At 44.9% G+C, this 72,089-nt stretch overlaps 1 protein-coding gene across 1 annotated transcript; it reads right to left on the reverse strand.

The window, feature by feature from the left end:
* Positions 1 to 3,732: 3,732 nt before the first annotated feature.
* On the reverse strand, positions 3,733 to 27,636 carry LOC126278167 (uncharacterized). The gene is made up of 4 exons (XM_049978062.1): positions 27,529 to 27,636; positions 10,076 to 10,162; positions 9,086 to 9,144; positions 3,733 to 3,954 (listed from the first exon to the last, which is right to left on the reverse strand). Exons 1-4 carry the CDS (start codon positions 27,572 to 27,574, stop codon positions 3,832 to 3,834), a joined length of 315 nt encoding a protein of 104 aa, XP_049834019.1. The 5' UTR covers positions 27,575 to 27,636; the 3' UTR covers positions 3,733 to 3,831.
* Between the last annotated feature and the right edge of the window lie 44,453 nt (positions 27,637 to 72,089).

The following is a 72,089-nucleotide window of genomic DNA, read 5'->3' on the forward strand; positions in this document are numbered from 1 at the left end:
GCAACTAGTCATAATCCAGCTAAATCTACTGAGACGAGATAAATTATCGGCAGTTCCAACAGCACACAGCTCTAATAGACCAACCACCTGCTCCATCCATTTACCTGAGAGGCCTTCCGTCAAATTCAACACATTTCATGAATGTAAACTTGCTCTGTTAAAACTAATTATCACTGTATATACTTCAACAGAAACTGTTAGAGGATCGTTAAAATCACACAGATCTTAGAGAAATCCTTCTGAACACTTCACTGAAACATAAATTTGATCAATTTGCTGAGCGAAAATTGTAAACATCTGTGTTAAATGTGATCTTGCATAACCATGTTATCAAAGCAAATTATGAATGTGTAACGAATGAAATTATTACTATCATAACTGGAAGAAACGTTATCGCTCAGTAAAAAAAAATCTGTAAATCTACATATCTTCGTCGATAAAAGTCCAAACTGTAAAATATTCCTGCAATGTACAAGTTTGGTTATTGTGTAAAAGCAGGTCAAAATTCTCTGATTTCTGTATGTTGTCTTTATAATAAATGCACTAACTTGCCCTGTGTAATCTAACAATTGGTGACGCATTGTAGCGACTCAGAGATATTTTTTTTGGTCTCATATCGACTGATATTGAAAGGTGGCTACACTACGTCACACCGAAGGTGGCTACACTGCGTCACAGCGCCAAAGATTATTATTCCGCCGCCTCCACTGGTGCAGTAGTAGTTCAGAGGATGTCGAGTGCAGTTGTTGTTATGTTGGGCAAGAGAGTAGATGCTGTTTGGTTGATGTAGTATATAGATGGAAGATGTTGCAATTATCACAGTGTATTTGAGAAAGGAGATAGGCTATGGTTTATGATGCTGGTGTAATGGAAAATTTTCGTCAATATATAATGAGGTAAAAAGGTATTACAGATTTCTTTAATGGTTCAAATGGCTCTGAGCACAATGGGACTCAACACCTTAGGTCATAAGTCCCCTAGAACTTAGAACTACTTAAACCTAACTAACCTAAGGACATCACACACACCCATGCCCGAGGCAGGATTCGAACCTGCGACCGTAGCAGTCCAGCGGTTCCGGACTGCAGCGCCTAGAACCGCACGGCCACCGCGGCCAGCATTTCTTTAATGACAATGCCTCTTGGTCACAGGTACAGTCAACAAAGAATCTGGCTCGTGTTCATGTATTAGACTTGTAATTCTGATTTCTATGTGCAATTATACACTCCTGGAAATTGAAATAAGAACACTGTGAATTCATTGTCCCAGGAAGGGGAAACTTTATTGACACATTCCTGGGGTCAGATACATCACATGATCACACTGACAGAACCACAGGCACATAGACACAGGCAACAGAGCATGCACAATGTCGGCACTAGTACAGTGTATATCCACCTTTCGCAGCAATGCAGGCTGCTATTCTCCCATGGAGACGATCGTAGAGATGCTGGATGTAGTCCTGTGGAACGGCTTGCCATGCCATTTCCACCTGGCGCCTCAGTTGGACCAGCGTTCGTGCTGGACGTGCAGACCGCGTGAGACGACGCTTCATCCAGTCCCAAACATGCTCAATGGGGGACAGATCTGGAGATCTTGCTGGCCAGGGTAGTTGACTTACACCTTCTAGAGCACGTTGGGTGGCACGGGATACATGCGGACGTGCATTGTCCTGTTGGAACAGCAAGTTCCCTTGCCGGTCTAGGAATGGTAGAACGATGGGTTCGATGGCGGTTTGGATGTACCGTGCACTATTCAGTGTCCCCTCGACGATCACCAGAGGTGTACGGCCAGTGTAGGAGATCGCTCCCCACACCATGATGCCGGGTGTTGGCCCTGTGTGCCTCGGTAGTATGCAGTCCTGATTGTGGCGCTCACCTGCACGGCGCCAAACACGCATACGACCATCATTGGCACCAAGGCAGAAGCGACTCTCATCGCTGAAGACGACACGTTTCCATTCGTCCCTCCATTCACGCCTGTCGCGACACCACTGGAGGCGGGCTGCACGATGTTGGGGCGTGAGCGGAAGACGGCCTAACGGTGTGCGGGACCGTAGCCCAGCTTCATGGAGACGGTTGCGAATGGTCCTCGCCGATACCCCAGGAGCAACAGTGTCCCTAATTTGCTGGGAAGTGGCGGTGCGGTCCCCTACGGCACTGCGTAGCATCCTACGGTCTTGGCGTGCATCCGTGCGTCGCTGCGGTCCGGTCCCAGGTCGACGGGCACGTGCACCTTCCGCCGACCACTGGCGACAACATCGATGTACCGTGGAGACCTCACGCCCCACGTGTTGAGCAATTCGGCGGTACGTCCACCCGGCCTCCCGCATGCCCACTATACGCCCTCGCTCAAAGTCCGTCAACTGCACATACGGTTCACGTCCACGCTGTCGCGGCATGCTACCAGTGTTATAGACTGCGATGGAGCTCCGTATGCCACGGCAAACTGGCTGACACTGACGGCGGCGGTGCACAAATGCTGCGCAGCTAGTGCCATTCGACGGCCAACACCGCGGTTCCTGGTGTGTCCGCTGTGCCGTGCGTGTGATCATTGCTTGTACAGCCCTCTCGCAGTGTCCGGAGCAAGTATGGTGGGTCTGACACACCGGTGTCAATGTGTTCTTTTTTCCATTTCCAGGAGTGTAGTATTTCTGATTTTTCAGGTAGTTCATTGTAAAAGGTGTTTAAAATATTTTGTCGTTTTGAGAACGAACCGAGCCAGATACATGTACGTTGAGTCACACTACCACACACAGAACAGTTACACTTGTGCTTTGTTGTTTCGTAGTTTTTATAGATGCAGGGGACTTAATTAACAATTCTGTTAATGGAAATTCCTTGTCATTCTTTATTTTTATTTTATGCAGTCAGATTGCGTGCTAATACTAGTCAGGACCAACCGGTTACGAGAGTTCGTAACCGGACACACAGCTACTAAAATTATTGCATCTTATTCATTTAATTAAGCCCCCATGCAATATATTAATTTTTTGATAATTTTATTTTTGTTGTTTAGGATCGAACGCTGTTGTGATACATGTACTTTGCTTTTGTAGTAACGAAGCAATTTCTTCCTGCTTCACACGTTACAGCCATAGTGACAAACAGAACTTATTTTCGCAGCACTTTTTATATACCTGCTACAGAACACTACCACGAGATGTCAGACGCTTCCAGAGCTGATAAACATATCCCTATGAACGTTTTAAAACCACTAAGTTGATGGCAGATATGCTTCCGAAAGTCCAAATAAGAAACATTAACTTCATGGTGTCTCATAGAGAAACTACAGTGGTCATAGTCATATCCCCAAAACGTCTTAAAAACAACGTGTTTTTGCCCGAGAAGCTATATTTCACAACAAACAGAAATTACAGCTGGTGCCACAGTCTACTAGCAGATGTCAGGAGCTTACAGAAGTGGTGCAGCCTACTCGCATGAACGCCGTAAATAAATTCAGTCTCTAGTAAGTATACTTCCCAGTCAGTGAAAGGGTACACTAATAGCAGATAACTAGTGTTGTTGTTATAGAAAAAAAGTTCTCTGTCCATTGTGACTGAACTTATGTCAAAGCGGCAATATTTTGCTGTTGAAGAAATTGTACTTGTTACGGCTAATGTGGCTGTAAATAAATATGTGAAAGGAGCAGCTCCTTCAGTGAAATTACTTTTCTGAAATCAAATAGCATAAATCAATACATCGTGAGGAAAGGAAATAGTTAATTTACAAGTAATTTGTGGAAGTTCTTTAATTGTTGTGTAGATTATTTCCGTATATGGTGCTGATATCACTCAAGGTATAGAAACATCATACAAGCCACTTCTGCCTCTTAGTGGTGAATACTGCGGTGGTGCAGAGCAGCAAGTTTGGAATGACGTGCAGCCAATTTACGCGACTGGGATCGCGCGTTGATGCGAGTCGATCCGCCTTCCTCTGTTGAAGCAGACGTAGACTGGAGAGCAGGAGAAGAAATAACTGTTTGGTTACGTTGATTCAATCAAATTTGGTACCAACATAATATTTCACGATTAACATCACACTACTGCTAATGTACCATACAAATTGTAGATAATAAACCACCTTGAATTCATGCTATTACGATATGTTTGTGACAGTGTGCGATTTGTGCTTTTACCAGTGGTGGGGATGTCTTATGGGGTTAGTATAATTATATATGTTACTAGCTTCGACCGTGGCGTTACCAATGGTTAAACAGTTATTTATAAATAGATGTTAATGCCGAAACTCACTATTCACGCGTATGCACTATCAGAAAAGCCATCCCTTGTTGTATCTTTAAAAGTACATTATAGGTAAAGCTTATTTACAAAATCATCTACATACAGGTATACGAGGGGAATTCAAAAAGTAAAGGCACATTTGTGAAAAACTGTACTTATTCTGATGACAGAAAACTGAAACATGCGTTATTTTTCTACGTAACCTCCCTGGACTTCAATGCAGTTTTCCCGACGTTTTACAAGTATTTTTATTTCAAAAAGTAAAGGCACATTTGTGAAAAACTGTACTTATTCTGATGACAGAAAACTGAAACATGCGTTATTTTTCTACGTAACCTCCCTGGACTTCAATGCAGTTTTCCCGACGTTTTACAAGTATTTTTATTTCATCAGAAAATACGTTTATCGGTTGCATCTGTAACCAATTTTGCACCGCAGCAATGACGTCTTCATCACTTTCAAATCTTCTTCCCTGTAGTGCTTCCGATAAGGATCCAAACATGTGAAAATCGCTTGGAGCCAGGTCTGGACTGTTTGGTGGATGTTCCAGCACCTCGAATCTCAACTCCTTTATTGCGCCGGCTGTCCGTTTGGCAGAATGTGGGTGACCGTTATCTTGGTGCAGGATGACACCTCTTCACAGTTTTCCACGACGTTTGGATATGATTGCAGGTTTTAGTTTCTTACGCAACACATCACATCCACCATACAATACAGACCTGGCTGTAAAGCCTCGTTTACGCTGGGGCGACGTCTTGCAACATTGTGGCATGCTATGGAAATGTGGCTTCCGTTGTCCTGCCATTTAGTTCTAAATTTTTACCGAGCGAGGTGGCGCAGTGGTTAGCACACTGGACTCGCATTCGGGAGGACGACGGTTCAATCCCGTCTCCGGCCATCGTCATTTAGGTTTTCCATGATTTCCCTAAATCGCTTCAGGCAAATTCCCGAAGGGTTCCTTTGAAAGGGCACGGCCGATTTCCTTCCCCATCCTTCCCTCACCCGAGCTTGCGCTCCGTCTCTAATGACCTCGTTGTCGACGGGACGTTAAACACTAATCTCCTCCTCCTCCTCTAAATGTTTTGAAATGCTTAACTACAACATAACTCTTTTTCAAAATTAATAAGCAAACATAATAATATTATTAATAGTAAACTTTACTCCACAAATTTAAATTATATGTAAAGTCTAACTCCAGTGCGCGGGAAATAAACATCCCAGGTTGGGATGCATAAACTAAAACCAGAGGAGGGGATGGTCTAATTTAGAGGGGGGGGGGGGGTGGATCCCCCCATCCCCCCTGCAAATGACGCACTAGTTTGTGAAGTCGACAGAGAGTACGTTGTAAGATTTGACAGTTGCTGTGCATACCTGTCACAGGGTCTAGTCACATTAATGTGACCACCGCCTGTGTTCGGCGCCAACGTGCAGTTATCACTCACAGATGGCAGATGGCAGCACGAGTGGGTGGTATATAAAGCTCGTCGGAGGGACGCGGAAAACAGTGCAGTCGTTGTCATAATGTAGAAACGGAGTGATTTATCAGACGGCCAGAAGGTCATGCTCATTGGCTTTCTCGCTAAGAGCGGAAGCGTATCAGAAACGGCTAAGTTTGCAATCTGTTCTCGTGCCTTGGTTGAAGTACACCGTGCATGGGAAAACTGCACTATCCAAATGACACGCCGAGGCAACTGTGGTACGCCACGGGACATAGATGGCAGGACTGGAGATATGTATGGGCGAATAGACGTGCAAACTGTTGAGCAACTGACCGTCCAGATGAACCATTGGCTTAATAGCAGTGTCTTCTCCATGACTATTCAATGAACGTTGCTGCATATTTGCCTTCCCAGTGGGCACATTGTTCATGCACCCATGCTGACAGCTGTTCATAGGCGACGAGGGCTAAAACTTGCGCGGCAATACCACAGCTGGACGTCACACTGAGAGGCGACAGGTGGCGTTTTAGGACGAATCACGTTTTATGCTCCATCAAAAAGAGAGCCGCGCTGCGGCTCGCGTTGGTGCTGTTTGTAGGTTTCCGCCCTCCGCCCTCCGCCCTCCGCCCTCCGCCCTCCGCCAGACCGTATCCTTTAGTTGGCACGGTTGCTGTTGTTTGCTTCTCCTTTTGACTGGCGCCACTCGTTTCGCAAGCGTTTCCTGTCCGCTAGTCGCAGCAGCGGCGGTTATCGCTATTTAGTAACGTTGCCCTCTCTTCAGGGCAACTTCGTTGTTTTTCTGAATCGTGTGAGTGCGCCAGTTCAGTTGGGGGGACTCATGAGGAGCCAGGTCCGTGCAGTGCGAGAACACGCCGGGACCGCTGGTGGCGCTCATGGACTGCCAGATGGAAGGGCTGGGTCACGAGGGTGCACGACCTCGTCGTAAACCTGATCCAGCAAGCTTTACTATGAGTGCATTTCAGTCCAAGTAGAGCAGAGTCAGTCACCTGTGTGGGCCTTGTAGTACGTATGTGATGTTGTGACAGCTTATCATTGTGATGTCATGTTCAGTTTGGTGGATCTGCGTACCGCTTAGTACTTGAAGACCCTACTGCGTTGAAAACACTCGGCTCAGTGATTAGACGGTGTGGTTGCACAACTATTATTTAATAAAGCAGTGAAGAGATTTGTCTCATTCTGCCAACCATCGTCAGAGTTGCCACAGTGAGTTCAGTGTGCATTTGTGTACCTACTAAATTTGATGTCACTCTTTCGGTTCAAGACAGCACGTTAAATAAGAGTAGCTTGTTGCACGTGAATAACATTTACTGCTCCCCCAAAAAAGTTAAGAAATTGGCAAGACCCTTCTTGGTTCATGTTACGACACAATAATAATATAGTAGTCCTAATTACGGACAAAATATTGAATAGTCCAAACCTTAAACTAAGACACAGTGCACCGAGAGATAGCTGAAATACTGAAAATCATGAGAAATGACGAGACCAGCCCAGACAGGGGCAGATGAAATTGTTTTTAAGGAAACAAAATACGATTCTCTCAGACGCTTCAGTCCGGAACTGCGCTGCTGCTATGGTCGCAGGTGCGAATCCTGCCTCGAGTATGGCTGTGTGTGATGTCCTTAGGTTACTTTAAGTAATTCTAAGTCTAGGGGACTGATGACATCAGACGTTAAGTCCCATAGTGCTTAGAGCCATTTGAACCATTTGAATTACCGATTAGCACACGGAACCTGATTTCTGACCATACTGTATAGTGTTGCGCGATCAATGGCCGATACCAATGTACCTAGATGCACATTTGTGCATAATGGCGGACGATGGTCGTGAACTTGCACTTAATAAGAACTGGCTTCGACTGGCTTGTCGTGAGAGCCTCCTGTCACTTCCGTGTCCCAAGACCCAACGACCGTGTCTGCCTCCGCCGACAGGAAGAGGGTCTCCGTGATCTAACAGCTCGTTAGACACCCTGAAGGCGGTGTCGGCGTGGGACACCTGAAACAGAGGGTCCTCCCCAAAAACGACGGAGAGGTCTGTTCCTCCGCCGCCGATGATACAGACCTAGTGAACACCATAGTGTAACAGTTCGTTGCTCACTGTGGTGAAAACTACTGCTCAAATTGTTGCTGTAGATGCAGTACGATGCCCCAGAGCCATACGCCGAACATTCTATCAGCAGTCGTTTACAGTGGCTACATTCCTGCCAAGTCTTTCTGCAGTGTAACTGAAGCAACATCTCGTAGCCTTGTTGCATGTCCTCATTAAAATTCGGTGAGGGGTTAACAAGGATGTCTTTGTCGCCTGAATGGCATTCCTAACATCAGTTCGCCACGTCCAATGTCAAAGGTAACTAACTCTCACGACCACTGCAGCGTGTATTTAAAGCAAACCTGATTTGCATCGTCATAGTGGCACTGCTGTTATGCAACTGGTGAGTAGTTTCAACAGACGTCATCTTTCAAATGTAGAAACACGCCTACAACCTTTAGTTCGTGTCGCGCAACTCGTTCTTGGTGTTGCGATTCAGTGTTCTATCGTTTGGTGTTTGAACTGCACAGTTCAAACACTGTGCTCTAAGGTCAAACGCTAATATTGCGAAGAGCACATTTATTTTGACCGATTGTTTCTTTGTGAATGGAATTTGTATTGACTGATTGATTCAGTTAAGTGAATTTTGTGTAATAATTATTATACGTTATTTTGCTGTTCAAGAACTTTACCTGTGACGAAACTTTTTTTAACTTAAATTTTTATTTCATTCGTCAGTTGGGCTCCGAGTTTGAATTTTATATTATAAGGGGTTTGTAACATATATTACAAAACGTTGTGCATGTAATCTACCCAGTCCTACCACTCTCGTGCTGCTCCACAACAAAGATTTGTTTCGTCTTTGTTGATCCATTATGGAATTTGGGACAACGGCTGGCATGTATTTCTTGATGCAATAATTTATCAACAGCCTGCCCACTAAGAGCTGTTGCATAACGATTTGATTCACGGATCCAGTTATATGGCTCCTTCCGTGTATAGCGATTTTACGACTATGACGTGTGGGGCCTCAAGACGGCATCAATGTAATGCCGAAGCTGGTAGCACAAAAGAAGTTCATAAAAAGCCGGCCAGTGTGGCCGTGCGGTTCTAGGCGCTTCAGTCTGGAACGGCGTGACCGCTACGGTCGCAGGTTCGAATCCTGCCTCGGGCATGGGTGTGTATGATGTCCTTAGGTTAGTTAGGTTTAAGTAGTTCTACGTTCTAGGGGACTGATGACCACAGATGTTAAGTCCCATATTGCTCAGAGCCATTTGAATCAACTTCTACAATACATACGGTTGTTGGTAAATTATTGCATCAAGAAACATTTATTTCGTCCGTTTCTTAATCTTACCTGATACAGCAGGCACCGGTCGTCGCAGCCAGCGTTCATATATTCAGTAACTATGTCACCTGTCCAAGAAAAACAAAACGTTTTACAAGATATTTGGCTGAGGCCAGTTATATGGTGCGTAGGTAAGAATACTAAAAGTAATTTCAGACGTGAAGCATAATTAATCCAACAAAAGCAAGTATGGCAGTGAGAAGTGTCTAAAATATTCCATCCAGCTATCTAGTGCCGAATGCCCCACATGTTCAAATATTAAAATACAAAATTGTTTCTATTAATTCCTACTACAAACAATACTACCCACGAAGGGACCAAAAGCTGCCTACCATCGCAGTGTAAATGACAGAACGCAGTGAAACATCGGACACTAAAATGACAGTGAGTGTACATAACATGTTGATACTTCATCATGGAGATTGGTTTTAAAGTTTCTTGACCACATTAAATGACTGGAATACATGTGTAGATATATGTTGTTGCGCTTATTTTATTTTCATTAAACTTATTTTATTTTCATTAAATTTTTTCCTGTCGATAGCCGAAGTTCTTAAGTATTCCTTTCGTACGAGTCAATACTTTCCTCTTTTGCAAAATATGTATCTCATCAGTTTATAAGAATACTTTCAAGGGCATTTTTTGCGTTTCAGTAATTGTGAATGTGTTCTTTAATTAACTATTGTATTCCAAGTGTGCAGACTTACATAACCATCAATCAAAAATAGAACCGAAACTTAAAATAAAGTAAACATTTATACTTTTTCATTCTAAGAAAGGTAAATCAAAAGCACTTTCAAAACCTAACACCAAATTTTTGATACTTTTGTAACAATCAACAAATTCAGATGCTCTTAATGATAAATGCATGAGTGATCAAGAAGTGAAAAGATTATGGCCATCAAAAATCGTGAACCACTTAGAATGCTATTATTCGCAATTCACTGAAAACATTTCGCTCATCAGGTGTTCAGATAAATGTAAGAGTAATATACAAACCACACGTTAAGGGGTCTCGTTCATAATTACCCTGTTTTGCCAGCTCTAGGCACTCATCAGAACATGTCACCTCTGCAGAGCTGGCTCCTGCAAAAAGATACAACGTTATAGTGTAAATGTGAGTTATATATGTATTCTATATGTTATTCATCTTACACGACAGAGCCGCGCGGTGTAAGGCGCCTTGCCACGGTTCACGCGACTCCCCCAGTCGGAGCTTCGACTCCTCCCTCAGGCATGAGTGTGTCTGTTGCCCTTAGCGTAAATCAGTTTAAGTTAGATGACCTCAGCAGTTTGGTCCCATAAGTACTTAACGATAAATTTCCAAATTTACATCACAGAAAAAGAGACTTAGTTTGTCTGAAAGACCTAAAGGACAGTACAGTTTTCACTGTCCGATTGAAAAGGTTCATGATGCGACAACTCGGTGACGTACCTGTACTTACCATTATCACATGACCTTCCAGCTAAGTGAATATAGTTCCGTCAGCTGCAAAACGTTAGCGCATTAACATTATACCTATAGAAATTACATTCACTCGCGTGTAATACGAGTACATCGATGTAAATGTGACACACTTTGTACACAAGAAGAAGATTATTCACTTTCACCAAAACGATCGTTCTTCCATTACACCTCACACACCTCACTGCATACCATCACATTCATATACATATAAATACACTAGAGGAGATAAGCAGTGTGTGAGATATCGGTAAAACTTGAGCTCCAGACTTCTCATTGGACGTCGCAACATCCATGGTCCATTCCTTCCAGCCCTCAGAGCTCAAATTGCGTCACACAGCTTGTAGGAACGTTAATCATGTTAACCGTCTCTCTCTAAAGTAAAGTCTCTAGTCACCGAGTGGTGTCAAATAATCAGTGAATCAACAATGGAATCAAAATTCAGAAACTTGTTGATAAGCTCAGTATGCTCAACAACAACATATTCCTACACGAACAGCGCAAAATACAGAATTACGTGAAACATTGAACAACAGGTATGTCAAGTCAAACACGGTCACTGAACGCAACGAAGAATTCAGAAACCTGTGGAAACGGGGAAGCCGGCCGTTGTGGCCGAGTGATTCTAGGCGCTTCAGTCTGGAACCGCGCAACCGCTGTGGTCGCAGATTCGAATCCTGCCTCGGGCATGGATGTGTGTGATGTCCTTAGATTAGTTAGGTTTAAGTAGTTCTAAGTTCTAGGGGGCTGATGATCTCAGATGTTAAGTCCCATAGTGCTCATAGCCATTTGAACCTTTGAAACGGGGAAGGGCAAAACGTTTGCAATGCCTAAATGAGGCATTCCCGTTCCATTGTATTCAGCTATACAAGATGGGCGCAGTTCTGCAGCTCGGGTGAAGGAAAAACAGAATCAGATGAAGAGAATGATTTTTTTTTTCAGCTCTAGTCAGCCACCACGCTGAGGAGAATCGTCACCTGCAAGAAGACCGCAATTAAATAATTCTTATACAAGGCCTATACGGAAAATAAGGTCCGATCGGTAGCGAAATGAAAACCACGGTGAAAATAAAAAAAATAGCAACAGTTAGCCACACCTTCCAGCTACCTCTCTAAATAGTCGCCGTTCCGACTTAGAACCGAGCGAGTTGGCGCAGTGGCTAGCGCACTGGACTCGCATTCGGGAGGACGACGGTTCAATTCCGCGTCCGGCCATCCTGATTTAGGTTTTCCGTGATTTCCCTTAACCTCTCCAGGCAAATGCCGAGATGGTTCCCTTGAAAGGGCACGGCCGACTTCCTTCCCCGTCCTTCCCTAATCCGATGAGACCGGTGACCTCGCTGTTTGGTCTCTTCCCCCAAAACAACAACATCCGACTTAGACATTTGTCGTGACGTTGTACAAACTTACCGGTAGGCTCGTCACAGAAATCTGCCAACTGTGCTTTTCGCCAATTCTCTAAGATAGTCTGTCTTTCATTGTTTATGCCAAAATATCTTCGTAGGCGTCTGTTCATAAGTGCAGAGATGACGAACGGAAGGAGCCAATTAAGGGCTGTATTGTGGGTGATCAAACACTTCCCACTGAAAATGCTGCCGGAGCGTCTTCATTGCCGCTGCAGAATGGAGCTGAAAATCGTCTTCAAGAAAGAAACGCATACATTTATATTACGTGGGCTGCATAGCTTCAGACGAAATCTCTCACCAGATCCACATACTTGGCTCGAGACACCTGTTTCAGGCATTTTTACGTGATCATTTTGCGCTCTGAACTGAAAAGGGTGACGGGAAGCGATCGACAGGTACACTAGAGACACTGCCCAACACATCTGTGCAAAGTTCCATCGGATTTTCACAGTGGCTTCCATTTCGCAGCCTAATCGGACCTTACTTTCCGAATACGCCTCGTATTACCACATAGCTACGTTACAATAAACACAATAAGGAAAGCAATAATGATAATCTCTTCTGAAGAGACGGGCAACGACGATATTAGCATTATCACATTCACGAACGTCCCTGATGGCAATCTTGATAAGCATATTTCATATTTCTCTCGTGGATGGGTTCACCCTGTGGTATCGCCGGAGTTCGCAGTGCCATACCAAAGTCGGCAACGCGAATCGATACCACAGACACAGACCGCAGAGGGCTCGCTGCCATCCGCAACAACCAATGGAAGGCAGACCAAAGACATGCCCCCCTCCTCAGTACAGTAGCGCCCTTGCGTTGTCTTTTATAGTATCGACCCAGTTTGAGGCCTACGCTGCAGCAGTCAGTGTACGTATACTACAGCGACATTTCTAATGAAATGCACGTTCGTAAATGTTGCATTTTGAACTGCAAGACAACAGTTTGTTAATCCGTGCATCAAATGATTCTTTCACAGTCAGTGACCATTGTAAATTTCAAGCAATTCTGTGGCAGAGAACTGTGTCAAGGTTAAATAAATCTTTTATTCATTTACGTAATAAAGTGAACTAATGTTTCATGTGTTTTAGAGAACTGTGTCAAGGCTAAATAAATCTTTTATGCATTTACGTAATAAAGTGAACTAATGTTTCATGTGTTTTAGTCTTATAAGCCTCTCTGCCAGAGCAATCACAGAATCCACAATTATGGCCGGACAAAAGTAGTTTCGTCAGGTCACAACTTATCCCTTTCAGTAAAAAAAAGGAGTATAGTCCGTCATATTCATAAAAATCGATAACCCTCAATCATCTAGTCATAAACCGATCACCTGCTGTGCCCAAATTATTCGGCCTGCGTAGATGAGCTGCCAGCGCCGCTGATTTTTATGCAGGAGACCTGTGTTCGATCTCCTGTCAGATCGGAGATTTTATCCCCTCAGGGACTTGGTGCTGTGTTGTCCTAACCATCACTTTACCATCATTGACACGTAACTCACCGAAGTGGCGTCAAATAAAAAGTCTTGCTCTAGGCGGCCGAACAACCCCAGAGTAGGTCACCCGCCCAAAAATGGCATACGATCATTTCGTTTTACGCAAATTCAGCACTTATCTTAAAGATGAGTGCGGTTATCGTAAAAACCATAGAACAAAATCTGCGCAAATTGCGGTAACTGAGCCAGCCGTTGTGGCCGAGCGGTTCTAGGCGCTACAGTCTGGAACCGCGCCACCGCTACGGTTGCAGGTTCGAATCCTGCCTCGGGCATGGATGCATGTGATGTCCTTAGGTTAGTTAGGTTTAAGTAGTTCTAAGTTCTAGGGGACTGATGACCTCAGAAGTTAAGTCCCATAGTGCTCAGAGCCATTTGAACCATTTTTTAAGTTACTGATGAGCTGAATTAAGTGCGCATAGCTACGCGGGCACAGTGTTCATACTATTGAACATCAGCAGTGCATTTCATACCATCAAAATTGGTATATTGCCGAGGCAGTTAAAATATTTATATAATGTGATTGTGAATTAAAAGGTACCTGAGAACCAGAGAGCAGCGTGTGGTCTGTGGTGAAAAGCCTTGCTGGAAACATTGATTGATCAGCTAGAACATTGTGACCACCGAACTACTATCGATATAAACCCGTCCACGTGGTAGCAGCGTCACCTGGCGAGGAATGACCGCTAGCCAGACACACACACGGTGCATGTAGTATCAGTGAGAGTGCTGCCCGTGTGTAGAATGGAGAAGGCGCGATCTATCTGAGTTTGATCAAGGGTGGACCGTGGTGGTATAGCATTGCATGGTATGACGAATCCCGCTATCTTCTTCATCATGTCGATGGGAGGACGCGAATCCGTCATCTTCCAGGGAAACAACTCCTTGACACCTGTACTGTTTGACGGAGACAAGCTGGCGGTGAGTCCATTATGCTATGATTAATATTCACGTGGGCATCCGTAGGTCCAGTGGAGCTCGCTCAAGGCACCGTGATGGCCAAAGAGTATCGTACTCTGGTTGCAGACCACGTACACCCCTCCATGGCGATGGTGTTTCCCGACGGTAATGGCATTTTTCAAAAAGATAATGCATCTTCTCATAAGGCCAGGAGTGTAATGGAGTGGTTCGAGGAACACAGTGGCGAGTTCCAATTGATGTGCTGGCCCCCAACTCGCCAGATCTGAACTCGATTGAACACATCCGGGATTTGATTGAACGTGGCGTAACAGGTCATCGCCCCCCTCCCGTGAAACTGATATTTTTGTGAATGTAATGTACGCCTTCAACAAGGAGGCTAATAGTTACAGCATCTTAACAATCATCTGACCAATGGCTACATCAAAACGATACGTAATGTAAGAACCAAGTATTAAGTTAGAGAGGTGGAAAAATATGTTCGCGCGTCATAGGTCAAGCAATAATGTACGAGTGGCATTCAGTAAGTAATGCAACACATTTTCTTTCTCGGCCAATATCGATTGTAAAAATGCGAGGACATCGTGAAATACTCCTGCTTAAAACCCTATAGTTTCATGAAGTCCCAATAGATGGCAGCGCTATACGTAGCCTTCAAAATGGTGTCTGTAGGGTGTGAGTTTCTTTTGGTAGAAAACCGGAGCACCGCAGCTATTCTTACGCGCTTGCAGATTGTCTATGGAGGTGTGGAAGTGAACAAAAGAACGGCGAGTCGTTGGGCGAGGCGTCTGTCAGCATCGCAACAAGTTCGCGTGCCGCCCGGCCGCATGCACCTGCGACTCCTGCAGTGTTGTAACGGGCGTATTCATGGCCAAGAAAACGCAAGCAAACTTCTCCATGACAACGCAAAGCCTCACGTAAGTCTACGCACGCGAGAGGACCTCACAAAGCCTCATTGGACTGTTCTCCCTCATCCACTCTACAGCGCTGATCTCGCGCATCCCGACTTCTGTTTGGCCCGATGAAGGATGCACTGCGATATAAGCAGTACGCGGATAATAGGGAGATTATTGACTCAAAAAGACGTTGGCTCTGACGTCGACCAATAGAGTAGTACCAAGTGGGCATACAGGCCCTCTCAGTAAGGTGGCGTAAGGCCGTCACATTGAACAGAAATTATGTTGAAAAATAGAGTTTTGTAGCCAAAAGAGTGGGGAATAATATGGTGTGTTGAAATACTGAACAAACCAACCTACCTTCATAAAAATTTTGTCTCGAATTACTTATTCTCTCGCAGAATCCCAGCTATGTACACCCATAAAACAGAAACATTCGTAAAGTCATTCTCTGTTGTTGTTGTTGTCTGCCTCTTCAACAAGCTGCACTACACACGGGGCACAGTTCAGTGACCTCCAGTCTTTACGAAAAAAAAAAACGAATCAGTTCCTTCAGCACACCCAATAACATTATCCTAAAAAATTAACAAATACATCCAATTTCTTGCTGTGAATCAATAAGCTAATGTTGCCATCTTCTCCCAGTTATGTTTTCTTTTTTTCCGTTTGTTAATCAATCACACAACATTTTCCCGTCCTCTCTTTAACATTAGTCTGTATCACGTTTAGTCAGGCACTTCATTAATATTTAATGTATAAATTAAAACTTTGTAAATTAGTATGTGTATACTTTTTTACCTTAAAATTAATTTGTTTAATTTCGTAATAAATTTCGTATAATTTTATATATACGAAATGTACTACAAAATAAAACAAATTTCGATATGTATATACGAATTTATTACAAAATTAAACAAATCAATTTTAACTTCCAGAAAAGTAGACACATACTAATTTAAAAAAAACTTTCAATTTGTACATTAAATATTGATGAAGTGCCTGACTTAATGTGCTCCCAGTTCTCGAAAGTAAAATTACGTGTAATGTTTTTGTGCTCTGCTCTCCGTTAACAAATACTGCTGTAGTCTTCATTCCGAAGACTGGTTTGAAACAGCCGGCCGGTGTGGCCGTGCGGTTCTAGGCGCGTCAAGTCTGGAACCGCGTGACCGCTACGGTCGCAGGTTCGAATCCTGCCTCAGTCATGGATGTGTGTGATGTCCTTAGGTTAGTTAGATTTAAGTAGTTCTAAGTTCTAGGGGACTGATGACCTCAGATGTTTAGTCCCATAGTGCTCAGAGCCATTTGAACCAACTGGTTTGAAACACCTCTCTGAGCTAGTGTATCAGTCGCTTCATCTTCATTTAAGGTCAGCCTGATCTATCCACGACCAGGTCTCTGGCTACAATTTTAAACACCCAACACTACCCTCCATTACCATATTAAATATTCTCTGACGCTTCAGTATGTGTCCTATTGACTTATCCCACGTTTTAGTCGAGCTGCGTTTCTCTTCGATGCACCTCGTCATTAGTTATCCGCTCTACTATAGACTGCGGGAAGAAAGTTAGCGCACCTGGAAAGATGTTGTTGACTTTCCTCCGATGACAGCAGATGCCATCTGGGTGACGGCAGATGTACTGATAATGGAACGAAAGTCTTCTGGCAACAGATAGTGCAGTGGCATAGCTACAAGAGCTTAATCTGTGTCTGCGCTTTAACAGGGAATTCTCGCGGCCAGAAGGCTCAGTGCGGTGGAAACGTGTGAAGCAAGTAGGCAACCGCTTCCTATAGCCAACTGATCGAGTTTGAAAGGCGTCAAATTGCGGCCTTCAGAGTGGTCGGATGGTCCTTTCGGAGAATTGCTACACAAATTAGACGTGCTGCGTCATTTGTGCGACGACGGTGGTATCAGTGGTCACGTGGACATTCTCACGCCCTTAGAAGAGGTTCTAGACTTCATTGCTTAGACACCCGCCAGAATCGTCGTATCGTAAGGGCAGCAGTGGCAGATCGTAAAGCTACTAAAGCACAGATAAGAGGGCTGGTGAGCCACACGTGCAGACAAAAATTGGGACTAGGGGCACACCGTCAGAGGATCACTTGGAAGATGGAACGGAGAGCCGTGGTCCTCTGTGTTGAAAGAAGATTCTGCCTGCACTCAAGTGATGGTCGTTTGGATGTTGACGTAGACCTGGTGAGCGCTGTTTCGTAGAGTTCGTACGTCCAAAAACACTGGTCCCACCACAGGCCTTACACACTACTGGCCGTTAAAATTGCTACACCACGAAGATGATGTGCTACAGACGCGAAATGTAACCGGCAGGAAGAAGAGGCTGTGATATGCAAATGATTAGCTTTTCAGAGCATTAACACAGGGTTGGTGCCGGTGGCGACACCTGCAACGTGCTGACATGAGGAAAGTTTCCAACCGATTTCTCATACACAAACAGCAGTTGACCGGGGTTGCCTGGTGAAACGTTGTTGTGATGCCTCGTGTAAGGACGAGAAATGCGTACCATCACGTTTCCGACTTTGATAAAGGTCGGCTTGTAGCCTGTAACGATTGCGGTTTATCATATCGCGACATTGCTGATCGCGTTGGTCGAGATCCAATGACTGTTAGCAGAATATGGAATCGGTTCAGGAGGGTAATACGGAACGCCGTGCTGGATCCCAACTGCCTCGTATCACCAGCAGTCGAGATGACAGGCATCTTATCCGCATGGCTGTAACGGATCGTACAGCCATGTCTCGATCCCTGAGTCAACAGATGGGGACTGCAAGACAACAACCATCTGCACGAACAGTTCGACGACGTTTGCAGCAGCATGGACTATCAGCTCGGAGATGATGGCTGCGGTTATCCTTGACGCTCCATCACAGACAGGAGCGCCTGCAATGGTGTACTCAACGACGAACCTGGGTGCACGAATGGCAAAACGTCATTTTTTCGGATGAATGCAGGTTATGTTTATAGCATCATGATGGTCGCATTCGTGTTTGGCGACATCGCGGTGAACGCAGATTGGAAGCGTGTATTCGTCATCGACCCATACTGGCGTATCACCCGGCGTGATGGTACAGGTTTACACTTCTCGGTCACCTCTTGTTCGGATTAACGGCACTTTGAACAGTGGACGTTTCAGTTCAGATGTGTTACGACCAGTGGCTCTACCATTCATTCAAACCCTGCGAAACTGTACATTTCAACAGGATAATGCACGACCGCATGTTGCAGGACCTGTACAGGCCTTTCTGGATACAGAAAATGTTTGACTGCTTCCCTGGCCAGCACATTCTCCAGATCTCTCACCAATTGAAAACGTCGGGTCAATGGTGGCCGAGCAACCGGCTCGAAATACGCCAGTCACTACTCTTGATGAACTGTGGTATCGTTTTGAACCTGTACACGCACTGTTTGACTCAATGACCAGGCGTATCAAGGCCGTTACTACGGCCAGAGTTGGTTGTTCTGGGTACTGACTTCTCAGGATCTATGCACCTAAATTGCGTGAAAATGTAATCACTTGACATTTCAAGTATAATATATTTGTTCAATGAATACCCGTTTTTCTTCTGCATTTCTTCTTGGTGTAGCAGTTGCAATGGCCAGTAGTGTAGTCTGGGTTGCGATAAGCTACAACTGTCGTTCACCTTTGGTGTTCCTGGAGGTGACGCTAACCAGCGGTCGGTACGTGCTGAATGTTGTTAGACCCATTCTTTCATCATCCTTGCAATAAAAAGGAGGCAGAATGCGGGCGGGCCTTATCGTGGAGTAGCATCACTTCACGCAGTGTTCTAAGCGTTGTTCTTGGACTGCGTCTACAAGACGTCTCAGTTGTTGACAATGAATGCCAGCAGTGATGGTCACCCGTCGGAAAAGTAATTCGTAGTACATGACACCGTACCTGCTCCGCCGGATGCATGACATTATCTTTTGCGGATGTCTTTGTACGGCAAGTTGCTCATTTTTTGGGCTGAAACATTCCTTTCATTTCCTTTTGTCAGCGTAAAGAAATCAGTTCTAGTCACCAGTAACAATACAGGATAGGAACGGTAGGTGTTCTTCATGAGCAAATTGATGACAAGCAAGCAGAGATGCACATTTTGCCGCCCGCTGATTTGTGTAATTTTGCCTTAGAGCATGTAATATCTCTACACCAGAGTTTCGAACATTCCCCATCGCATGCAAACGTCGGACGATGGAATGACCACAGTTCATAAATTTGCCATTTCACGAGTACACTGACGAGGATTAAAGTGTTTACACGATCTTCATCAACCACCGAAGGTCTTACTGAACGTGGAGAGTCACTAATGCCAAAACGCTTTTCCTCAAACGAGAAAACTAGGTTTTTGCCGAGTCGTGCCGAATGATGGTACCCTCTACACGGCGGAAATGTTTCTAACTGCCTCTGCTGGTGCCACCACTGTACTGAACTCCAAATGTCGGAAATGTTCCGACTTCTCCACTTGGCACTCCATTTTCTAGCTCCCGCAGCTCCATTCACTACCTCTAAATGAAAAAAGACAATGTGTAAACTCGAATAGCAGCAGTGAACTACAAATAAAAAAATGAGAACCGATAAACAAACCCACAGCAACCGAAATACCAACATGTAAAACGAAAACGCTACGATTTCATGGTATAACATTTCAGCTCCTCAACACCAAATTAAAACGTTGCATTAGGAGGTGTCTGCTTCGTGCAAAAGGTCTTGAGTTCATATTGACGACAACAAGTAATTCTTCATTACAGATGTTTATTTACAAACCGAACTGACAGACTTCACAGACTCAACAACTGACTCTCCGAGCTAACCGCACTGCATATCCGAACTGGCAACTGACCACTCCTAGGTGTATTAATATCTTTCCAAACAATGAGAGTCTTTGACAATGTTTTGTTTACAATACGATAGCAATTCACGACCCAAAACTAAATTAGACATTACAGAACTTTAGTACAGATTAAAGTAAGTAAAAGGATCAGTATATATAAATTCTTACATGCATAATTTCCAAATAGATTTTATAACATTTTTCTAACAGCTTCTGGATAACCTTCACCAGATTTGTACCGATGTTTCCAGAAATATCTTGACATTTGATTCTGGATATTTCTTGAGTGATTTAGAACAACTATTTATATGTAAAATGATTTAAATCGTGTTTCAAAACGTAAATAAATCTTTTTAGCAATATTTCTTGATACAAATCGTCTTTCGAAATTAGGTTATGAAACAGTTTTCACAAGTTTTCGTATTTTTGCGATCATAATATAGAATTTCTCCATAGAAAGTTCCAGAAGTGTGCATTAAACGATCATTCACAGACTTTCTCTTTAGCTGGTGAGTTTTTAAAAGTATCTTGTCCATATTATACGAAATAATTTAGCTCAAAACTGATAATTTATACAATTAATCAGAGCTACAGCAAACAGTGAGTCTTTCTTTTACAAAATGAAATATAATTACAAAATTGAATGAAAATAGGTTACTAACCATAATATATATTTACATTAATTCTATTTTTGTTCTTTCTGTGCGAAATGTCCTAATATTGACACAGTACAATATTTAAACATCACCAAAGTTTCCCTTTACATTTTGCATATCTGTATCGACATCCCCTAAAAGTCTACAGTATCGAATACTTCAATATGTCCCAGTATGTCCTGTAATGTTACAATGGGCAATGTTAATATGTCCTCCATACGGAATACTGTGCGATGGTATGTTTGTTTCTCCTGCGTGAACCATTCCTTAAATACGATATTTAAAACTTCGGTCTCCCTTTATCTGTGCTCAGTTACCAGACCAGATACAAACAATCATCGTCTTTGAACTGTTTGTCTACTTTACGCAGCACACGTGCTGTAAAATGTTGCTATATCCTTCAGCTTTCAGCGTTTTCCAAATCGCAATATGTGGACCATCTACATCTACGTCTACATACATACTCCGTAGTCCACCATACGGTGCGTGGCGGAGGGTACCTCGTACCACAACTAGCATCTTCTCTCCCTGTTCCACTCCCAAACACAACGAGGGAAAAATGACTGCGTATATGCCTCTGTACGAGCTCTAATCTCTCTTATCTTATCTTTGTGGTCTTTCAGCAAAAAAAAAGCTGGCGGCAGTAAAACTGTACTGCAGTCAGCCTCAAATGCTGTTTCTCTAAATTTCCTCAATAGCGATTCACGAAAAGAATGTCTCCTTTCCTTCAGAGGCTCCCACCCGAGTTCCTGAAGCATTACCGTAACACTCGCGTGATGATCAAACCTACCAGTAACAAATCTAGCAACCCGCCTCTGAATTGCTTCTATGTCCTCCCTCAATCCGAAATGATAGGGATCCCAAACACTCATGCAGTACTCAATAATAGGTCGTATTAGTGTTTTATAAGCGGTCTCCTTTACAGATGAATCACATCTTCCCAAAATTCTACCAATGAACCGAAGACGACTATCCGCCTTCCCCACAACTTCCATTATATGATTGTCCCACTTCATATGGCTCTGCAATGTTACGCCCAAATATTTAATCGACGTCACTGTGTCAAGCGCTACACTACTAATGGAGTATTCAAACATTACGGGATTCTTTTCCCTATTCATCTACATTAATTTACATTTATCTATATTGAGAGTTAGCTACCATTCTTTACACCAGTCACAAATACTGTCCAAGTCATCTTGTATCTTCCTACAGTCTCTCAACGACGACACCTTCCCGTACACCACAGCATCATCAGCAAATAGCCGCACTTTGCTATCCACCCTATCCAAAAGATCATTTATGTAGATAGAAAACAACAGCGAACCTACCACACTTCCCTGGGACACTCCAGATGATACCGTCACCTCCGATGAACACTCACCATCGAGGACAACGTACAGGGTTCTATTACTTAAGAAGTCTTCGAGACACTCACACATTTGGGAACCAATCCCAAATGCTCGTACCTTAGTTAGTAGTCTGCAGTGGGGCACCGAGTCAAACGCTTTCCGAAAGTCAAGGAATATGACATGGCATCCGTCTGATACCCTTCATCCATGGTTCGCAAGATATGTGAAAAAAGGGCGAGTTGCGTTTCGCAGCAGCGATGCTTTCTAAAGCAGTGCTGATACTTGGACAGCAACTTCTGTGTCTCAAGGAAATTCATTATATTGGAACTGAGAATATGTTCGAGAATCCTGCAGCAAACCGATGTTAAGGATATTGGTCTGTATCTTTGAGGATCCGTCCATCTGACATTCTTATATATCTACATCTACATCTACATCTACATCCGTACTCCGCAAGCCACCTGACGGTGTGTGGCGGAGGGTACCCTGAGTACCTCTATCGGTTCTCCCTTCTATTCCAGTCTCGTATTGTACGTGGAAAGAAGGACTGTCGGTATGCTTCTGTGTGGGCTCTAATCTCTCTGATTTTATCCTCATGGTCTCTTCGCGAGATATACGTAGGAGGGAGCAATATACTGCTTGACTCTTCGGTGAAGGTATGTTCTCGAAACTTCAACAAAAGCCCGTACCGAGCTACTGAGCGTCTCTCCTGCAGAGTCTTCCACTGGAGTTTATCTATCATCTCCGTAACACTTTCGCAATTACTAAATGATCCTGTAACGAAGCGCGCTGCTCTCCGTTGGATCTTCTCTATCTCTTCTATCAACCCTACCTGGTGCGGATCCCACACTGCTGAGCAGTATTCAAGCATTGGGCGAACAAGCGTACTGTAACCTACTTCCTTTGTTGTCGGATTGCATTTCCTTAGGATTCTTCCAATGAATCTCAGTCTGGCATCTGCTTTACCGACGATCAACTTTATATGATCATTCCATTTTAAATCACTCCTAATGCGTACTCCCAGATAATTTATGGAATTAACTGCTTCCAGTTGCTGACCTGCTATTTTGTAGCTAAATGATAAGGGACCTATCTTTCTATGTATTCGCATCACATTACACTTCGCTACATTGAGATTCAATTGCCATTCCGTGCACCATGCGTCAATTCGCTGCAGATCCTCCTGCATTTCAGTACAATTTTCCATTGTTGCCACCTCTCGATACACCACAGCATCATCTGCAAAAAGCCTCAGTGAACTTCCGATGTCATCCACCAGGTCATTTATGTATATTGTGAATAGCAACGGTCCTATGACACTCCCCTGCGGCACACCTGAAATCACTCTTACTTCGGAAGACTTCTCTCCATTGAGAATGACGTGCTGCGTTCTGTTATCTAGGAACTCCTCAATCCAATCACACAATTGATCTGATAGTCCGTATGCTCTTACTTTGTTCATTGAACGACTATGGGGAACTGTGTCAAACGCCTTGCGGAAGTCAAGAAACACGGCATCTACCTGTGAACCCGTGTCTAAGGCCCTCTGAGTCTCGTGGACGAATAGCGCGAGCTGGGTTTCACACGATCGTCTTTTTCGAAACCCATGCTGATTCCTACAGAGTAGATTTCTAGTCTCCAGAAAAGACATTATACTCGAACATAATACGTGTTCCAAAATTCTACAACTGATCGACGTTAGAGATATAGGTCTATAGTTCTGCACATCTGTTCGACGTCCCTTCTTGAGAACGGGGATGACCTGTGCCCTTTTCCTATCCTTTGGAACGCTTCGCTCTTCTAGAGACCTACGGTACACCGCTGCAAGAAGGGGGGCAAGTTCCTTCGCGTACTCTGTGTAAAATCGAACTGGTATCCCATCAGGACCAGCGGCCTTTCCTCTTTTGAGCGATTTTAATTGTTTCTCTATCCCTCTGTCGTCTACTTCGATATCTACCATTTTGTCAACTGTGCGACAATCTAGAGAAGGAAGCACAGTGCAGTCTTCCTCTGTGAAACAGCTTTGGAAGAAGACATTTAGTAATTCGGCCTTTAGTCTGTCATCCTCTGTTTCAGTACCATTTTGGTCACAGAGTGTCTGGACATTTTGTTTTCATCCACCTACCGCTTTGACATAGGACCAAAATTTCTTAGGATTTTCTGCCAAGTCAGTACATAGAACGTTACTTTCGAATTCATTGAAAGCCTCTCGCATAGCCCTCCTCACACTACATTTCGCTTCGCGTAATTTTTGTTTGTCTGCAAGGCTTTGGCTATGTTTATGTTTGCTGTGAAGTTCCCTTTGCTTCCGCAGCAGTTTTCTAACTCGGTTGTTGTACCACGGTGGCTCTTTTCCATCTCTTACGATCTTGCTTGGCACATACTCATCTAACGCATATTGTACCATGGTTTTGAACTTTGTCCACTGATCCTCAACACTATCTGCACTTGAGACAAAACTTTTGTGTTGAGCCGTCAGGTACTCTGTAATCTGCTTTTTGTCACTTTTGCTAAACAGAAAAATCTTCCTACCTTTTTTAATATTTCTATTTACGGCTGAAATCATCGACGCAGTAACCGCTTTATGATCGCTGATTCCCTGTTCTGCATTAACTGATTCAAATAGTTCGGGTCTGTTTGTCACCGGAAGGTCTAATATATTATCGCCACGAGTCGGTTTTCTGTTTAACTGCTCAAGGTAGTTTTCAGATAAAGCACTTAAAAATTTTTCACTGGATTCTTTGTCCCTGCCACCCGTTATGAACGTTTGAGTCTCCCAGTCTATATCCGGCAAATTAAAATCTCCACCCAGAACTATAACATGGTGGGGAAATCTACTCGAAATATTTTCCAAATTATTCTTCAGGTGCTGAGCCACAACAGCTGCTGAGCCCGGGGGCCTATAGAGACATCCAATTACCATGTCTGAGCCTGCTTTAACCGTCACCTTCACCCAAATCATTTCACAATTCGAATCTCCGTCAATTTCCTTCGATACTATTGCACTTCTTATCGCTATAAACACGCCTCCCCCTTCACTGTCCAGCCTATCTCTGCGGTATACATTCCAATCAGAGTTCAGGATTTCATTACTGTTTACGTCTGGTTTCAGCCAACTTTCTGTTCCTAGTACTATATGGGCGTTGTGACCGTTTATTAATGAGAGCAGTTCTGGGACCTTTCTATAGACGCTTCTGCAGTTTACTATTAGCACATTAATATTGTTATTCCTTGTTGCATTTTGCCTACTCCTGCCTTGCCGCGTCTCAGGAGGCGTCTTGTCGGGCCTAGGGAGGGAATTCTCTAACCTAAAAAAACCCCATGTGCACTCCACACGTACTCCGCTACCCTCGTAGCCGCTTCCGGCGTGTAGTGCACGCCTGACCTATTCAGGGGGACCCTACATTTCTCCACCCGATAGCGGAGGTCGAGAAATATATACTGTATATATGTATTCTTATATGCTGTAAAATGTTCCTATGTCCTTCCGCTTTTACCGTTTTCCGAAGCGCAATATGTGGACCACAATCTAACCACGAAATACACCCCGATTACATAACACCACCTACTCTGGACTTCAACGTTGCACAACGCATGGTGGCTGGCTAAGTTCTAGAGGATTTGCGAGGCCCAAATCCTCCCTTCGGATTTTTATATTGTGTAGCGTGATTCTTCACTCCTAATCGCTCCTTTCCTGTCATCAGCTGTACAGTGACGTCGTTCCTTACACCACCTCAAATGTTGTTTATCATCGACTGCAGACATGTGCAGCCGGCCCTTGTGGCCGAGTGGTTCTAGGCGCTTCAGTCCGGAACCGCGCTGCTGCTACAGTCGCAGGTTCGAATCCTGCCTCGGGCATGGATGTGTGTGACGTCCTTAGGTTAGTTAGGTTTAAGTAGTTCTAAGTCCTAGGGGACTGATGACCTCATATGTTAAGTCCCGTAGTGCTCAGAGCATTTTGAACCATCAGACATGTGTGAGTTATAAAGAGCTGCTTGACCGTTCTACCCCATTCTTTTTAATTCCCTACGCTGGCTTCAAAGCCGGTAGCACTTTGGAGCTCACGAATTATTCCTCCCGCTGATACCATGTGATTTTTTACAGTCGTCCTCTGCAGTCCTCGACTGTTGCTGTCGATCAGTATACAAGGACTGCTTGCTCTTGCTTCAGCTGTGGCTGTTCCTTCGAGCTTCTGCTTCACAGTCACATCACCAATAACCGACTTGGGCAATAAACGACCATGAAAATCCGATAAAGCTTTGCAAAGATGTGTTGGGCAGTGTCTCTAGTATGACTCTAGGTAGAATTTGTCGCTCTTTTCATTCCTGAGCTCTTAGTGAGCGCGTAAAGATGTTATAGAAAATAGTGTCTCCCGCCAAGTACGAGGGCCTAGTGAGAATTTTCCCCTGAAGCTATGCAACCAACATTACATAACTGTCGTGCGGTTTCTTCTTCAAGACAATTCTCAGCCTCATTCTCCAGGGGCAATGAAGATGTTCCTGCATCGTTTCAATTGGAAATGTTTGTTTACCCACAATACAGCCCGTAATTGTCTGCCACTGACTTTCATCTCTGCTCAAACGGACCGTTGGCTATGAATGCAACATTTTGGCACAGACAACGAGCTTTAGGCCAGCGTAGAGAATTGGTGGAAAGGACTGGCTGCTGCCTTCTATGATGAGGGTATTGGAGAGTTGGTACAACGCTACGGCGAATGTCTGAGTCAGAACGGCGACTACGTAGAGAAGAAGCTGAAAGGTGTAGCTAACTGTTACAAATTAAACATTTCTGATTTTCACTGTGATTTTCATTTCGCGATTAATCGTAACTTACTTTCTGGACAGCCCTCGTATTTGTTCCACTTAAATCCAGACGGTTCCCTGTCCGATAATGCTGAAGTAACTGATTAGTAATCTATTTTTCCAGCCTGCTTTCCTAAATAACGATGTGTGTGTTATCTTCGTTTCGCATAACTTTAAGTGATCCTTCTCTCATTCTCCTTTTAGCCGCCTCCTTATTTTACGATTTGCCCTATGGTGCCACAGACAGATTTTTTTTCTTTTATCCCAAATGAGGAAAGGGCAAAACTCGTGTCACAGTAATGTCTGTTTCGACAGAAAGTAAAAACCGAGGAACAGACAACTCTAGAGATGAAATCACGCAGAGTATCCGCAAAAAGGGTTGCTGCTCGTCAAGCGTGAACGGAAATTAATGTAATGGAGAAAAAAATTAACTGAAGTGTTTATCATTCATATAGTTGATTCCTACTTCATCACGCAATCGATATTTAGTTAAGGATAATTTATCATTCTTGACTTTTTTCCTCACATTTAAAGAACAAGGATGCGTGTACAACTCTAGCGTAAAGGGAGGTGGGTTCACCTCACACAAAACGTTACTACGTGCTGTTGGAACTACTCGCTTACCGACAAAGGCGGCGATCACGACGACAGCGATGAGAGCCTTCTGCATGGCGACTGATAGTCACAAGTCAGGAACGGGTATCGCCAACGTTACCCTTTATGTACGAGTACGCGCCCACTGTTTCGGGACGCAAATTTAAGTGGAAAAAAAATCAGCTGTAGCGATAACAACTACAACCTGCATTTCCATCAAGTTTCTTACAGCCTGCTTCTAATAATCAGTAGCCCGTTTAAATGATAGTTAATAATTGTCCAACGAGGAAAAGGAAGTGAAATTCTTTGACGTTATCATAAGCGAGTAGCGTGGACACGCAGGTAAGTCTGATAACGAATGCCTTGTATGAAGTATAGTTTCAGACAGCTTTTTCGAAACGTTAAGTTTTTACCTGCACAGTACTGCGATAAGGGCTGACAAACGTGCCTTGGACACTATCCTCATAAATCGTAAGTAGTTACTGGGAAGGAGTGCAAGGTCACGAAAGGCCAAAGATGTTTATGGTATTCGACGCCCCACATACTCTGATCAGCCAGAACATTATGACCACCGACCTGCTATTGACGTAAGCCCGTCCACGCGATAGCAGCGTCGTCTTTCAAGGAATGACTCCTAGTCAGACACTCGCACGTTGCATTTAGTATCAGCGAGCATGCTGCCCGTGTGTAGAATGGGGAAGGCGCGCGATGTATCTTGAGTCTGACCGAAGGCAGATTGTGATGGCCTAGAGACTAAGCACGAGCATTTCGGAAACTGCCGACTTGTCGTGTGTTCGAGCAGTGCTGTAGGGAGTATATAGAACACGTGGCAAAATCAAGGTGAAACAACGTCCAGACGTCGTGGGGTTGGATGATCATCCCTCATAACAGATGTCGGACACGGAATAACGTAGCTAGAGAGATCAAAATTGACACACATGCTTGGAATGACATGGGGTTTTATTAATACAAAAAAAAGTTCACAAAATGTCCGACAGATGGCGCTGGACAGCAGACGTCAGTGACTGCGGATGACAATCGTGTATAAAAGGAGCTGTAATGAGAGATAGAATCAGATGCGCCAGCAGTCGCAGCATGTTGACGTTACTTGAAAAGGGGCTTCTAGTGAAGCTGTATTATCAGAATGGGGAATGTGCTAGTTCAGCGTTACGATCCTATCGCCATAAGAAGGGGATTCGAACGGGTAAAGGTCCGTTGACAAATGCAGCTGTGGCGAGAATGATTTCGAAGTTCGAAGCCACGGGTTGTTTAGGCGATAGGCCCCGTAGTGGCCGACCGAGCACAAGGCGTAATGCTGCTGAGGCAGTTCAGGAAGAAATGGAGACTGTAGCGGGTTCGTCTATGCACGGGGAAGTCAGCGCTCGTGCAGTCACACATCGCACCGACATTCCATACACTACTGTTTGTTTGGCACTGTGGCATACCCTCCGATGCTATCCGTACAAAATCCATCCGCACCATGAACTGTTACCTGGCGATTTAGTGAAGCGGAGGGCATTTGCGGTGAGGGATTTTCGTAAGATGACGGAAGATGACGAGTGGTTGAGTAACGTGTTGTGGACCGACGAAGCTCATTTCACGCTACGAGGGTCTGTGAACGCTCACAACTGCAGAATTTGGGCTACCGAAAATCCTAGAACTGTCGTGTAAACTCCATTGCACGACGTCAAAGTCACGGTATGGGTTGGATTTACCACATCTACCGTTATCGGGCCCCTTTTCTTCGAGGAAATGCGTGATTCTGGTTTTGTAACTGCTACCGCGACGGGTGAGAGGTACGCCGATATGTTACAGAATCGCATCATCCCCAGCCTGGCTGATAAACACCTGCTGGAACGTACGATGTTTATGCAGAATGGCGCTCCACCCGATACTGCTAGACGCGTGAAAGATCTCTAGCGCGCGTCTTTTGGTGATGATCGTGTGCTCAGCCGCCACTTTCGTCATGCTTGGCCTCCCAGGTCCCCAGACCTCAGTCCGTGCGATTATTGGCTTTGGGGTTACCTGAAGTCGCATGTGTATCGTGATCGACCGACATCTCTAGGGATGCTGAAAGACAACATCCGACGCCAATGCATCCCCACAACTCCGGACATGCTTTACAGTGCTGTTCACAACATTATTCCTCGACTACAGCTATTGTTGAGGAATGATGGTGGAGATATTAAGCGTTTCCTGTACAGAACATCATCTTTGCTTTGTCATACTTTGCTATGATATTTATTGCTATTCTGATCAGATGAAGCACCATCTGTCGGATGTTTTTTGAACTTTTGTATTTTTTGATTCTAATAAAACCCCATGTCATTCCAAGCACGTGTGTCAATTATCCCGTGATTTATTCAGTTTTCAAATTTATACTGACTTTTTGATCAGCCGGTACATCAGACTTTAATGCTTGGCAGAGTACAAGTGTGCCTGAACACACAATGCACCGAACACTTGTAACGATATGCCTGCGCAGCCGATGACCTACGCATGAGCCAATGTTAGCACCACGACATCGGCAACTGCGACTGAAATGGACACGTGACCATCGGCGCTGGACGTTGTCGCAGTGGCAGAGCACAGCACGGTATGGTATCTTCTTCGTCGTGTCGATGGGAGGGTGCGAATCCGTCCTCTTCCAGGGGAACAGCTCCTTGACACCTGGACTGCGGGACGAACACAAGTTGGCGGCGGCTCCGTGACAGCCAAGAAATGTAGTACACCGGCTGCAGATCACGTACACCCCTGAAGAAACTCCCGCTAAACCACGCAGGGCTAACAGGTAATTAGGATTGTGGAAAGGGCCAAGGGAGTTGCGGTCGAATTCATTTCAAAATTGTAATTTATTATCATTTAGTTCACAAATACTCTTCTGAAAGAATTAAATTTGCTTCACGGCTGAAGGCCTCCAATCAGATGCTTTAGAATAAGTTCAGTTTGAAAAGACATGACACACAGTTAAATTTACGAATAAGATAATCGTAAACATATATGAGGTCAGAATGTGGAGTGGCTAAAGGCCGCCGGATGAAATCTTCAATTCCAAATATACTATGATGATTACTGAAGGCTGAAGGCCACTATATTTTAACATGCTAACAGGGCGGATGGCCCACAAGGTGCACAGAAAGAGATAAACAAACGCAATAAGATGGCTTAAGACCGCAAAGTTAAATTCTGCAAATTAAAGAAACATATATTGCAACAACTGGTAAAACAATACCGTAAGTTTAAAAATTTCCTTTTTGCAACACTAACGGCGGAAGGCCCGAAATAACTTGTAAAATCTTTCAGAGGAAATTACAATAACCTTTCAAGAGCAGCAGGCGATAATGTTTGGACTTGAAGGAAACTCTGATAACATGTTTCCAGGGCTGAAGGCCCACAACTAAACTTGCCAAGTTAAAAATATAAAATACAGTTAAATTACAAAACATTGACACTGCCAAAAGGATAAGTAAGAGAACGGCACTCAGGAGTCTCCAGTGGAACAGTCTGCCCTCGTTCACTTAGGTGACATAGGTGGTGAATCGAACTACATTTAATTTGTGCGATCCAACCAAGGGACAGCCACGGACCGACCGACTCACTGCTTGCTTGCCACGATGGAGTACACGACAATTCAAAGCCCCAAAAAAATAATAAGTATCACTATCCCAAAACAAACGAGTATGTGAACTGAGCTACCAAAACTACAACCATGTTAGGCAGCAACAACAGGTGAGGAAATGACACTGCCTGAAAACTATGTAAGCAGTCAGGGCAAGTAACCAGAACACTAACGGCCACAAGGTAGAAAATTCTGCGGGTGCACTTGACTATGGGTAAATTAATTTGATCACTTCCAGCTGACATCGGCTATCTCGAACACTTCACTCGTTATTGCTCTCTGTGCCGGCGCGTTCACAGGAGCTCAGTCCGTCAGTTCACCCGATGATGGCAACATGTTTGATCGCCGAAATATTGTGCCCGTTGGTCACTATAGACCGGCAGTACACCCGTGGATATTTTGATTATCAAATACGCCGGGAGAAACTCGAGAATCAAGTGTTTCTTTTTATACATACAATAAAGTATTATGTGAGAGATGTAATATACTCATATATTACATTTTGTCGTGTTTTTCTCTAGCTTTTTAGGTTAGAAGCAACTTTCGTAGCACAAGTTCCGTAATGTGTTACTTACGATTTCCAGCGCTGTTAACACATATGTGTGTTTCTGCAGATGTATTTGTTGGTCTTCATACTCCAGCTGGCCGATTTCTGGTTTTGTTTATAGACATTTGTCACATCGCATGTTTCACTTCCACTTTCCTTTGGTGATCAACATATGTGTGTGTTTTCGGTGTTGTATGTTTGTATGTCTTTTGTTTATGTTGTGTTTGATGTTTTCATTTGTTGTGTGTGTGTGTGTGTGTTTGCTTGTGCACGCACCGTGTGTGTGTGTGTGTGTGTGTGTGTGTGTGTGATTTGCTGTGTGCAAATGTATTATCTTTTAATAAATATTAGTTCGTGTGTGTGTGTGTGTGTGTGTGTGTTTTGCTGTGTGCAAATGGTTCTTTTTTTAGTAAATATGCGTTCATGCGTCTGTGTATGTGTGTTTGGGGGGGGGGAGAAGGAGAGAGAGAGAGAGAGAGAGAGAGAGAGAGAGAGAGAGAGAGAGAGAGAGAGACAGAGAAGATGGGAAGTACATTCATTAATTACTTATCCTGGTTACGTTTCGTTTTTTTATTGTTTTGGTGTCTAGCAGGATCAGGGAGTTATTGTTTATATGGGTTTGGTCATTGAGTACCTTATTTTCCATTGCAATGGCCCTTTGTATGTGAGAGTTTTAATTGCATTGTCAGGAGCATTTTGTTGTAATTATTTACTCTGATAGCTGTCATGGTACATTCCATGTTGGATGGTTCATGTCCATGTTTTATCATGTGTTTGGCAAAGGTAGAATGACTGTTTTCATATTTCCAACTTCTTATATGTTCTTTATCTCTACTTTTAAAGTTCCTGCTTCTCATCCCCAGATGTACTGATTTCCATTCTTGGCGCTCTAGCTGCTATATATACCTGCTACTTGGTATTTATTTGGTTTTTCTGTTGTTTGTAAATATGACTGGAGTGTGTTTCTTGTTCTGTGAGCTATTTGTAATCCCTGTTTCTTTAGTATATTTGCTATCTTGTGTGTTGATTTGTGTTTGTATGTTAGAGTGTACCATTTTCTTCTGTTATTCATGTCGTGAGTGTTATTGTTTTGTGTTTCCATGTGTGCTATAGTGTCTTTGGGGTTCTGTGCTCTCTGTTCGAGTTACCAGCGTTTATTAACAACCCAACAGTGTTGATCAACGTAATACAAAAGAACTGAACACGTCGCAGCAAGAACATTGTAACACACACGCAACAAACACAAACGAAAAATCAGAACACTCACTACAAAGATAACCATAAAGAGCAGCATGACAATGTGCAAAACACCCATCATCACAAATTTCACCCAAAATTAATAAATCTCACAGATACAGAATTAACAGAGAAAGGAACACCGCTATTAGAGAAACGGTTCAAACACAACATCAGTACAAAAATAGATAACCACTACATAGAAAACTTGATTGTAGAAACAGATAACTTCCTGACAAACGAAGAGAAAAAAGAAACTAACACTATAAATATTGGGCTAACACGAGAACTAATGAAGAAAGAAAGAAATATCATAATCACCATGTCAAAGAAAGAGCAAAACAGTAAACTTCAATCATCAAAAACACTACTAAGAAAGTAACAGAAAAACTACAAGCTAACAATATCATAGTCACAAGAGCTGATAAAGGGAGCAGCACAGTACTGGTCAAAAAAGAAACAATGTACAGAAAAAGCTAAAGATTTCATCTCTTCTAACAATAGAACCCATAAGTACCAAAAGTCAGAAGCCAACCCAGAGTCCACAAACCCCACATTCCATTGAAGCCTGTTATTAATTTCATGAATGCACCATCATACCATGTGGCAAAACACATGAATAAAATCATAATGCAACATTATGAAACGAAAAACAGCAGTATAGTGAAAAATACAAATGAACTCATAACACAAATAAAAGACTTACACATCCCACAAACAGCATCACCCATCTCTTTTGACATAGAGAACATGTACACCTCAACACCCACTGCAGACACAATATAACTAATTGAAGAAAACTTACTGACATACAACAAACTACCTGCAAACAACATTAATAAAATAACAAAATCCCCCAAATCACATCCCAAAATTACTTCCAATTTGAAAAGGAATTTTACTTACAAGAAGATGGGACCCAAGTGGATCCCCAATTTCAGGAACACCGGCAAACATATTTATCAACCACATAGAAAACACAATCTTTGATAAAGTCATCACAAAGAAAGGATACAAATTTGTTTACTAGTACAGATATGTGGACTACATAATCTGAATGGAGATGAACCAACAGAGAAAATTGATAAACTTCATACAGATATAAACAACACACATAAAATATTCACTTTATCATGGGAAAAGAAACGAAAGAGCACATACATTTCTTGGATATAACAATAAAGAGAGAGAACAATAAAGACATATTTGCCATCTACAGAACGCCAACAGCCACAGCCGTAATCATACATGCTTCATCCAACAAACACAAAATAAAACTTTACCGGCCCTAAGACCATCTTACACAGGCTAAATAACGTCCCACTCAGCAAAGAGAATTATGAAAAAGAGTTACAAACAATACAACTCATAGACAGTAACAATGGATACAGCACACATACAGTACAAAAACTCAATCAAAAAATTAAAACAAAATTAAAGAAAAATCAAAATAATCAGAGAACACAGAACCCTCAGACACTACAGCACACACAGAAACATAACACAATAACACTCCTGTCATTAATAACAGAAAAAATGGTACACCCTTACATACACACACAAAGCAACACACAAGATCGCAAATATACTAAAGAAACAGGGATTTCAAATACATTGCAGAACAAGAAACACACTCTAATCACATTTACAAACAACAGAAAAACCAGATAAATACCAAGGAGCACGTATACACCATCCAGAGTGCCAAGAATGTAAATCAGTATATCTGGAGATGACAATCAGGAACTTTAAAACTAGATATAAAGAACATATAAGAAGTTGGAAATGTGAAAACAGTCATTCTACCTTCGCCGAACACATGATTAAACATGGACGTGAACCATCCAACATCGAATGTGACATGAAAGTTATCAGAGTGAATAATCACAACAAAAAGCTCATGACATTGCAAGAAAACTTTCACATATAAAGAGCAATTGCAAGGGAAAAGAAGGTACTCAGTGGCCAAATCCATAGAAACAATAACTCCCTGATCATGCTAGCCACCAAGAGAATAACAAACACAAATGTAAGTAGGATAAGTAATTAATGGATCTCCTTCCCCTCTTCTATCTCTCTCTCTCTCACACACACACAGACACATGAACTCATATTTATTTTTTTTTAAAAAAAGAACCATTTGGACACAGCAAAATACACCCACACAGAAACTAATATTTTTTTTTTAAATTGATATATTTCCACACAGCAAATCACACACATATAAACTAATATTTATTCAAAATATTAATACATTTGCACACAGCAAATCACACACATTCAAACTAATATTTATTCAAAATAAGCAGAATATACACACGTGCGTTTGCGTGCGCGTGCACAAACGTCTATAAACAAGGTCAGAAATCGGCCAGCTGGAGTATGAAGTTTACAGTGATTTCAAGGAAAGCAGTGGATGGTTGTATAGCTTCGAACAGTGCTACAGAATTGGAAGACATAAGATAATAAAATTTCAAACAAAGCGTCAACTTGACGGTGCACAGCAAACTATGGAATCGCCCTGAAAATTTGTAAATGAAATAAGCAAACTTATCCCACCTTTTAGTAAGGAATTTGCTTTCAACTCCGTCCAATTGGGATTAGAAGAGGAAATGCATATGAAAGGAGCCCTGGAAATTAGAGGTACCGAGGGAGTTGTATCAAGATCAGCCACCATAAGTGCTTACCGCATTGTTAAATCAACTATCATCAATGCCTTAACGCATTAGTATACGAGGGTGAGTCAAATGAAAACCTAAAATATTTTTTAATGCTATTTATTGTGCAGAAGAGGTGCAAAGATGTAGCACTTTTCAACATAATCTCCCTCACGCTCAATGCAAGTCCTCCAGCGTTTACAAAGTGCATAAATTCCTTTAGAAAAAATTCTTTTGGTGGTCTGCTCAACCATTCATGCACCGCGTGACGTACCTCTTCATCAGAATGGAACTTCTTTGCTCCCATTGCGTCTTTGAGTGGTTAAAACATATGGAAATCACTTGTGGAAAGGTCTGGTGAGTATGGTGGATGGGGAAGACACTCAAAATGCAGGTCTGTGATTGTTGCAGTTTTTCTACAGGCAGTGTGGGGCCTTGCATTGTCATATTGCGAAAGGACACCTGCTGACAGCAATCCACGTCACTCTGATTTAATTGCAGACCGCAGATGATTTTTTAGGAGATTTGTGTATGATGCGCTGGTGACAGCGGCTCCTCTAGCACGTAATGCTCCAAAATGACGCCTTTTTCGTCACAATGGAGAGTCAGCATAACCTTCCCTTCTGTTCGAAAATTTGAAAGGTGGCTACACTGTCACAGCGCCAGAGATTGCGCCAAAGATTATTAAACCGCAGCCTCCACTGGTGCAGTAGTAGTTCAGAGGTTGCCGTGGGCAGTGATTGTTGAGAGGATGTCGAGGGCAGTACTAGTTCAGAGGATGTCGAGTGCAGTTGTGGTTCTGATGGATGAGAGAGTGGATACTGTTCGGTTGGTATAATGTATAGATGGAAGATGTTGCGATGAGCACAGTGTATTTTTCGTCAATATACACTCCAAGAAATGGAAAAAAGAACACATTGACACCGGTGTGTCAGACCCACCATACTTGCTCCGGACACTGCGAGAGGGCTGTACAAGCAATGATCACACGCACGGCACAGCGGACACACCAGGAACCGCGGTGTTGACGCTAGCTGCGCAGCATTTGTGCACCGCCGCCGTCAGTGTCAGCCAGTTTGCCGTGGCATACGGAACTCCATCGCAGTCTTTAACACTGGTAGCATGCCGCGACAGCGTGGACGTGAACCGTATGTGCAGTTGACGGACTTTGAGCGAGGGCGTATAGTGGGCATGCGGGAGGCCGGGTGGACGTACTGCCGAATTGCTCAACACGTGGGGCGTGAGGTCTCCACAGTACATCGATGTTGTCGCCAGTGGTCGGCGGAAGGTGCACGTGCCCGTCGACCTGGGACCGGACCGCAGCGACGCACGGATGCACGCCAAGACCGTAGGATCCTACGCAGTGCCGTAGGGGACCGCATCGCAACTTCTCAGCATATTAGGGACACTGTTGCTCCTGGGGTATCGGCGAGGACCATTCGCAACCGTCTCCATGAAGCTGGGCTACGGTCCCGCACACCGTTAGGCCGTCTTCCGCTCACGCCCCAACATCGTGCAGCCCGCCTCCAGTGGTGTCGCGACAGGCGTGAATGGAGGGACGAATGGAGACGTGTCGTCTTCAGCGATGAGAGTCGCTTCTGCCTTGGTGCCAATGATGGTCGTATGCGTGTTTGGCGCCGTGCAGGTGAGCGCCACAATCAGGACTGCATACGACCGAGGCACACAGGGCCAACACTCGGCATCATGGTGTGGGGAGCGATCTCCTACACTGGCCGTACACCTCTGGTGATCGTCGAGGGGACACTGAATAGTGCACGGTACATCCAAACCGTCATCGAACCTATTGTTCTACCATTCCTAGACCGGCAAGGGAAGTTGCTGTTCCAACAGGACAATGCACGTCCGCATGTATCCCGTGCCACCCAACGTGCTCTACAAGGTGTAAGTCAACTACCCTGGCCAGCAAGATCTCCTGATCTGTCCCCCATTGAGAATGTTTGGAACTGGATGAAGCGTCGTCTCACGCGGTCTGCACGTCCAGCACGAACGCTGGTCCAACTGAGGCGCCAGGTGGAAATGGCATGGCAAGCCGTTCCACAAGACTACATCGAGCATCTCTACGATCGTCTCCATGGGATAATAGCAGCCTGCATTGCTGCGAAAGGTGGATATACACTGTACTAGTGCCGACTTTGTGCATGCTCTGTTGCCTGTGTCTATGTGCCTGTGGTTCTGTCAGTGTGATCATGTGATGTATCTGACCCCAGGAATGTGTCAATAAAGTTTCCCCTTCCTGGGACAATGAATTCACGGTGTTCTTATTTCAATTTCCAGGAGTGTATATTGAAGTAAAAAGAAAAAAAATTATTTCACATTTCTTTAGTGAGAATGCCTCTTGGTCACAGGTTCAGTCAACAAAGCATCTGGCTCTTGTTCATGTATTAGGCTTGTAATTCTGGTTACTATGTGTAATTACAGTATTTCTGGTTTTTTAATTACTTCATTGTAAATGGTGTTTAAAATGTCTTGTCGTATTGAGGAATAACCGTGCCAGATACATGTACGTTGAATCACACTACCATACACAGAACAGTTACACTTGTGCTTTGTTGTTTCGTAGCTTTTATAGTTGCAGGGGACTTAATTAATCAATTGTGTTAACGGAAATTTCTTGTCATTCTTTATTTTTATTTCATGCAGTCAGATTGCGTGCTAATACTACTCAGGGCCAACAGGTTACGAGACTTCGCAACTGGTCACACAGCTACTAAAATTATTGCATTTTAATTAAGCCCCCATGCAACTTCTTTCGTTTTGGTGATGAGGAATGGCGCCATTCATTGCTCGCTCTCTTCGTTTCTGGTTGGTGGAAGTGAACTCTGGTTTCGTCCCCAGTAACGATTCTTGCAAGGAAGCCATCACTCATTCAAACCACCGAAGAAGTTCTTCACAAGCTTCAACACGTCGTTCTCTCTTTTCAGGAGTCAGCTGCCGTGGCACCTACCTTGCAGACACTCTGTGAAACTGGAGAACAATGTGGTGTTCTGACTCATGACCAATCTGTAAACATTCTGCAATGTCATTCAGTGTCACTCGGCGGTTTTCCTTCACTATGGCTTCAACTGCTGAAATATTCTGTGGAGTCACAACTCGTTGTGCCTGACCTGGACAAGGAGCATCTTCCACTGAAGTCACACCATTTGCGAACTTCCTACTCCATTCGTAGACTTGCTGCTGTGACAAACATGCATCACCGTACTGAACCTTCATTCACCGATGAATTTCAACAGGTTTCACACCTTCACTGCGCAAAAACCGAATAACAGAACGCTGTTCTTCCCTGTTGCAAGTCGCAGGTGGGGCGGCCAAAAAAAATAATAGCTCCGAGTACTATGGAACTTAACATCTGAGGTCATCAGTCCCCTAGAACTTAGAACTACTTAAACCTAATTAACCTAAGGACACCACACACATCCATGCCCGAGGCAGGATTCGAACATGTGACCGTAGCGGTCACGCGGTTCCAGACTGAAGCGCCTAGAACAGCTCGGCCACATCGGCCGGCTTGGGGCGGCCATCTTTATACTGATACTGCGGCGGTATGTGTTCATCTGCACTATGCTGCCACCTACAGTCCATTCTGCACGCTGTTTGTAGCACGCTTACCAACTTACAGGATAACGGCGCGAAATTTGGATTTGTTATTACAAATTTAAGGTTTTCATTTGACTCACCCTCGTACAATTATGCAGACTGTTAATCTTGTGGTAAATTGGCTGGAAAGTTATTATTGTGCTACGAGAAGTTGGAGATGCTCTGCGTTCTATGATTCTTTGGTTCAAATGGCTCTAAGCACTATGGGACTTAACATCTGAGGTCATCAGTCCCCTACTTAAACCTAACTATCCTAAGGACATCACACGCATCCATGCCCGTGGCAGGATTCGAACCTGCTACCACAGCAGCAGAACGGTTCCGGACTGAAGCGCCTAGAACAGATCGACCACAGCGGCCGGCAACGATTCTTTCTCGTGTGGGTGATATTGCAAGGGCAGTTGGGAATTTTTACTTCACAGCAGGCAAAAGTTGCAAAATGGACGTAAGAGAACTACTACCCTGCTTTTGGCCAATTGCCGGTGAAAAGATTTGCTTTTGCTTTGTTTCTCGTCCGCATATAAGAATCGTACTTCCTTAGAGCAAACTATCCCTCCTGAAATGTGTGTGAAACTGCAGTTCATACCACTTGGAACCACTGGACGAATTCAGCCTATAGACGTTTGGTTTTTCCGTGCCTGTAAGACATATTATCGCACTAACTGCAGCTACGCCTTAAAGTTCAGCCTGTTTCACGATAAGCTTCCACGGTCACGCAGACTGTTTCTCATTCGGTTACATGCCGTCACATTCCATCAGTTCTCATCACCCCGTTACACCAATACGATTCTATATGCATTCTTTAAGAGTGAATACCTAGCCGAAAGTCCTACACAGTTTGTAACTCCCAAGGAGTTCGCTATCAGTCTTGATGGTGCGAACATTTGTGATCACTGCGGAGCGCCCTTTTTCTTTCGGTATTCACGGTGCAGGTTAATGGTTTGTTTTGAACGTTTCTTAAATGTCGGCTTTGACCAACTGGTGGAGCGTGACACATATATCCCATAGAAGACTGATCTCTGCGCTTCCCAGACGATCATTTTCTGTCCCTCTCCTGATGCACAAGGTAAATCAGTAGCAGTTAATATTTTTCCTGTCATAATTGCTAACGCAACACATTAAAATATGCTTTGCTGAAGATTGAACTTCTGACCTGGCAGTCGAGGAGTTCCAAATCTTGAAACGTAAACATTTGTCGTAGAATTTCTTTAGTTTCTTTTCTCGTTATAAACGACATGAAAAAGTATATTATGAGAAAGACTGGGCATCTTGTTTGCTACAAAGTTTCATTCTTTGCAAGTCATTCCATAGACTCTATTTGTGAGTTGTGTTCATCACAGATACTGTGCCAGATCATGTTCATACCAAAAAGTACTCCAAACGTAGTCAAATTAACGAAAGGAATCGTATGCATTAGAATTTCAACATAAACCTATCGATGTAAGAAGACTACAGTGTTCCTTCTCTACGTGATTTTGGTTCACAGTGTGGACAACGGTCTGTGATGGGAACATTTCATTGTCTAAGCCGAATGAACATGAAATACTACTGTACTTCTAGCACCTTGTGTGTAGGGGGCGGCAATTATACTTTAACTTTTTTCCTACCTGGAAACACTGACAAGAATCTGAGAGCCTAACATTAACTTCGATATTATTCATCGCCCTAAATGTGCTGTTAACTTCGTATACGCTCTTTACTCTCTTCAAAACAAAGTCCTTGTATAATTCAAAATTTCAGATTTAAAATAATTAGACAAACCCCAGTTTTCAGATAACTGCGCAGCTCCTAAGCACTTAAATGTTGTTGTTGTTGTGGTCTTCAGTCCTGAGATTGGTTTGATGCAGCTCTCCATGCTACTCCATCCTGTGCAGGCTTCTTCATCTCCTAGTGCCGGCCGGGGTGGCCGAGCGGTTCTAGGCGCTACAGTCTGGAACCGCGCGACCGCAACGATCGCAGATTCGAATCCTACCTCGGGCATGGATGTTTGTGATGTCCTTAGGTTAGTTAGGTTTAAGTAGTTCTAAGTTCTAGGGGACTGATGACCTTGGAAGTTAAGTCCCATAGTGCTAAGAGCCATTTGAACCATCTCCTACTACCTACTGCAGCCTACATCCTTCTGAATCTGCTTAGTGTATTCAACTCTTGGTCCCCATTTACGATTTTTACCCTCCACGCTACCCTCCACTACTAAATTGGTGAACCCTTGATGCCTCAGCACATGTCCTACCAACCGGTCCCTTCTTCTTCTCAAGTTGTGCCACAAGCTCCTCTTCTCCCCAATTCTATTCAGTACCTCCTCATTAGTTATGTGATCTACCCATCTAATCTTCAGCATTCTTCTGTAGCATTACATTTCGAAAGCTTCTATTCTCTTCTTGTCTAAACTATTTATCGTCCATGTTTCACTTCCATACATGGCGACAGAAACTACTTCCTGACACTTAAATCTATACTGGATGTTAACAAATTACTCTTCTTCAGAAACGCTTTCCTTGCCATTGCCAGTCTGCATTTTATATCATCTCTACTTCGACCATCATCAGTTATTTTGCTCTCCAAATAGCAAAACTCATCTACTACTTTAAGTGTCTCATTTCCTAATCTAATTCCCTCAGCATCACCCGATTTAATTCGACTACATTCCATTATCCTCGTTTTGCTTTTGTTGATGTTCATCTTATACCCTCCTTTTAAGACCTGTCAATTCCGTTCAACTGCTCTTCCAAGTCCTTTGCTGTCTCTGACAGAATTACAATGTCATCGGCGAACCTCAAAGTTTTTATTTCTTCTCCATGGATTTTAATTACTGCTCCGAACTTTTCTTTTGTTTCCTTTACTGCTTGCTCAATATACAGATTGAATAGCATCGGGGAGAGGCTACAACCATGTCTCACTCCCTTCCCAACCACTGCTTCTCTTTCATGTCCCTCGACTCTTATATCTGCCATTGGTTCCTGTACAAATTGTAAATAGCCTTCCGCTCTCTGTATTTTACCCCTACCACCTTCAATTTCGTAATATATGTTTTTAGGATTCCGTGCCTCAATCTGTAAAAACCGAACCCTGTGCGTGTGTGTGTGTGTGTGTGTGTGTGTGTGTGTGTGTTTGTGTGTGTGTGTGTGTGAGAGAGAGAGAGAGAGGGTGAGAGAGACCGACTGTTAAAATTGATACTCGAAAATTCACTCAACAAAACCAGTAGGATACTTCTCGTTGACGTAGAATCATGAAATTTGTCAAGAAGCTAGGTTTCACTCTACAAGTAAAGGAAAAAAATCGAAAATTGTTAGCTTGTCTTTACATCACACGAAAAAAAAATTGTTTTGTCATTTTTTATCCGTCTGTCTGTCTGTTGAATCTGTTAAGATCCCTTTTTTTCTCTGGAACCGGTCGGCGTCTTAAGTTGAAAGCTATTTCACATGCTAAATCCTACAGCCCCCTGGCGGTGTAAAAAAACTTAAGCTTCTAAATAAATGCAATGAAAAGATTGGACCATTTGTCACATACGAGGTTTGCCCAGAAAGTAATGCACAGCATTTTTTTCTTCTTCGATTATTTATTGAACATAATGTGAATTACACACACGAAAGAATAGTGTTTTATGTACACAAAATATTTTTCCACATGATCTCTGTCCCATTTTATGTATGGCCTTCCTCCAGCGCGAAACAAGGGCGCGTATACCCTGTCCGTGCCAATCCTTGTGCTGGTGGCGTAGCCAGTGGTTACCGCGTGGATCAGCTCCTCATCGTCCTCAAAATGTCTTCCACGAGTCACATCCTTTAATGGCTGTCCTCGCGAATGACAGCATCAGCTCGTTTCAACTTGTCAGGAGTGACAGCTGTGGATGGTCTCCCCGACCGCAGCACGTGGAGCTCCGCCGAACTGCCTTCTGACGACCTCTGCCTCCGTGGCCAGCGACTAACTGTACTTCTGTCGACAGCACAGACTTCGCACAGGCGTTTGTGTATATTCCCCACAGTTTCTTTCTGTGCGGTGAGAAATTCGATGATAGCGCGTTGCTTGTAACGTGCATCACCTACAGACACCATTTTGCAACTGTCCTGTAGCTATGCTGTCGGGTGTGACGGAAACTTGGCGCGCTCACTCAGATTTCAGATAATATATAAGTAACGTTTCGCCTTCGTAGCATTGTTTAAGGCTGAGAAAAAAAAGGGGTGGATTACTTTCTGGGCAACCCTCGTACTTCGAAACTCGCAAACTCACTCATGAAAACCTGTAGCGTACTTCCCGTTGACCTAGAGTCACGAAAATCATCAACAAGGAAGATTTCACAGTTCAAGTAAGGTAAAAATTTGGAACTTATTAAATTGTAATTATATCACATAAAAAATATCCTTCTGACATTTCAACGTATATCGCATTCATCATCCGTCAAAAGCATAATAGACGAACATTACTGCACGTAAACACAGAATGTAAGCAGTAGTTTTTTTTAGTAAGTAAATACAAAATATTTCATTAAATCTTCTCTGTCTGCATAAACGTAGTAAGTCCCCTGTTCGCTTCTTTTTGTATGTCCGAGCTAGTAAGAGGAGATTTTGAAACGGTCTTGGAATTTCCGGGACCAAAATCGTGCCAGAATCTATATAATAACAGTAAATCGATGAGATCCTCGATTTCCAGGATGGATGAAATATATATATATATATATATATATATATATATATATATATATATATATATATATATAGTTCAGGATGAATGAACTGTATGTATATACGAGGGGCGTTTGAAAAGTCCGTGCAAAAATAAAAACTACTTACGTGTTTGGGGTAGACATTTTTTAATTTTTCGACATAGTCTCCTTTTAGACTTATACACTTTGTCCAATGCTGTTCTAATTTGTTGATCCCTTCCGAATAATAGGAATTGTCCCAAGTCTGCAAAATAGCTATTAGTTGCTGCAATCATGCCCTTGTTTGTGCGTGCTTGCCTATGCAGCTTGCTTGCTTGTTCGGTGCTCAACCACTAGTTTGGCAAGTATTCTTCTTTATAGTTCTCCCCTACTACATCCTGTGATTGAGTGTGTGTGAGATTTTCGTCATGTGATTACTAACAACGACCCTAATTTCTAATTATTGACAAAACACTAGTGCATGCAACAGATGACGCGACACGCAAACAAAACCAAGGCCAGCATTGTTCACGACTACTTCCATATTCCTACATTTACACAGGTACTCCACAAGCCACTGTTAGGTGTATGGCGGAGGGTACGCTGTACCGCTACTTGTCATTTCCCCTCTTTTTCAAAAATGGCTCTGAGCACTATGGGACTTAACATCTATGGTCATCAGTCCCCTAGAACTTAGAACTACTTAAACCTAACTAACCTAAGGACATCACACAACACCCAGCCATCAGGAGGCAGAGAAAATCCCTGACCCCGCCGGGAATCGAACCCGGGAACCCGGGCGTGGGACCTCCTTTTCCACTCGCAAAACGAGCGAGGGGAAAACGACTGTCTGTGTGCCTCGGCATGAGCCCTGATTTATGGTATCTTATCTTCGTGGACCTTACGCGCGATGTATGTCGGCTGCAGTAGACTCGTTCAGCAGTCAGCTTCAAATGCCGCTTCTCTAAATTTTCTCAATAGTGTTTCCCGAAAAAAAACGCCGCCTTCCCACCAGGTTTTTCCATTTGAGTCGGCGAAGCACCTCCGTAACACGTTTTGTTCAAAGCCATCCTCTGTATTAATTCGATGTCTTCCTTCAATGCGACCTAGTACGGATCCCAAACACTCGAGCAGTACTCAAGACTCGATCGCACCAGCGTCCTATATCCGGTCTCCTTCACAGGTGAACCACTCATTCCTAAAATTCTCGCAAAATCCGAAACCGACCTTTTGCCTTCCCTACAACAGTTTTCACATGTTCGTTCCACATCAACAAGAACAGGGAATGGCTAGCTGATTTGACATTATTTAACAAAGTAATAAAAGGGTTCTTACTCTTTTATAATCATGAATTTAAGTTTGGTAATAATCATTTTGGATAGGGAAGGTAACTGTCTGCAACTCCAACACTGATATTACGTGACATAAACTTTATTATTCACCTTTAGGAGAAGGCCAGGAGATCAGGTCTATGTCCGTAATTTTTCCGGGAGGCAGGTTCGTGTCGGAAATCTTAGTAAATTCACTCCCCGATTCTTGGGGTCTTGCACCATTGTACGTATTTCCGACCCGGTGAATCTGCCGGTTAAGAATAACCGCACCAGTAAGCAGTACCGGATCCACCTTAGCCAAGTTAAATTTGGTTAGTCTTATTGTTGAGTTACCCCCGCTGGGTTTGAGGGAGGAGATTGAGCCGTGGCCGGCTGGCGATGATGCCGTTTCTTCTTTGGCATTTTCTCATTATTGAGTGGCGTCTTATTGCTCCCTGAGTTACTGCCATAATGAGTTGCTGACTTGCCTCCGTCAGTGGCAGCAGCAGCGCTTTAAGATACTAGTACTGCTGTACCATCTTTGGTCTGACCGCTATTTCCGTGTCGTGGTGTATGTGAGGTAGTCGGTCGGTTGCGACAGAGCACCGAGGAAGTCTCCGTGGCGTGATGTCAGGATGGGGCCGCTGCGACCTGCACACGCGGTCGGATTTGTGAGTCACTAGCTGCGAGAGCTGCGAAGTTCGTCACCCACCAAATCTGGATACTGGAGTTGAGTAATCAATTAACCTGTTATGAAACCTCGACTGCTGTGACATCTCTTCATTCACTCGCGGTTGTTGCTTCCTGGGCCATTCCCGCAAGCAGCAACATATGGTGTGCTGGAGTCGGCAAAATTTTGCAACCGTCTTCCTGTGTGGTGTTTACCTATTTAATTGATTGTAACTTATTAGTGAAGTGCACCAGCGGTATCTTCTGCCTTGTGGCCGTTAACATTCCGGGTACCTGCCCTGGTCGTTAGCGTAGTTTTCTGGCAGTGTGTTTTCCTTGTCGTGTTGATGCTGTCCGGCGTGGCGTGTAGTTCAACAGCCTTGGTGTTGTTCATTTTTTTTAGTGGTTATTGTGCCTTGACTGTATTTAGACGCCAATTGTGAAGAGAGCAGCGCGCTTCGTTACAGGATCATTTAGTAATCGCGAAAGCGTTACGGAGATGATAGATAAACTCCAGTGGAAGACTCTGCAGGAGAGACGATCAGTAGCTCGGTACGGGCTTTTGTTAAAGTTTCGAGAACATACCTTCATCGAAGAGTCAAGCACGATATTGCTCCCTCCTACGTATATCTCGCGAAGAGACCATGAGGATAAAATCAGAGAGATTAGAGCCCACACAGAAGCATACCGACAATCCTTCTTTCCACGTACAATACGAGACTGGAATACAAGGGAGAACCGATAGAAGTACTCAGGGTACCCTCCGCCACAGACCGTCAGGTGGCTTGCGGAGTATGGATGTAGATGTAGATGTAGATGGTATCTTCGTCCTCACTGATATTTTCGGTTGTCATGCCGTTGGTCGGTTGGAAGGGAATTGATCAGGTTGTTGGTTGGTTCTTCAGCCGTCCCTAGGTCGTGTTGCCATCCCATTATGTAGTATTACACTTGGCTGCCTGTCTCACCTAAACTTATGTTAGAGTTTCCTCTCCAGGCCGACCCTTGGAACATTTCTGAGCACCACTGTTCTGTTGTTTTGGATTGTGATTTTCTTTTAGTCTCAAGTACTGTGAGTGCCCTTCAGCTGTGTATTAATTTAGTTTGTTTTAAAGTTCAGTATGTGGCCTTCAGCCGAACTTCTACGTGAAATATTTTAAGATAAGGTACTCAGCCGAATTAAATTAAAATTCGAAAAATCATTTGAAAATTTGAGAAATTTCCTTTCTATCTTAATTTTGTTATTCAGGCCTTAAGCCTCGAGTTGTTCTATGTTTAGTATACGGCCTTCAGCCGAACCTTAAGCGAAATATTTTAAGATGAGACCTTCAGCTGTCTTAAAAATGTGAAAGGTCATTGGTTTAAACTTTTTTAAATTTTTTACTGAAATCCTTGTCATCCAGGCCTTAAGCCCTCAGTTCTTCTACATTGTAACTAAGGCTTTCAGCCGTGTGTATTCCTTAAGGCGATTTTAATAACTTGTGTTCTGACCTTCAGCTGTATTATTTCTGAATTATTTTAAGGGCATGTATGATTAAGTGTTTTAGCAAAATAAAGTTAGTATGTTTGTGCAGCTAACAGCAACTGATTTGGGCCCCTTCCCACAACCTGATCCGCTCTGTCCTGCGAACCCAGATTTCATGAACATACTCTTGAATCATTGGTCTACACTATTATAGGTGCTGATACGTACTGAAATTTCTAATAGGTCTCGTACCATTAACCCAATAACTGTTACGCTATAGAGAGGCCGAAAGGAATTAATTATCACACACTAGGGCATAACCTTTCCATGCCTCGACAGGCTGAAGAACGCAGCCAATAATTACGCTGAATGCCGCTATTATACAAACTACAGCAAAGGCGCGATCGCGCAGAGCTGGAAATTACCCTCAGAGATGTCTGAGCACACAATATTCAACTGCGCTCGTTAGATGAGCTAAAGAGGGGACGTTGGTTCGCGAATTTCTTCTGTAATCATACTGCAGTTTACTACAGCTTACCAGCTGTCACACAGATCCCCTCCACACCGCACCCTCTCCTCGGCACATTCCAGCTACACGTCTACAGACGACTCTACCGACCGGCCACCACAGCCGTTGTTCGAACCGCCACGTTTCTATTGGCTGAGGGCCAACATCAGCCCTTATGCTACTCGGAATAGATCTTTCAGAAGTCTCTCAAGCAGTCCCAGTATTTAGCATGCATATTTTCTTTTTCGAGAAGCCTACTGGGTGTACTGACAATCTTTGAAACGGCCCTGCACCTTTCTAAGACCATGAGATTCACACAACATGCCCTCATACATACAGGAAATGTTCAGAGATGATGAGGAAGTGTGACACCGATATCACACTAAAAGTTTGTGAGGCAATTCAAGCAGAAACCTGTGAATATATTATTGTACAAACATGTTCTTATACAAACTCTTATGCTATCCTATACATGTATATGTATGTGCTTGAGCATTTGTATATGTTCCACATTTCCCCCCTACACCACTCGATTGATTTATATCAAGTTTCCTAAATAGTACAGGGTGTTTCAAAAATGACCGGTATATTTGAAACGGCAATAAAAACTAAACGAGCAGCGATATAAATACACCGTTTGTTGCAATATGCTTGGGACAACAGTACATTTTCACGCAGACAAACTTTCGAAATTACAGTAGTTACAATTGTCAACAACAGATGGCGCTGCGATCTGGGAAACTCTATAGTACGATATTTTCCACATATCCACCATGCGTAGCAATAATATGGCGTAGTCTCTGAATGAAATTACCCGAAACCTTTGACAACGTGTCTGGCGGAATGGCTTCACATGCAGATGAGATGTACTGCTTCAGCTGTTCAATTGTTTCTGGATTCTGGCGGTACACCTGGTCTTTCAAGTGTCCCCACAGAAAGAAGTCACAGGGGTTCATGTCTGGCGAATAGGGAGGCCAATCCACGCCGCGTCCTGTATGTTTCGGTTAGCCCAAAGCAATCACACGATCATCGAAATATTCATTCAGGAAGATAAAAGACGTCGGCCGTGCGATGTGGCAGGGCACCATCTTGCATAAACCACGAGGTGTTCGCAGTGTCGTCTAAGGCAGTTTGTACCGCCACAAATTCACGAAGAATGTCCAGACAGCGTAATGCAGTAATTGTTCGGATCTGAAAAATGGGCCAATGATTCCGTTGGAAGAAATGTCGGCCCAGACCAGTACTTTTTGAGGATTCAGGGATGATGGGACTGCAACATGGGGCTTTTCGGTTCCCCATATGCGCCAATTCTGTTTATTGACGAAGCCGTCCAGGTAAAAATAAGCTTCGTCAGTAAACCAAATGCTGCCCACATGCATATCGCCGTCATCAATCCTGTGCACTATATCGTTAGCGAATGTCTCTCGTGCAGCAATGATAGCGGCGCTGAGGGGTTGCCGCATTTGAATTTTGTATGGATAGAGGTGTAAACTCTGGCGCATCAGACGATACGAGGACATTGGCGTCATTTGCACCACAGCTGCAACACTGCGAACGGAAACCCGAGGCCGCTGTTGGATCACCTGCTGCACTAGCTGCGCGTTGCCCTCTGTGGTTGCCGTACCTTTCCAGCACGTTCATCCATCACGTTCCCAGTCCGTTGAAATTTTTCAAACAAATCCTTTATTGTATCGCTTTTCGGTCCTTTGGTTACATTAAACATCCATTGAAAACTTCGTCTTGTTGCAACAACACTGTGTTCTAGGCGGTGGAATTCCAACACCAGAAAAATCCTCTGTTCTAAGGAATAAACCATGTTGTCCACAGCACACTTGCATGTTGTGAACAGCATACGCTTACAGCAGAAAGACGATGTACAGAATGGCGCACCCACAGACTGCGTTGTCTTCTATATCTTTCACATCACTTGCAGCGCCATCTGTTGTTGAATATTGTAACTACTGTAATTTCGAAAGTTTGTCCACCTGAAAATGTACTGTTGTCCCAAGCATATTGCAACAAACGGTTTATTTCTATCGCTGCTCGTTTAGTTTTTATTGCCGTTTCAAATATGCCGGTCATTTTTGAAACACCCTGTACTTACTAACGGGGAAGGAGTACTGCAGTGGTATGAACCGCATCAGAATTGGGGTTGAGGCCAAAAGGACTGGGAAACCCCAATATCTAGGCAGCACTCCACAACAGGTGTGTTGTGCAGGTAGTACTGGATAGGGGATATATGTGTGTATGGGTATGGTTGATTAGAGAGAGAGAGAGAGAGAGAGAGAGAGAGAGAGAGAGAGAGTAGAGTTAGATGATAGTGAGAGGAGAGAGAATAACATTGAGAGAGAGAGAGAAAGAGAGGAGGAAGAGGAGGAGCAGGAGGAGGAGCAGGAGATAGACAGATAGTGAGACAAGGTGGGAGGATGAGATGGACACAGAGGGGGAGCAGGAGACGGACAAACAGAGAGAAGGGAGAGACAGGGTGGAGGAGCAGATGTACAGAGAGACAGTGAGGAGATGGAGGTGTAGGAGGCAGGTGGAAAACGAAGAGGGGAAGGAGGAGATGGACAGACAGAGGGACAGGTGGACATGGGCAGAGAGAGGAAGAGGAGGAGATAGAGAGAGATGGAAAGTGGAGATCGACTAACAGAAGATTGGAATAAATGAATGCATCGGCAGCACCAGGTGGTCAGTTGTTATGTCACATCATGGAGAATCTAACTTGGTCCGAGCAGCGCGATATACGTTTCGTCTATAGTGAGGCGAAAGGAAATAGGTGTGCAGCTTTATGCAGTAAAGATATCCAAATAGCCGTCAGCCACGCCATTCTACATTTGCGGCTTTTCATCAGCGTCTGGCTGAAACAGGTGGTTTCAAAGAACATCGAAACGGCAGAGGTAGCATGCAAAGCTATTCAAATAAATAAAATTCCGAATCTGAGTTTTATTAATTCTGAATTCATCCATTCGGAATCCGAATTTTATTCATTTTTAGGCTTCCATACGCAATTGGTAAAAACGAAACCTTTATAGGAGCGCTTTGCTGTTCGTCTGTTCGTCTCCGATTGTTAAGATTGTTAAGAATTGTTGTCACACTGTTGAGATTGTTCCTCAGTGACGGGAAGACGTATCAAGTTGAAATTTATGTCACATATTACTCTATATGGTCCCTTGGCACTGTGAAAGATAATTCAATCAAAAGATACGTCCATTGATGACACATATTTTGACATCCGCAAACTCACTTATCAAAATCTACAAAATACTTCCCATTGGTCCAGAATCATGAAATTTGGCAACAAGGAAGGTTTCATAGCACAAGTAAACGAAAAACTCCGAAAGTTATTAAATTGGAATTTTAATACATAAAATATATCTTCTTCACATTAGAACTTACGTTGCACTCATCATCCGTCAAAAGCATCCTAGAAAAATACCACTGCAAGCGAGCATAAAATGGAAGTAGTAGCCACGTTTTTATAAGTAAACAAAAAATATTTTGTTAAATCTTCTCTCTCTAAATACATAAACTTAAATCTCACGGTCACTTCTTTTTGTATGTCCAGATTAGCCACAGGAATTATTGTAGAGATTTTGACACGATCTTGGGATTCCGGGACGATCTCTTGCCAGTGTCGATATAGACAACATTATAAACCGTCTAGGTTCTCGAGTGTTGGGATGGGTCAACTATACACATACACATATCAAAAAAAGTTTTGCATCACCTCGATTCCGAGAGTTCCGGAACCGGTACAGAAACCGGGAATAGAGATCAACATAAACATCATTTCCGCCCTTTTTATTGCTCATTAAAACCACACATTGCATGTTATACCACATTCAGCGAAACCTTCAGAGATGGTGGTCCAGATTGCTGTACACACCGGTACCTCTAATACCCAGTAGCACGTCCTCTTGCATTGACGCATGCCTGTATTCGTGGTGACATATTATCCACAAGTTCATCAAGGCACTGTTCGTCCAGATTGACCCACTCCTCAACGGCGATTAGGCGTAGATCCCTCAGAGTGGTTGCTGGGTCACGTCGGCCATGAACATCCTTTTTCAATCCACCCCAGGCATGTTAGATAGGGTTCATATCTGGAGAACATACTGGCCACTCTACTCGAGCGATGTCATTATCCTGAAGGAAGTCATTCACAAGATGTGCACGACGAGGGCGTGAATTGTCGTCTGTGAAGACGAATGCCCCGCCAATATGCACTATCGGTCGGAGGATGGCATACACGTATCGTACATCCATTACGGAGCTTTCCATGACCACCAGCGGCGTACGTCGGCCCCACGTAATGCCATTTCAAAACAGAAGGGAACCTCCACCTTGCTCCACTCGCTGGACAGTGAGTCTAAGGCGTTCAGCCTGACCGGGTTGCCTCCAAACACGTCTCCGACGATTGTCTGGTTGAAGGCATATACGACACTCATCGGTGAAGAGAACGTGATGCTAATCTTGAGCAGTCCGTTCGGTGTGTTGTTGGGCCCGTCTGTACCGCGCTGCATGGTGTCGTGGTTGCAAAGATGGACCTCGCCATGGACGTCGGAAGTGAAGTTGTGCATCATGCAGACTTTTGCGTATAGTTTGAGTCGTAACACGACGTCCCTTGGCTGCACGAAAAGCATTATTCAACATGGTTGTGTTGCAGTAAGGGTTCCTCCGAGCCATAATGCGAAGGCACCGGTCATCCACTGCAGTCTTAGCCCTTGGGCGGCCTGTGCGGGGCATGTCATGGACAGGTCCTGTCTCTCTGTATCTCCTCCATGTCCGAACAACATCGCTTTGGTTCACTCCGAGACGCCTGGACACTTCCCTGCTTGAGAGCCCTTCCTGGCATGAAATAACAAAGCGGACGCGATCGAATCGCGGTATTGACCGTTTAGGCATGGTTGAACTACAGATAACACGAGCCGTGTAACACCTTCCTGGTGGAATGACTGGACTGATCGTCAGTAGATCTCTCTCCGTCTAATATGCGCTGCTCATGCATGATGTTTACATTTTCGGGAGGGTTTAGAGACATCTCTCAACAGTCAAAGGGACCGTGTCTGTGATACAATAAACAAAGTCAACGTATGTCTTCAGGAGTTCTGGGAACCAGGGAGATGCAAAACCTTCTTTGATGTGTGAACATAAGATTGTACAGAGTCCTAATTCGCATTTGGCAAGTTTTTATTCGTGTGAAATGGTTACTTCCAAGTAACTTTTGTCTCCATTCTGCTGCTCTCTGAACATTTTGTTTCCCAGAACGAGTCACATTTGCCAAAGAGCAGAAAAACGTAAGAACTCTGTTCGAAATTTGTTGTAAAATGGGTCCACAGTCTTCACGGAACTATGAAACATTACATTCACCGCTTATTGCTCTCAAAAATATTTATTTATAGTGATTGGAATATCGAGAGCTCTCATTTTCAGCCAAAGGCCGCAATACATATATGACTGTGTGCATATTTGTCTTTGGGTTCATTTGTTTGAATACGAGGAATATTCTAAGTTGTCATTGCAATAAATAAAAAATTTTTGATAGCCGTTAACAAGAATACAGCGTTTATTTTTCTTAAGTTTTAAGCATTTTCAGTCATACGAATATGTTACGTCAAATGATGTAAAACATTGGTAACAACCTGTCCATTCTGTTACTCGATGAAGCTTTTATCATCTATCACAGCACAGTACGACACAGCTTCCAGCTTTCCAGCAATGGAACATTTCGAAGCACGAGGTTGGAAATGAGATAGACTGTAATTATGTCATTAATGGCACTTAATTGACGAGAATCGTTTCGTTCAAATGCCTTGCGCTAATGATGCGGAACAATATGCGAGAGGCGGACACACAAATCCAATACAGGAACATACAAAGGGCGGTTACGAGAGAGAATGTGAGGTAGTTGTAACAAACCTTCGAAACAAATCAACAAATCGGTTGCGTGCAGCTCGTTATGACAGAATCTGTTTTTCACATTTATTGTACCAATAAGCTGAATGCTGGAAACACGTCACAAGCCTACGAAAGCCGTTCAAACTTTCAGTTAACTGTTCGCCATTACAGCTGACAGTGAATGTTCTACAAACTATTAAAAGCCCCTGGTACAAACGTAACTTTAAGTGCCAAAGCTAAGAATCTGTCTCTTCTAAAAGAAAAAAAATACCTGCCACGCGATGTGAAAGAAGGAAATAAATTCAGGAAGTTAGAATTAACAAATAATATGTCACTGGTAAGCGCTGTGAGTGTCTGTTGTGCAACCACATCTTTCCAGCTCTCCAACAGCGTGAATGTGTGGATGGGATCATTTTTATGCATGATGGCGCACCTCCGCACATTGCAAATCCAGTTAAACAGCTGCTGAAGCGCCATTTCGGAAGTGCTAAAATTATCAGCCACCATTTCCCTACAGCCCGGCCGTCCTGATCACCTAATCTTAATCCGAGTGACTTCTGGCTGTGGGGATGTTGCGTTCAGTGTTCCGATTGCAAACTGAGCTGCATTGAAGGCGCGCATTGCTCAACACATTCTGAACGTGACCCCGGAAACACTTTCATCAGTTGTGGAACGATTTCAACTTGTTGCATAAAACTGTGGACAGCATATTGAACATGTTTTGCGCCAGTCACATGGAAATTAATAATCCGATTTGATTTTGATTGATGCTTTTTATGCGGTTTTGGCCTCAGGACAAATAAAAACCGATGTCATTGATGCTTTTTATGCGGTATTTGGCTTCAGGACACTTAAAAATCGATCTGAGTAATGGTTTATATGCAGTTTTTGGTCTCAAGACAATTAAAAACCGATGTGAGTGATGCTTTTTATGCAGTTTTTGGCGTCAGGACAATTTAAAATGAATTTTTCCCATCCGATGTGATATGACCTTGCCATGGTGGATGGGCTTACGTAACTAACAGTATCACACCTGTACACTCATGTACACTGAGTAGTGAGTAGTACAGTTTGTTTAACATCAAACATACGCCTTAGGCATTGTTGTATCTACATCTACATATATACTCCGCTAGCCACCAAGTGGTGTGTGACGGAGGGCACAATTCGCGCCAAAGTCACATTCCTCCCCCCCTCCCCCTCCCCCTCCCAAGCCCCTCTACTTCATTCGCGGACCGCGCTAGGGAAAAACGACTGTCTGAACGCCTCAGTACGAGTTCTTATTTCTGTTATCTTTGAATGGTGATCATTGCGCGATTTGAAAGTTGGTGACAATAATACACTCCTGGAAACTGAAATAAGAACACCGTGAATTCATTGTCCCAGGAAGGGGAAACTTTATTGACACATTCCTGGGGTCAGATACATCACATGATCACACTGACAGAACCACAGGCACACAGACACACAGACACAAGCAACAGAGCATGCACAATGTCGGCACTAGTACAGTGTATATCCACCTTTCGCAGCAATGCAGGCTGCTATTCTCCCATGGAGACGATCGTAGAAATGCTGGACGTAGTCCTGTGGAACGGCTTGCCATGCCATTTCCACCTGGCGCCTCAGTTGGACCAGCGTTCGTGCTGGACGTGCAGACCGCGTGAGACGACGCTTCATCCAGTCCCAAACATGCTCAATGGGGGACAGATCCGGAGATCTTGCTGGCCAGGGTAGTTGACTTACACCTTCTAGAGCACGTTGGGTGGCACGGGATACATGAGGACGTGCATTGTCCTGTTGGAACAGCAAGTTCCCTTGCCGGTCTAGGAATGGTAGAACGATGGGTTCGATGACGGTTTGGATGTACCGTGCACTGTTCAGTGTCCCCTCGACGATCACCAGAGGTGTACGGCCAGTGTAGGAGATCGCTCCCCACACCATGATGCCGGGTGTTGGCCCTGTGTGCCTCGGTCGTATGCAGTCCTGATTGTGGCGCTCACCTGCACGGCGCCAAACACGCATACGACCATCATTGGCAGCAAGGCAGAAGCGGCTCTCATCGCTGAAGACGACACGTCTCCATTCGTCCCTCCATTCACGCCTGTCGCGACACCACTGGAGGCGGGCTGCACGATGCTGGGGCGTGAGCGGAAGACGGCCTAACGGTGTGCGGGACCGTAGCCCAGCTTCATGGAGACGGTTGCGAATGGTCCTCGCCGATACCCCAGGAGCAACAGTGTCCCTAATTTGCTGGGAAGTGGCGGTGCGGTCCCCTACGGCACTGCGTAGGATCCTACAGTCTTGGCGTGCATCCGTGTGTCGCTGCGGTCCGGTCCCAGATCGACGGGCACGTGCACCTTCCGCCGACCACTGGGGACAACATCGATGTACTGTGGAGACCTCACGCCCCACGTGTTGAGCAATTCGGCGGTACGTCCACCCGGCCTCCCGCATGCCCACTATACGCCCTTGCTCAAAGTCCGTCAACTGCACATACGGTTCACGTCCACGCTGTCGCGCCTTGCTACCAGTGTTAAAGACTGCTATGGAGCTCCGTATGCCATGGCAAACTGGCTGACACTGACGGCGGCGGTGCACAAATGCTGCGCAGCTAGCGCCATTCGACGGCCAACACCGCGGTTCCTGGTGTGTCCGCTGTGCCGTGCGTGTGATCATTGCTTGTACAGCCCTCTCGCAGTGTTCGGAGCAAGTATGGTGGGTCTGACACACCGGTGTCAATGTGTTCTTTTTTCCATTTCCAGGAGTGTATATGCTCTACATCCTAAGTGAAGATGGGATTTCAGAATTTAGTGAGCAACTCCTTCTCTTTAGCGTGCCGTCTATCTACAAGTTTGTCCCACTTCAAACTTTCTAAGAGGTTTGTTACGCTCTCGAAATGGCTAAATGTACCAGTCACGAATCTTGCCGCTCTTCTTTGGACCTTCTCAATCTCTTGAATCAGATCCAACTTGTAAGGGTCCCACACAGACGAACTGCATCGCTTCAGGATTCTACCAATAAACTGCAATCTAGTGTTCGCCTTACCCATTACATGTGTAATCTGATCATTCCATTTGAGATCATTTCGAATAGTTCACACTCACATACTTGAAGGATGTTACCGCTTCTTTTTTTCTTCTTCTTTTCTTTATTGTAATTTTAAAACCTGTACAACAGGCAGGCTGTCATCAGCGTTCTATTTTGCTCTTCAGCCAGAGGATACAAGATGAGAAAAAACAGAAAGAGTACACATAGGTTACAGAACGTTGGGCAAGAAAACAGTTGATACAGAAAGGCAAACACGGAGCCGTTCACACTTGACGATAGTCCACACTTAAAACTGGTGACACGATGCACAAACACGGAAGACGGCGATGGCACAGGTGAACGATGGAGTGCGACGGTGAACACTGAACACTAAACACGACGGCACACACGAGACACTGATGGCGATGATCTCCGGCGCGCGCAAGTCCACGTAGCGTGTGCGAGTCCGGGGACCTGCCAAGAGGGGAAGAAGGGCTGGGGGGGGGGTGGAGAGGGGAGAACAAAGACGCCAATGGCTGAGGACATGGGAGGAGGCGTAGAGGAACAGGGGAGGGCAAGCCTGGGGGAGGAGTGGGGAGAAAGGGATGAGGGAGGGAGGATGACCAAAGGAACAGAGACAGGAAGAGGGAAGGAGGACCAAAGTTGGTAGGAGGGGTAGATGGAGGGCAGGAGGACATCATCAGGGAGGGGGAGCTGGCGGAAGCCACCTTGGGAGAGGGTAAGGAGGGTAGAGAGATGGAGACCGGGTGGGACGTGGGAATACAGGCGCGGCAGCAGGCGGGGGCGGGAGAGGATGGGCGAGACAAACGGGTGAGGAGGATCGAGTTTGTGTGAGGTGTACTGGCTCCATAGCCTTTCAAGGAAAAGGAGGAGGTGGGGGAATGGAATGAGATCATACAGGATCCGCATGGGGGAGGGGAGACGGATGCGATAGGCGAGGCGGAGAGCATGGCGTTCAAGGATTTGGAGGGATTTGTAAAAGGTAGCGGGGGCAGAGACCCATGCCGGATGGGCGTAACAAAGGATAGGGCGGATGAGGGATTTATAGGTGTGGAGTATGGTGGAGGGGTCTAGACCCCATGTACGACCAGAAAGGAGCTTGAGGAGATGGAGACGGGAGCGTGCCTTGGCTTGGATTGTCTGGAGATGTGGGGTCCAGGAGAGTCGACGGTCGAGGGTGACGCCAAGGTACTTGAGGGTGGGGGTGAGGGCGATAGGACGGCCATAGACGGTGAGATAGAAATCAAGGAGGCGGAAGGAAGGGGTGGTTTTGCCTATAATGATCGCCTGGGTTTTGGAGGGATTGACCTTGAGCAACCACTGGTTCCACCAAGTGGTGAACCGGTCAAGATGGGATTGGAGAAGGTGTTGGGAGCGCTGCAGGGTGGGGGCAAGGGCAAGGAAGGCGGTGTCATCGGCAAACTGGAGAAGGTGGACGGAGGGTGACGGCGGTGGCATGTCCGCCATATGCAAAAGGTACAGAAGGGGGGAGAGGACGGAGCCTTGAGGCACACCGGCGGAGGGAAAAAAGGTGTAGGAATCTGTGTTATGGATGGTGACGTAGGAAGGACGGTAGGAGAGAAAGGAGCCGATCAGACGGACGTAATTAATGAGAAGGGCGAAGGTTTGGAGCTTGAAGAGGAGACCGGAATGCCATATGTGGTCATAAGCACGTTCGAGGTCCAGGGAGAGGAAGATTGCAGAGCGACGGGAATTAAGCTGTTCAGAAAGGAGATGAGTGGGGTGAAGGAGAAGGCCATCTGAAGAGAAGGATGGCCGAAAGCCACACTGGGTAACCGGAAGGAGGCAGTGCTGGCGGAGATGCTGGTGGATGCGGCGGGTGAGGATAGATTCCAGGACCTTGCTGAAGACCAAGGTAAGGCTGATGGGACGGTAGGAGGAGATGACGGTTGGCGGTTTACCAGGTTTAAGGAACATCAGGATACGTGAGGTTTTCCACAGGTCGGGGTAGTAACCGGTCGACAAGACTACATTGTAGAGCCTGGCCAGGGTGGAGAGGAAAGAGACAGGAGCTTCACGAAGGTGACGGTAGGTGACACGATCGTGACCAGGAGCGGTGTTGCGTTTGGTGCGGAGTGTAGCAATGAGATCCCATGTAGTGATAGGGGCATTGAGTTCTGTGTGTGCAATGTTGTCCAAGTACTGGAAACCAGGCGCTAGGGGAGGGACAGAGGTGTCAGTTCGATCGCGAACATCCGGGAAGAGAGAGTAATCGAACTGGGGATCATCGGGGATGGAAAAGACATCAGAGAGGTAGGAGGCAAAGTGATTGGCCTTACTAAGGGTATCAGGGAATGGGTGATCATCATGGAGGAGAGGATAGTAGGGGGCAGGTTTAGTTCCGGTAAGGCGATGGAAGGCTGACCAGAACTTGGACGAGTTGATAGGTAGGGTGGCATTCAAATGGGTGCATGTCTGTCGCCAGTCCTGGCATTTCTTGGCTGCGAGCAAATTACGAATGTGTTGCTGGAGTTGCCGGTGGTGTCAGAGTGTGTCCGGGTCACGCGTGTGGAGGAAGGCACGGTAGAGACGACGGGATTCACGGAGGAGGAGGAGGATGGCCTGTGGGGGTAAGGTAGGACGGTGGGGGTGGATGGCGACAGTAGGGACGTGGGTCTCCACGGCCTCAGACAAGGTCTGCTGGAGAAAGGAGGCGGCATGGGTTACATCGTCAGGGTGGCGGTAGGTGAAGGGGTGGCTATCGACCTGGGTGGAGAGGATATCCCGGTAGGCATTCCAGTTGGCACGGGAATAGTCATGGATATACTTTGGGGGAGGGTCATTACGAGGGTTGGGGCGGGGGCGACGACAGTCAGAAACGGTGAGGAGGACAGGGAGACGGTCGCTACCAATAGGTTCCAGGACATCCACCGTTATGCGGCCAAGGAGGTTAGGGGAGGAAAGGATAACATCGGGAGTGGAGTTGGATTCGGGACGGGTGTGCTGGGGGATGGGGATGAGGTCCCCTTGAAGGGAGCAGAGGAACCGATGCCGCCGCCGTAACTGAGCGGCGGAACGACTATGGATGTTGAGGTCGGCGGCGATGACATAGGAGGAGAAGGTACGGTCACTGTGGGAGAGGAAGTCAAAGGGCGGACATAGATGGTGGCGCAGGTGACGGTAAGGCAAGGGAAGAAAAGACTAAGGATCAGGTGTTCGGTGGGGTTGGGAAGGAGAGGTTGGAGCCGTACTGGGATCTGGCGGTTGTGACCAATGGCAACTCCACCATGCGCAATCGGGAGGGGATTATCGGAGCGGTGAAGGAGGTAGGGCGACGTATGGATGGTGTGGTGGGGTTGGAGGAAAGTTTCATTGAGGAGGAAGGCATCCACGTGGTGGGTGGCAAGAGTGTGCAGGGAGAGGTTCTTGTTGGCGGGAAGGGAGCGGATGTTGTTGAAAAGGATACGGTGTTGTCACACCATGACAGGGATTTAGACAAGGGTGTCAAGACGGGAGAAGGTGAAATGGGCATGGTTGTTGGAGTAGGTGGCATACATTTTCAAGTGGAAAATGGAACGGGCAGCGAGGGAGACCTGTTGAAGGGTGTGAGAGCGCTGGAAAGGGTGGACGTTTTGTAAGACAATGGTGAGTAACCTGATGATGTCTTCAGCGGTGGGGGGGGGGAGGTGGAAGGGAATTGCCAGGAGGGGTGGGAGCGTCCAGAGGACGGACAGGTACAGTGAGTTCAGGAGTGATCGGAGGGGGTCGGACTTTACACTTTTGGTAGTAGGTAGGATGGGGGAGATTGCAGGTATTGCAGGAGGGAGGGGAATGTAGGTTAGGGCACTGCCGGAGGAAGTGCATTTGTTTACAATGCGGGCAGGTGGAGGCCTCGTGGCACTCAGCTGTTGGGTGTGCGTTATAGCGCAGACATCTCTGGCAGCGCAGGGATTGAGGAGGAGAACGGGAGGGGTCGACCTTATAGCGCTGGTGGAAGAGGAGGGCACCCTCCTTCAATAGATGGTCAATGGAGGGGGCGTCCTCGGAGAAAACCCGCATCTACATCTACATCTACATGACTACTCTGCAATTCACATTTAAGTGCTTGGCAGAGGGTTCATCGAGCCACAATCATACTATCTCTCTACTATTCCACTCCCGAACAGCGAGCGGGAAAAACGAACACCTAAACCTTTCTGTTCGAGCTCTGATTTCTCTTATTTTATTTTGATGATCATTCCTACCTATGTAGGTTGGGCTCAACAAAATATTTTCGCATTCGGAAGAGAAAGTTGGTGACTGAAATTTCGTAAAAAGCTCTCGCCGCGACGAAAAACGTCTATGCTGTAATGACTTCCATCCCAACTCGTGTATCATATCTGCCACACTCTCTCCTCTATAACGCGATAATACAAAACGAGCTGCCCTTCTTTGCACCCTCTCGATGTCCTCCGTCAATCCCACCTGGTAAGGATCCCACACCGCGCAGCAATATTCTAACAGAGGACGAACGAGTGTAGTGTAAGCTGTCTCTTTAGTGGACTTGTTGCATCTTCTAAGTGTCCTGCCAATGAAACGCAACCTTTGGCTCGCCTTCCCGACAATATTATCTATGTGGTCCTTCCAACTGAAGTTGTTCGTAATTTTAACACCCAGGTACTTAGTTGAATTGACAGCCTTGAGAATTGTACTATTTATCGAGTAATCGTATTCCAACTGAGTTCTTTTGGAACTCATGTGGATCATCTCACACTTTTCGTTATTTAGCGTCAACTGCCACCTGACACACCATACAGCAATCTTTTCTAAATCGCTTTGCAGCTGATACTGGTCTTCGGATGACCTTACTAGACGGTAAATTACAGCATCATCTGCGAACAGTCTAAGAGAACTGCTCAGATTGTCATCCAGGTCATTTATATAGATCAGGAACAGTAGAGGTCCCAGGACGCTTCCCTGGGGAACACCTGATATCACTTCAGTTTTACTCGATGATTTGCCGTCTATTACTACGAACTGCGACCTTCCTGACAGGAAATCACGAATCCAGTCGCACAACTGAGACGATACCCCATAGCTCCGAAGCTTGATTAGAAGTCGCTTGTGAGGAACGGTGTCAAAAGCTTTCCGGAAATCTAGAAATACGGAATCAACTTGAGATCCCCTGTCGATAGCGGCCATTACTTCGTGCGAATAAAGAGCTAGCTGCTTTGCACAAGAGCGATGTTTTCTGAAGCCATGCTGATTACGTGTCAATAGATCGTTCTCTTCTAGGTGATTCATAATGTTTGAATACAGTATATGCTCCAAAACCCTACTGCAAACCGACGTCAATGATATAGGTCTGTAGTTAAATGGATTACTCCTACTACCCTTCTTGAACACTGGTGCGACCTGCGCAATTTTCCAATCTGTAGGTACAGATCTATCGGTGAGCGAGCGGTTGTATATGAGTGCTAAGTAGGGAGCTATAGTATCAGCGTAATCTGAAAGGAACCTAATCGGTATACAATCTGGACCTGAAGACTTGCCCGTATCAAGCGATTTGAGTTGCTTCGCAACCCCTAAGGTATCTACTTCTAAGAAACTCATGCTAGCAGATGTTCGTGTTTCAAATTCTGGAATATTCCATTCGTCTTCCCTGGTGAAGGAATTTCGGAAAACTGCGTTCAATAACTCCGCTTTAGCGGCACAGTCGTCGATAACAGTACCATCGGCACTGCGCAGCGAAGGTATTGACTGCGTCTTGCCGCTTGTGTACTTTACATACGACCAGAATTTCTTCGGATTTTCTACCAAATTTCGAGACAATGTTTCGTTGTGGAACCTATTAAAGGCATCTCGCATCGAAGTACGTGCCAAATTTCGCGCGTCTGTAAATTTTAGCCCATCTTCAGGATTTCACGTTCTTCTGAACTTCGCATGCTTTTTCCGTTGCCTCTGCAACAGCGTTCGGACCTTTTTTGTGTACCACGGGGGATCCGTTCTATCTCTTACCAATTTATGAGGTATGAATATCTCAATTGCTGTTGCTACTATATCTTTGAATTTGAGCCACATCTCGTCTACATTCGCATAGTCAGTTTGGAAGGAATGGAAATTGTCTTTTAGGAAGGCTTCTAGTGGCACTTTATCCGCTTTTTTAAATAAAATTATTTTGCGTTTGTTTCTGATGGATTTGGAAGAAATGGTATTGAGCCTAGCTACAACGACCTTGTGATCACTAATCCCTGTATCAGTCATGATGCTCTCTATCAGCTCTGGATTGTTTGTGGCTAAGAGGTCAAGTGTGTTTTCGCAACCATTTACAATTCGCGTGGGTTCGTGGACTAACTGCTCTAAATAATTTTCGGAGAATGCATTTAGGACAATCTCGGAAGACGTTTTCTGCCTACCACCGGTTTTGAACAAGTATTTTTGCCAACATACCGAGGGTAGGTTGAAGTCCCCACCAACTATAACCGTATGAGTGGGGTATTTATTTGTTACGAGACTCAAACTTTCTCTGAACTGTTCCGCAACTGTATCATCGGAGTCTGGGGGTCGGTAGAAGGAGCCAATTATTAACTTAATTCGGCTGTTAAGTATAACCTCCACCCATACCAATTCGCACGGAGTATCTATTTCGACTTCACTACAAGATAAACCACTACTGACAGACACCAACACTCCACCACCAATTCTGCCTAATCTATCTTTCCTGAACACCGTCTGAGACTTCGTAAAAATTTCTGCAGAACTTATTTCAGGCTTTAGCCAGCTTTCTGTACCTATAACGATATCAGCTTCTGTGCTTTCTATTAGCGCTTGAAGCTCAGGGACTTTTCCAGCGCAACTACAACAGTTTACAACTATAATTCCGACTGTTCCTTGATCCAAGCACGTCCTGTAATTGCCAAGCACCCCAAGCACCCGCATAAGGCGGGTGGGGCCGGACGAGTTGAAAATGCGGCAGACCGCCCGCACCTCCAGTGTGGGATGCGCCTTGAGCTCCGCCAACACCTCCTCCTCTGTTGTGATCGTCGGACTGAGCCGAGTGATCACAGCGGTGAGGGTCGGCGGGCGACGCAAGGGTTGGGGTTGCCGGTTGGGGGATGGAGAAGGAGCAGGGGTGAGGGAAGCGTTGGGGCCAAAACGGGTGATGGGGAGGCGGGAGAGGATGTCAGTATGGAGGGTAGGGCTGGGAGAGGAGATGAGAACGGAATCCCGTCTGGGAGTGAGGAGAGAGACGGGGGCACCAGGGACGTGTTGACGGAGGAGGAGGGAGAGATTCCGGGCCTCGAGAAGGGAAGGATCTGGACGGGAGAGGAGGTATTTGTATAAAGAAGTGGGGAGGAGGAGGAGGAGGAAGCAGAGGGAGCAGGGGCAGGTGGGGCGACATCCATGGCATCCTGGAAGGGGGAAGGAGGACGGGGCAGGGCCTTTTTGGGAGCAGAGGAGGTGGCGGTGCCACTAGGGCGTTTAACGGCGGCAGAAGGGTGGGTGGTGACATGAGGGATAGGAGCTATAGGGAGGTGGCGGGAACGGGCAGGTCCCGGCGTGGACGCAGCAGACGGCTCCGGAGATGGTGACGGTGAAGGCGACGGCGGTGGCGGTGACGGCGAAGGCGATTGGGAGAGTTGGGAGTGGGCAGTGGCCCGACGGGCCACCACCGTAGCTGGAGCTGCAGTAAGAGGCTGGGGGAGTGGGGGGAAAGGATCAGAGGGAGAGGAGTGGGAGGAAGAAGCTGGAGAGGGGGCGCAAAGAGCGAAGGCGAAGGGAGAGTGAGAAGAGGTGGGATGGAAAGAGGGGGGTGTGACTGGGCACACCATGTAATGGTGGTGGTGGCTGCAGAGGGGGGACGTGTAGACTATGGCTGTGGTAGTAGTGGTCGTAGTGGTGGTGGGGGCTGACATGATGACAAGGATATAGAAAAGTACACAGGACAAAAAGGAAAGGGGAAGAAGAAGAAGAAAACTGGGGACAGACGAAGACGGACGAAGACGAAGACGGACGACGAAGACGGACGACGACCAGAGTCCCACGCTGCTGGCGCGGAAGCTGAAGCTGACGCCGACTGGCAGGAATGCCGCAGCTGGCGCCGCTGCCGCGGACAGCGTCGGGGCTGCTGCTGCTGCTGGAGGTCGGGCTGGCTGGCTGGCTGGCTGGCCGGACCGCTGCTGCCGGAGGGGTGGCTGGCTGCTACAGGCTGGACCGCGATGCTGGTCGGGACCGCTGCCACTGCTACCACTGCTGCTGCTGCTGCTGCTGCTGCTGGAGGGCGGGCGGGCTGGCTGGCTGGCTGGCTGGCTGGCTGGCTGGCTGGCTCGCACCTGAAACCGTAGCGTTGCGATTAGTGCGGGGACTGCACAATCGAAGGGCGGTAACCTTATGGAATACCGCCGGAGAATGGTTACCGCTTCCAAAGACATGACATTTATTTTGCACTCGTACATTAACTTTAATTATAATCACCCTGTACATTTCGATGCACTCTAATCATAACACTCTTCCGTCTTGTTTTAAACTTATTTTCGCACCACAACTACAACAACGAACTGTGAACACAATAATATCTGGAGACAGAGACGGGCAAGGATATTGTCAATACTGATCACAGACGTAGCAATGTTTCCGGGCAGCGCAGTATACTTAAAACGTTTTTGACGTTCGTAGTATTATTGCGCAACCTCTCACTTTCATCCCTAAACGTTCAGTATTACTGCGCATGATGAAATATTGTGCAAAATATTATTGACCTCTAGCGGGCGCTTATAGAGGACGGTAAGCTGCCAATAAAGCTGTTCGACATCTGAGAGCATTCTCTGGCCTCGCTGCCGCCACGGACTCCACATTCCTCATTCGCTGGGGCTACGCAACTTCAACATGCTGGTGGCCAGATAGGCATTCTGCTATCCTTAGTGGTCAGCAACCCGGATCACCACAAAGTGAAAGCATGTTAAATGTAACCCAGACAGTACTGCGGAGTCATTCACATTAGGATCGCTCTCTCCAGAAACGTACTCCCACATAATAATAATTAACGCATGGGTTTCGCCACTGCAGCTGCTTGCATTCAATAAAGAGATTTATTTTCCATAAATGTCGCCTCTGTATCTTAACTCTTACTTCCACGACCAGTTTTTGCCCATATGCCCATTCTCAAGATCAGATCATTCAACTGCTATACAGTCCAAGTTTAAAACCATCCACTCACATGATCCTATCTGTAGTGAAAGAGACTGTTTCCTTCTCCACACATTTCACCAGGAGAGGTGGCACATTGGTTGACGCTCTGGGTTCGCATTCGGAAGTTTAAATTCTCATATAGCCATCCAGATTTATGTTTCCCATGGTTTCAGAAAATTATTTAAGATGAATGTCTCGATGTTTCGTTTTAAAAGGACATAAAGGTTTTCTTTACTCAGCTTATTCCTACGAATTTCTGCTATGTCGCAAATGACCTCGTCTTGGACGGGGCATTAAAGCTTGTCCTTCCTTTCTTCCGCAGGTTTCATATGTTTCCAGTTTGTACAATACTTTTATCCTTCTCACATCTATCACAGGTTCGTTGATGATATGCTACATTCAGTAAAAGTGAGCAAGAATTATATGACCAACTGAATGTAATGAAGAGTCTAATGCACACAAAATTTGGGCTGGGAGTACACCAAAGAAAGACGAAACTAATGAGGAGTAGCAGAAATCAGATTAACGGTAACTTCGCGTTAAAACTGGGGACCATGTAGCTGAAAAATTTAGGGAATTGTGCTACCTTTAAGCAAAATAAAGCATAATCGACGAAGTAAGGAGGACATATAGGGTGGCAAGTATGAACTACATGAAAAAAACGTAAATTAGTTAAAAACTACGGTGTGCACACACTTTATTCAACACGTAAAACTTACTACAAATATTCGGATTTAGGTTATGACATGTTCGATATGCCTTCATCATTGGCGATGACGCTCACGAATAGCGAAATTATGCATGATACGCTGAAGTGTCGGAACATCAGTGCCGTCAATGACCGCCTGAATAGCTGTTTTCAGCTCAGCAATGGTTTTGGAGTTATTGCTGTGCACCTTGTCTTTAATACAGCCCCACAAAACAGAGGTCCGTGGGTTCAGAACCGGAGAATATGGCGGCCAATCGAGGCCAATGCCAGTGGCCTCTGGGTGCCACAGAGCCAGAATGCGGTCCCCAAAGTGCTCCTCCAGGACATCACTCTGCTGCTTCGGTGGGCTCGAGCTCTGTCTTGCATGAAATTGAGGTAGCTTTGGATGATGCGGATGAAATCATCTTCCAAAACATTTACGAACCTTTCGCTAGCCATCGTTCCATTAAGCCACATCGCACCGATTATTCCGTGACTGGACATTGCACACCTCACAATTACCTGTTGCGAGTGAAGAGACTTCCCGATCGCGAAATGTGGTGTCTCAGTCCCCCAAATGCACCAATTTTGCTTATTGACGAACCCATCCAAATGAAAGTGGGCTTCGTCGCTAAACCCAACCGTACAGCACATACAAATTCCCATCATGACCCAAGGCCAACCGTGCTGTTTGAATGTCCTAACGATTTTGTTTCATATAGTTCAATATTTGTCACGCTGTAAGAAGCAGATTAGCACAGACAAAGAGGACATTCCTGGCCAAAAGAAGTCAACACATGTATCAAACATAGCTTGTACTTTGAGAAAGAAATTTCTGAGAATGAAGTTTGTAGCACGTACTTGTATGGAAATGAATCATGAACTACGGAAAAACCGAAAGAGAAGGAAATCGAAACGTCTCAGATGTGGCGTTGCAGATGGTTGGTGAAAATTAATTGGACTGATAAAATAAGAAAAGACGGGGTTCTCCGCAGAATCGGTGAGTAAACGAAAACTGACTGAAGGAAGGGGCAGCACAATATGACACGTATGAAGAGCATAGGAATACATTCCATGGTACTAGAGTGAGCTGTGGAGGGAAAAACCATCGGGGAAGATGGAGATTTAACACACGTAACAAATAATTGAAGACGTTGGTGCAAGTGCAACTCTGAGCAAAGACGTTTTTGCCGGCCGATGTGGCCGAGCTGTTCTAGGCGCTTCAGTCTGGAACCGCTATGGTGGCAGATTCGAATCCTGCCTCGGGCATGGATGTGTGTGATGTCCTTAGGTTAGTTATGTTCAAGTAGTTCTAAGTTCTAGGGGACTGATGACCTCAGATGTTAAGTCCCATAGTGCTCAGACCCATTTTTTGAACAAAGAAGTTGTCACAGGAGAGGAAGTCGTTGGGGGGCGCATTAAACCAATCAGAAGACTGATGAGGTAAAACAAAACAAATAAGTTTTTAAACTACCTTCAATTGCTGCACCTGTGGGAATCAAACTCGACAAGTTCGAGTCAGCAGTCAATTACGCTAATCACCAGGCTCATATTTGGCAAGGGCTTTGCGAACCGTGTTTTTGGCCTCTCTGAAACCATCTTCATTTATCGCCATCCATGTGTGTTAGTGGAGTTGCAAGTGAACGTGCAAAGCGGCATGCGGAAATTTATCTCATAGGGTCAGCAGCTCCAGACGACGAGACGGGCGTTTGTTTATAGTAATGTAGAGTGCTACCCGCATTCCGTTCCGACCCATCGGCAGTCTTACCCTAGGCCAGTAGAGTCGACTGCAGATCGGAGACCGAGCTGCATGTCTAACTCTGGTGAGGCACGCCTCGCTTACATCAACACCGACGAGCGGTGGCAATAACGCGGCCGCCGGCACATCGGAAACCTCGCAGCAGTGTGAGGGAGAATGAAAACATACACTCGGCAACAGTGGGTCCAAACAAATAGCCTCTGCAGCGACAGCGGACGAGATATCGTCTGCAGCTCAGTGGAATGGGAGGCAGTACAGTGTTTATCGAGCAGGCCAGCGCCATCCAGTTAACTACTGCTGCATTCAGCGCCGAGTCGCTGTTCCCTGTGTATATACGTTGCCGTGTGCCACAAGAAATCTGGGCCGAACGAACAAAGCGGCCAGAACGAGGCTGTTATGAAGGAGTAATCCACTAAATTACAGACCCATATCGGTTTAGAAAACATCGATCCTGTAAAACGCAACTAGTTCTTTATTCACATGAAGTGTTGAGTGCTATTGACAAGGGATTTTGGATCGATTCCGTATTTCTGGATTTCCGGAAGGCTTTTGACACTGTGCCACACAAGTGGCTCGTAGTGAAATTGCGTGCTTATGGAAGGTCGTCTCAGTTATGTGACTGGATTTGTGATTTCCTGTCAGAGAGGTCAAAGTTCGTAGTAACTGACGGAAAGTCATCGACTAAAACAGAAATGATCTGGCGTTCCCCATAGTAGTGTTATAGGCCCTTTGCTGATCCTTATCTATATAAACAATTTGGGAGACAATATGAGCAGCCGTCTTCGGTTGTTTGCAGATGACGCTGTCGTTTATCGACTAATAAAGTCATCAGAAGATCAAAACTAACTGAAAAACGATTTAGAAAATATATCTGAATGGTTGGAAAAGTGGCAGTTGACCCTAAATTACGAAAAGTGTGAGGACATCAACATCACTGCTAAAGGGAACTGGTTAAACTTCGGTTACACGATAAATCAGTCTAATCTAAAAGCCGTAAATTCAACTAAATACCTAGGTATTACAATTACTAACAACTTAAATTGGAAAGAACACATAGAAAATGTTGTGGGTAAGGCTGACCAAAGTCTGCGTTTTATTGGCAGGACACTTAGGAAATGTAACAGACCTACTAAGGAGACTGCCTACACTACGCCTGTCCGTCCTCTTTTAGACTACTGCTGCGCGGTGTGGGATCCTTACCAGATAGGACTGACGGAGTAAATCGGATAAGTTCAAAGAGAGGCAGCACGTTTTGTATGATCGTGAAATATGGGAGAAAGTGTCACAGAAATGATACAGGACTTGGGCTGAACATCATTAAAAGAAAGGCGTTTTTCGTTGAAACGGAATCTTCTCACGAAATTCCAATCACCAACTTTCTCCTCCGAATGCGAAAATATTTTGTTGACACCGACGTACATAGGGTGGAACGATCACCATGATAAAATAAGGGAAATCAGAGCTCGTACGGAAAGATATAGGTGTTCATTCTTTCCGCGCGTTATACGAGATTGGAATAATAGAGAATTGTGAAGGTGGTTCGATGAATCTCTGCCAGGCACTTAAATGTGATTTTTTAGAGTACCCATGTAGATGTAGATATAGATGGCAGTAATAACGGTCACATAAACACCCAAGTCAGCGGGAAGAAGAAGAGACTAATAAATAACCTAATTCTTCAAATAACTTACGAGAATGCAGCCGGGTGACGTCGTCGACAACCGCCGGGATTTCGATGGATGCACAATATGCCATTTTCAAGGCCAAAGTGCAGCAAGTATGCACTGGGCAATGGACTTTAAAACCTCGGTTTGCAGAGAAATTCCTGAAAGATAAAATTAAACTAAAATCACCACCGCTACTTATAAGGTTATTTTCAAATTTTATTTCCAGTGCTTCCTTAATGACACTATTTTTGTAGTTGGAAGTGCATGTTAGAATCTCCGTAGGGTGGCCGGTGTCAAGCCAAGGTTCTGCAATGACGGATTAGCTCGGCTGTTGTAAACGTGTGTGCCCCTTATGCCCAGTACACCAGTCCTCCACACTCCTAATGTTGTTGTTGTGGTCTTCAGTCCAGAGACTGGTCTGATGCTGCTCTCCATGCTACTCTATCCTGTGCAAGCTTCTTCATCTCCGAGAAACTACTGCAACCTACATCCTTCTGAATCTGCTAGTCTATTCATTTCTTGGTCTCCCTCTACGATTTTTACCCTCCACGCTTCCCTCCAACACTAAACCGGTGAGCCCTTGATGCCTCAGAATGTGTCCTACCAACCGATCCCTTCTTCTAGTCAAGTTGTGCCAAAAATTCCTCTTCTCCCCTACTCTGTTCAGTACTTCCTCATTAGTTACGGCTCAAACGGCTCTGAGCACTATGGGACTTAACATCTGTGGTCATCAGTCCCCTAGAACTTAGAACTACTTAAACCTAACTTACCTAAGGACATCACACACATCCACGCCCGAGGCAGGATTCGAACCTGCGACCGTAGCAGTCGCGTGGTTCCGGACTGAGCCCCAGAACCGCTAGACCACCGCGGCCGGCCATTATTTACGTGATCTACCCATTTAATCTTCAGCCCTGATAGTGTAACCAATATATGACATGCTACAACTGCAACGAATAGTCTGCCAGAGTGGCCGAGCGGTTCTAGGCACTACAGTCTGGAACCGCGCGATCCCTACGGTCGCAGGTTCGAATCCTGCCTAGAGCATGGATGTGTGTGATGTCCTTAGGTTAGTTAGGTTTAAGTAGTTCTAAGGGGACTGATGATCTCAGCTGTTAAGTCGTATAGTGCTCAGAGCCATTTGAACCATTAGGGTGGGTCGATTTGCGGTGCTCCAAAAATTCGTTCAAATTCTCACTTCTATCAGACCAAACAACAAAAGTATCGTCTACATATTCGAAAAAACCACGCTGGTTTCAAAACATCGGCGGTTGTCGACGACGTGACACGCCTGCATTGAAATCAAGGAAGGTAATGTCACTCCAAAGGGGAAAATATGTGGAAGAGAAGGAATGCTAACAGTGACCATGCAGCTCTATCGACTGACAAAACTTTTCACGAGATGAAAAAGAATACAGGGTGTCACAGAAGCAATTGTCACTATTCAGGTATATGACAGGAACGATAATTCGAAGCATAACAAAAAAGTCTAGTAAAGTTGGGCACTAAAACGCATTATGAGTACTTTTTCACTTTCGATACTCTGCAACAAGTTTCTTCTACTTCAAGCTCTTCGCTTTGCAGATTTTGGGAGGAGGTAGTATGGACCAAAACGAGGAATAAATGTCAACAGGGGCCATAAATGCACACATTAAGAGCTATGAACAGTTGTTCAGTTGAAGAGATGTGTTTCACAGTACCGAAAATGAATAAGTACTCATAGCTCCTAAAGTTTGCATTTTACGGCCCACGTTTACTAAATATTTTTGTTTCGATTGATCGTTCCTGTCATATCCCTGAAAATCAAGCATTCCTCCTGGGACAATCTATATAGTGCCAGATGAGGGAAACTGAAATGGACTTGAACTCGATCTGTGTTGGTATGCGGTTATGCGTTTGATAGAGAGGGGGTTAACGAGGAGACTGAGGAATGAATAGTGGATTGAACTATCCTTTCCTCTGTTTAAACAGCATTATTTTTACATTCGTTGGGCACACAAATATATTTAAGTAATAAAATTTCACCAGTTGTGATTTTCTGATACTTATTGAAAGATTCTGATTATGATAATAATAGCAGTCTATTACAAAATTATGTATTGTGGAATACATGGTTCGCACGTTAAAATTTAAC

The sequence above is a fragment of the Schistocerca gregaria genome, chromosome 6 (assembly GCF_023897955.1).
Source record: "Schistocerca gregaria isolate iqSchGreg1 chromosome 6, iqSchGreg1.2, whole genome shotgun sequence".
NCBI lineage: Eukaryota > Metazoa > Arthropoda > Insecta > Orthoptera > Acrididae > Schistocerca > Schistocerca gregaria.

Excerpts from the sequence above, each read along its gene's own strand:
- LOC126278167 (XM_049978062.1), bottom strand. The coding sequence starts at position 27,574 with ATGCAGAAGGCTCTCATCGCTGTCGTCGTGATCGCCGCCTTTGTCG. Across the intron at positions 9,145-10,075 it reads ACGAGACCCCTTAACGTGTG|GTGACATAGTTACTGAATAT; the intron begins GTTTGTATATTA and ends TTTCTTGGACAG. Across the intron at positions 3,955-9,085 it reads ACCGGTGCCTGCTGTATCAG|TCTACGTCTGCTTCAACAGA; the intron begins GTAAGATTAAGA and ends CCTGCTCTCCAG.